The sequence below is a fragment of the Diceros bicornis genome, chromosome 32, assembly GCF_020826845.1.
Source record: "Diceros bicornis minor isolate mBicDic1 chromosome 32, mDicBic1.mat.cur, whole genome shotgun sequence".
Lineage (NCBI taxonomy): Eukaryota > Metazoa > Chordata > Mammalia > Perissodactyla > Rhinocerotidae > Diceros > Diceros bicornis.
Window position 1 is genome coordinate 7,894,201 of NC_080771.1, and position 72,089 is coordinate 7,966,289.

General features: G+C 46.2%; 1 protein-coding gene and 1 long non-coding RNA gene across 2 annotated transcripts; one reads left to right on the top strand and one right to left on the bottom strand.

Annotated features, from left to right (window-relative positions):
* Positions 1–22,119: 22,119 nt before the first annotated feature.
* On the bottom strand, positions 22,120–32,407 carry LOC131395997 (uncharacterized). Its single transcript, XR_009216416.1, has 4 exons — positions 32,125–32,407; positions 28,499–28,621; positions 27,034–27,099; positions 22,120–22,397 (listed from the first exon to the last, which is right to left on the bottom strand). It is a non-coding gene; the product is annotated as an uncharacterized LOC131395997 (long non-coding RNA).
* Positions 32,408–34,157: 1,750 nt separating this feature from the next.
* Positions 34,158–37,620, top strand: IRX5 (iroquois homeobox 5). Its single transcript, XM_058528608.1, has 3 exons — positions 34,158–34,820; positions 35,865–36,270; positions 36,444–37,620. Exons 1-3 carry the CDS (start codon positions 34,572–34,574, stop codon positions 37,238–37,240), a joined length of 1,452 nt encoding a protein of 483 aa, XP_058384591.1. The 5' UTR covers positions 34,158–34,571; the 3' UTR covers positions 37,241–37,620.
* The last annotated feature ends 34,469 nt before the right edge of the window (positions 37,621–72,089 follow it).

The window sequence follows — 72,089 nt, forward strand, 5'->3', positions numbered from 1 at the left end:
CTTCTGAGGAAGCAATCTCCAGTCCATCAGCAAATACACCTCCACACATACAAACGAAAAGAAAAATATAAACTTGTTTAAGGTTAATTGAAACATTATTCTATATGTATTGTAAAATCTTATTAGACCTTAATAGACCCTCAAGAACATTGGCTTAATATAGCCTATCATTAACAATTCTTAAAGCAAAAAGCCATAGAATTTGTAAACGACATATTAAATCCAGTTATGCAAATTATTTTTGCCAAAGATTATTTTTCCAGCCCAAAGAACAGCTATATTTAAAAATCTAAAAGTAAAAATAAAGATACAAGTGGTACAGATATTGTTTGCATTAAGAAATGGATCAGAATTTATTCCAAAACACTTAAGTACTTAGTTTTGAAAAATAATAATTTCATTAACTAACTACTAATATGTGACCAAAACACAATTAAAACAATACTTAGTTCTCTAAAAACATTGGGAAATTATTTACACAATAACTAAAGCCCTGGGACTATATTTAGTCCCAGGGTCCCCAGATTACTGCAGCCAACTGACCAGTTGGGTCCTCAGATCCCAAATGAGCAGTCTCCAGCCCCATCCAGAAGCAGCAGCAGGATCACGGCTCATTGAAGATGACAGACATCTTCCCCTCAGGATCAAAACAGATCAGGTTCCCCTTGCCTCACTCTGGATGGTCTGGTACTTCACATCTTCAAAGGGGTTGGCAGCCTCAATCTGCACATTGAGAACTGAGTCTCCCCGATTACTCACTAACACGGCCACTGACGAGCCAGTGGGGAAAACCCACTGGTCTGGGAAGCAGAGGGTCTGGGCTCAATCCTGAGAACACCAACAGAGGTATGACCTTAGGCAAGTCACTGGACGCTTCTGCACCTCTGGTCTCCCGGTTCTGATATTGGGGACAACACCATCCCTGAGTTGTTCTGAAGATTCGATGAGAAAACACAGGAGAAGCTAGAAAGCACCTTGGGCATGTAAGATAACCCAAACTTCTAGTCTAATGTTCACCTGCCAGGACCATTAACAAAGCATTTTTCATTCTCTTATGGTGCACAGAACCTAATGTAAAACATGTATGTAACATCTATAATAACATGTGTAAAAAAGAAAAAATCAGAATCATAAGAACTCCACAGTTTTGCCTAGAGATTGTTTTTCTAGAATTAAGCCTTTAGTTTTAGTCCCAATAAATTACAAATCAAAAGAACGTATGTTGAGCATTTTATAAAAATAGGAAAAAGAAGCAATGGGATAAAGAAGAGAAGGAGAATTAGCAGGGTATTATCACAATCTAGGCATTGTTGAATAAACTATGAGCTGAAAGTGAGGCCTGTTCTAAACCTGATTTTCTTTTCTCAGGAGTGTTCAACTAGCTGCCTGGTTCCCAGAGACAGAGCCCAGAGCTCCCCTGTCCTGGCTAGAATCGGATTCTGCAGAGTCCTTCGAAGAAGAGAAGCATGTTGACGAAAGGAGTTACAGCAGATCTCCCCCATCTTAACACCCAATTGGCTCAAACACACAGAGAGAACTGACACATTAGTGAAGAAGGATTTTCAGGGAGACAAGAGTTCCTTGTAAGTTAATGCACAACTGCGGTATCCGAGCGGTTAGTGGCCCCCAGAGGGCCTTTCTCATGCCTTTCTATATTCTCACCAGCTCCATTACTTGGTCTCCAAGTCCACAGAAGCACAAAAAGCAACAATTTGAAAGGCAGACGAAGGACTAGAGGTAGGGCCAGTGAGAAATACAGCTAACAGCAATTGAAGAAACAGCACTCTTTTAAGAAATGCCAATGAAAGCTGAAAAAACAAGAAAACTAAAACAAAACCCTAGGTCCTTTCATGAGAGCTGAGTTATACAGTGTAATTCTTGCTGATGACCATGAGTTATTCTCAAAGTTCAGTGAGACTTGATACATTGTTTTCAAGATGAGGGAAAGGTATGATCCATTTTAAAAAGATTTCTGTCGCAAACAGTTAATGTTAATTCTTAAAACTTGGCTATCTTGAATAACCCACTCCTTGAGGGTTCCAGATTACCGTGGTTTTACTGTAGTTATTTTATGGTTAATGTACTGTGGTATAAATAAATATAGCTTAGCCTAAACGTCTCCACTAAAAATATGTATGCCATAAAATGACAAATAAAATAGGTCAATAACCAAACCCATAGTAAATAACTCAAGCATAAAAGTATATAACATTAGAATAAACTAAGATAAACTGGTCCTCTTCAAAATTGACAATAAATTTACTTAAAAATGGACTTTCAAGATGAAAACTAAATGTGCAAAGATAAATCGTGAGAAAAGAGGTAAAAAATTGCTAACTTCTACCATTCTGATAGAAATCTAAATAATTATATACTACACTCACGAGACGAGGCTGTAGGAAAGTAAACCTAGCTTACACATCTGTGTGATGATCGAGTAATAGTCTACACCATTCTTGCTCCATTTCACATCATGAAGATATAGTAGGTGCCCAATAAATGGTTGTTGAACTAAAATATCATTTACAAGTGGTTTGGATGTCATATAAATAAAAAGTGGTAGATAGTAGGAATACCATTATCTTTTCTTGGGGGTGTTTAGAGATCTAAGACATAAGGAAAGAGAAAGAGAAGGGTCTGAGGTTTTAAAGACCATTCCACTGACACTATAAAGCACACACTGACTTTGACTGCAGCAGGGGGCAAAAGGTGCTGGGTGAACAGTGTTCTGTTCTGGTTAGCTTTCAGAGGAGGAGCATGTGGCTAATCTGAAGACACTGAGAACAGCACCAGGACGTGACGAGGACAAAGTCAGAATCCCAGCCTCACAGCTCCCCTGGCACCAGCAATGCGACTAGGAGTCTCATTCAGTCAGGCCCACAAAAGATGTCCTGATTTGTGGCTTTGGGGAAATAGGGTAGCAGAGTGACCTCCATGGAGCCCCTTGGGGGCAGAGGGAGGTGACAAAGGCTATATGTATTGTTAGCAAGCCATTTTCACCTCCTTCGCCGGCACTGGTTATGCCAGAGTTTTCGTAAGTCCGATGTTTTAGATTTTAATTTACATGGCTATTCGGTTTGGGCATTTTATAAAGTATATGCCTTTAATGTCTACTGGTTTAATTTATGCATCGCTATACTGTCTACCACTCTATTAACTCAAAGATATTAGTAACCTTTGCAATCTTTCCCTTGGGCTGTGAATTCTAGACAGCACGCTAGACCAGGGACGTGGGTATCCTGTAAGTCCATAGCCTTACCCTGGTTTAGGAAAAGCTCGACTCTACTCTCCAGGTCCAAAATCCACACAGCCCACCAAAACACAGGCAGGACACTGCTGACATCACAAAATCACCTTATGGCAAGGTTTTAACCCCCAATTTGTTTCATAGTAAATATCTCATGTGTCTATCTCATACAGACCTGGGTTAAGGATGAACTTTACAAACACACTCCACCTGGAAAGGACATTTCAGGCCTCTGCAACTGACGGGCTAGTAGGGGTGGATTACTCATTGTTTGTGCTATTTTGGAGGAAAAAAAAAATCCAGGGATTTGGAAACTCTAAAGGTTTCTGGAAGGCTATTTAGAGACAGGGCGAAGGAGGGGACATGTTCTCTCCTCTGAGTAGGGGTTGGCAAACCACAGCCCTCGAGCTAAGTCCAGCCTGCAGGCTCCTTTTGTAAATGTTATCGGAATGCTTTTGTAGAAGTGTCATCGGAACACAGCCACACCCACTTGTCTATGGCTGCTTTTGCATTGCAGTGACAAAATAGTTACAATAACATTGTCTGGCCCACAAAGCCTAAAATATTCACTATCTGGCTCTTTATAGAGTTTGCCAAGCCCTGCTTTAGAAGGTCTTTCTCTGAGAAGGATGGGAATCCCAGGAAAGCTGCCTCCATCCTGGAAAGCTACTCCCCCACCCCCAACCTCAAATAGCCTCTTCCCTGGTCTCCCCCAGCCCTGAGAAATCCAGATGCAGTGTCTTTGTTATTTGGTAATTAATCCTACCTAAGGGCCTAAAGTGCATCCACCTTTCCAGTCGTGAGATGCCCAATGAAGACACAGGGCATGAAATTATCAGAGGTGTGGCTGAATTTGTGAATTCCCTTTCCAGCTTCACACTCACTCAACACTGAATGAGCACCTGGGCGTGCCCCTCCTGTGCATTTGACATCAAGTACAGGAAGGCCTCAGAGAGGGAGATGGTAAAGGATGTATGGGATTTCACCAGCAAAGAGTGAGAGGATGGAGGGCCTTCCAAACAGAAAATGAGCAGAAGCATTGGCATGGGGAGGGGGGCAGTGCATGCTGTGGTCTACTCTAGGGAAACCAGCCACTGTGCAAGAAGTGGAAGATGGAAGCTTCCAGAAGCTGGAGAGGCAGAAATGAAGCTGAAGGAGTCTGCTGGTCAGGTGGTGAGCAGTCTTGTGAATGGCGCTGGGAAGTGAGGAGTGTTAGGTAGGAGGATGTTTCTAAAGGATTTAAGCAAGGGCGTGACATGATCAGATCTCCATTTTAGGAAGATCACTCCAACAACAGGGGTGACATAGAAGGCAGGTGGGGGATGTCTATGCTCTCCCATATCTTGCTGTACCCCCCCAACCATGTCCACTCTGAAAACCCCTAATCATCCTTCCCTGTGCACTCCAGGCATTGGACCTTCTTCCCTGGGGAACTCAGGGAACCTTCCGGACAACTGCAAAAATGGTATCGTTTCCACCTCAAGTCATGTTTCTCGACTGCCTCCTTGTCCCACGCTACTCCATCTATCTGTAGTGAAGGACCAATTATTTGTTGTTGTTTTGTTTTGTTTTGTTTCTAATTTCCAACCTTCTGCAGACAAATGTTTTCGTAAAATACAAAATCTTGCACTTGGATATCGTGGCAATGTCAAATTGCTATACAAGTTTCTAAACACTTTCTCTTATTTGTGGTATATATCTTGTCACAGGCTCACAAAAAATGTTTGGGTGAATGAATTCAGTAAAGTTGCAGGATACAAAATTATACAAAAATCAGTAGCATTTCTATACACTAATAATGAATTTTCTGAAAAGAGAATAAAGAAATCAATCCCATTTACAATAGCATCGAAAACAGTAAAATACTTAAGAATAAATTTAACCAAGGAAGTGAAAGCTCTCTACTCTGAAAACTATAAGACACTGATGAAAAAAATCGAAGAAGACACTAATAAATGGAAAAGTGTCCCGTGTTCACGGATTGGAAGAATTAATATTGTTAAAATGTCCATACTACCAAAAGCCATCTGTAGATTCGATGTAATCCCTATCAAGATTTCAATGGCATTTTTTACAGAAATAGAAAAAAATACTCCTAAAATTTATATGGAACCACAAACGACCCCAAATAGCCAAACAAATCCTGAGGAGGAAAACAAAGGAAACATTACTGATTTCAAGTTATACTATAAAGCTGTAGTAATTAAAACAGTACGGTATTACCATAAAAACAGACAAATAGACCAATGGAAGAGAATTGAGAGCCCAGAAATAAACCCAAGCATACATAGTCAACTAATATTTGACAAGGGAGCCAAGAATACTCAATGGAGAAAAGACAATCTCTTCAATAAATGGCGCTGGGAAAATTAGATATTCCAGTGTAAAAGAATGAAACTGGACTCTTATCTTATACCACTCGCAAAAATTAACTCAAAATGAATTACAGACTTGAATGTAATACCTGAAACCATGAAAGTCCTAGAAGAAAACATAAGAAAAAAACCTCCCTGACATGGGTCTTGGGAATGAATTTTTGAAAACCATACCTAAAACACAAACAATAAAATCAAAAATAAACAAGTGGGACTCAAACTAAAAAGCTTCTGCACACCAAAAGAAACCATCAACAAAGTGAAAAGACAACCTATAGAATAGGAAAAAATATTTCAAATCGTACATCTTATAAGAGGTTAATATCCAAAATATATAAGGAACTCATACAACTCAAGAGCAAAAAAACAAATAATCCAGTTAAAAATGAGCAAAGGACCTGAATAGACATTTTTCCAAAGAAGATATACAAATGGCCAACAGGTACATGAAAAGATGCTCAACATCACTAGTTATTAGGGAAATGCAAATTAACACCACAATGAGATATCACCTCATGCTTGTTAGAATGGCCATCATCAAAAAACAAGAGATAACAAATGCTGGTGTGGATTTGGAGAAAAGGGAATCCTTGTGCACTGTTAGTGGGATTATAAATTAGTACAGCCACTATGGAAAACAATATGGAGGTTCCTTAAAAAATTGAAAATAGAACTACCATATGATCCAGCAATTCCGCTGGTGGGAATACATCCAAAGGAAATGAAAACACCAACTTGAAAAGATATCTGCACCTCCATGTTCAAAGCAGCATTATTACAATAGCAAAGACAGGAAACAACCCAAGTGTCCATTGACAGATAAATGGATAAAGAATAGTATTCAGCCATAAAAAATGTGGAAATTCTACCATTTGAGACAATATAGATGGACCTTGGGGGCATTATGCTAACTGAAATAAATCAGACAGAAAAAGACAAATACTACACGATCTCACTCATATGTGGAATCTAAAAAAAACTCATAGGAAAAAAGATCAGATTTGTGGTTACCAGAGATAGGGAGGAGGGGGGATTGGAGGAAGATGGTCAGAAGTATAAACTTCCAGGTATAAGATAAACCAGTACTAGGGATGTGATGGACAACATGATGCTATAGTTAACACTGTTATGTGATATATAGGAAAGTTGTTAAGAGAGTAGATCCCAAGAGTTTCCACCACAAGGAGACATTTTTGTTTTCTTTTCTTTTTATTGCATCTATATGAGATGATGGATGCTAACTAAACCTATAGTGGTAATCATTTCACAATATACATAAATCAAACCATTAGGCTGTACACCTTAAACTTATACAGTAACATATAAGTCAATTATTTCTCAATAAAACTGGAACCTCCCCCCCTGCAAAAAAAAGTGTTTGTGGACCTCTGGTTTCTGGTCCAACATGTGAGGAGCTTAGAAATCGCCACTCCACCCCAACAAATAAAAAGCTGAGCAAACTGAAAAATCAACCAATCTTCTTAGATACATAGAGAAGTGAGGTTATAGGGAAGACTGCTGCCCCTAAAATTGGAGAGACAGATAGGGGAATACAGAAAATCATAGCTTACTGGAGCAGAAACCCAGAAGCAGAAGCCTCCATGGGAACCAGTGCCGGGGTAAGAAAACCTAAACTGTAATTGACGAACGGCTGGAGGCTCAGGATGGACAACTCTGAGAGTCAGGAACTCTGCGGGACCCGGTCATAGGGAGTTCCCCCCACTTTTGTGAGTTTTACGTCCAGGAGGTCGACTAGGTCCTCACAGTGAATATTAGGGAAAAATCCCCTCATGTTTCCAGCAGGGGAATGGGGAAAAGAAATTATTTTGAAATGTGCCAGAGCATTCTGTTCTTCTTACCAAGATCTGCCTTCAGGAGAAACTATTTTAACTGAGCCTAAACTTTTAGGGTTTTATCAGAGCCTAACTGACCTAGGGGAAAGGAAAGGCTCTAGCCCTCCACAGTGAGGAAGGGAAATACACACTCCAACCCACTCTAGCCGTCCTGTCCCACCTGAGGGGGGCATTGCGGGGAGGGGAGACAGAGAGGGACCAAGAAGCTCTTATGAAGCTCAGGCAAGGGGCACACGCTCCCTAAAAGGCTGAGACCTAACCATAGGTCTAGGAGTGCTTCCCCTCCCGATACCCTATCATGACATTACTACAGGCCTATTTACAACAGTCCCTTTACCCAGTACATCATGTCTGGTTATCAAGAAAAAATTACAAGGCATACTAAAAAGCAAAAAACACAATTTGGAGAGACAGAGTAAGCATCAGAACCAGACATGGCAGAGATGCTGAAACTATAGAATGGGAATTTAAAACAAACATGATCAATATGCTAAGAATGCTAATGGATAAAGTCTTACATGAGTCATGTAAGCACAGACATGGAAATTCTAAGAAAGAATAGAAAAGAAATGCTAGAATCAAAAACACTGTACCAGAAATGAAGAACGCCTTTGATGGGCTCATTAGTAGACTGGGGGCAGCTGAGGAAAGAATCTCTGAGCTTGAGGATATATCAATAGAAACCTCCAAAACTGAAAAGAGAAAAAAGACTGAAAAAACTGGAACAGAATATCCAAGAACTGTGGGACAACTACAAATGGTGTATATATGCTAATGGGAACACTAGAAGGAGGAAAAAAGAACAGAAGAAACACAAGCAATAATGGCTGAGAATTTCTTCAAATTAATGTCAGATACCAAAGCGCATATCCAGAAAACTTAGAGAACAATAAGCAGGATAAATGCCAAAAAAAAAAAAAAAACCCAAAAACAACAACAAAAAAAGCACTAAACCTAGGCATATCATATTAGAAAATTAGAAATTTGAAAATTGTAGAAATTTGAAATTGTAGAAAATCAAAGATAAAGAAAAAGAATCTTGAAAAAAGCCAGAGTAAAAACACACTTTTCCTATAGAGGAGCAAAGATAAGAATTACATCTGACTTCTTCTCAGAAACCATGCAAGCAAGAGAATGGAGTGAAACATTTGAAGAGTTGAGGGAAAAAAAAGCCACCAATCTAGAATTCTATACCATAAGAAGTTATCCTTCAAAAGTAAAGAAGAAATAAAGACTTTCTTAGACAGAAAAAAATTGAGATAATTTATTGCCAGTAAATCTGCTTTGCAAGAAATGTTAAAAAAAAAAGTTCTTTAGAGAGATGGAAAATAATATAGGTCAGAAACTCAGCCCCACATAAAGAAAGGAAGCACATTGGAAAAGGAATAAGTGAAGGTAAAATAAAAACTTTTGTTTTTCTATTCTTAATTGATCTAACAGATAACAGTTTCTTCAAAATAATAATAGGAACAATGTATTTGATGATGTATGCATATATATGCTTAGGTATGCATACATATAAGTGAAATGAATGACAGCAAAGATGCACGAGACAGGAGGGAAGAATTAGGATTACTTTCTTGTTTTCTTTTCCCCCAAAGCCCCAGTAGATAGTTGTATGTCATAGTTGCACATCCTTCTAGCTGCTGTATGTGGGACGCAACCTCAGCATGGCCGGACAAGCAGTGCGTCAGTGCGCGCCTGGGATCCGAACCCGGGGACACCAGTAGCGGAGCGTGCACACTTAACCGCTAAGCCACGGGGCTGGCCCCGGATTACTTTCTTATTATAAGGTACTTGCACTACCTGTGAAGCAGTATAGTGTTATTTGAAAATGGACTTGTATTAGTTGTAAATGTATATTGAAAACACTAGGGCAACAACTAAAAAAAGTAAAAAAAAAGAAGTGTAACTGATACACTAAGAAAGGAGAGAAAATGAAATAATATAAAATGGTCAATTAAAACCATGACAGGCAGGAAAAGAGTGGAAGAAAAAAATAGGAACAAAGAACAAGGGCAACAAATAGAAAACAGTGGCAAATATGGTAGATATTAATTCAGCTATATCAATAATCACTCTAAACATCAATGGTCTAAGTACACCAATTAAAAGTCAGATTGTAGGAGTAGATTAAAAACAAAACAAACCTAAGCATATCTTGTCCACAAGAAACCCACTTTAAATATAAAGACACATATAGATTAAAAGCAAATGGATGGAGGGTGGCACAAGCGGTTAAGTGCATGCGCTCCACTGCGGCCGCCCAGGGTTTGCCAGTTCAGATCCTGGGCGCGCACTGACGCACCACTTGTCAAGCCATGCTGTGGCGGCATCCCATATAAAGTGGAGGAAGATGGGCACGGATGTTAGCCCAGGGCCAGTCTTTCTCGGCAAAAAAAGAGGAGGATTGGCAGATGTTAGCACAGGGCTGATCTTCCTCACACACATACACAAAAAAGAAAATGTATGGAGAAAGATATACCATGCTAACACTAATCAAAGGAGAGCAGGAGTAGCTATATTAAATTCAGACAGAGCAGACTTCAAAGCAAGAAAAGTTATCAGGGATAAAGAGGGGCATTACATAATGACAAAGGGGTCAATTCTCCAAGAATACGTAACAATCCTTAATGTGTATGCATCTAACAACAGAGTGTCAAAATATGAGGGGCAAAAACTGATAGCACTGAAAGGAGAAATACATGAATCCACTGTTGTAGTTAAAGACTTCAACACCCCTTTATCATAAATGAATAAAGCCAGCAGGTAGAAAACCAGTAAGGGCATAGTTGAACTCAACAACACCATCAATAAACTAGACATAATGGACATTGATTGATTACTTCATCTAACAGCAGCAGAATACACATTCTCTTCAAGCTCACATGGAACATTTACCAAGATAGACCACATTCTGGGCCATAAAGCACACCTTAAAGTTAAAAGAATAGGAATCACACAATATCTGCTCTCAAATCACAGTGGAATTAAACTAGAAACCAATAACAAAAAAATAGTTAAAAACCCCAAAATACTTGACTATTAAAAGCACACTTCTAAGTAACATATAGGTCAAAGAAGAAATCTCAAGAGAAATTTAAAAGTATTTTGAACTAAATGAAAATGAAAACACAACTTACCAAGTGTGAGGGATGAAGGGAAAGCAATGCTTAGAGGGAAATTTATAGCCTTGAATGCATACATTAGAACAAAATGAAATATCTATAATCACTAATCTAAGTTTCCACCTTAGGAAACTAGAAAATAAGGGTAAATTAAATACAAAGTAAGCAGAAGAAAAGAAATAATAAAAAATAGAGCAGAAATCAATGAAATTGAAACCAGGAAATCAATGAAACCAAAATCTGCTTCTTTGAAAAGATCAATAAAAGTGATGTCTTTAGACAAGCTAATTAAGAAAAAAGAAGAGAGGACATAAATTACTAATTAGAAATGAAAGAGCAGACATCACTACAGAGCCAATGGACACTAAAAGGATAATAAAGGAATACTAGGAATGCCATGCTCACAAACTAGATAACCTAGATGAAATAGACCAGTTCCTTGAAAGATGCACTCTGCCAAAACTCACACAAGAAGAAATAGGCAATCTGAATAGGCCTATATCTATGAAAGAAATGGAATCAATAAACAATAACCTTCTAAAGCAGAAAGCACTAGGCCCAGATGGTCTCACTGGGAAATTCTACCAAATATTTAGGGAATAAATTATACCAATTCTCTACAGTCTCTTTTGGAAGATAGAAACAGAGGGAATACTTCCTAATTCATTCTATGAGGCCAACATTACTCTAATACCAAAACCAAAGACATCACAAAAAAAGAAAACTACAGACCAATATCTCTCATGAATATAGCTGTAAAAATCCTCAACAAAATATTAGCAGATCAAATCCAACCACGTACGAAAAGAATTCTACACCACAGGTGTCGAGTTATACACCACGGGTGTATAAGTGGGATTTATGCCAGGTACGCAAGACTGGTTCAACATTAGAAAATCAGTTAATGTAATCCATCACACCAACAGGCTAAAGAAAAAAATCACATCAATAGATGCAGAAAAAGCATTTGACAAAATCTAACATTTATGATAAAAACTCTCGGTAAACTAAGAACAGAGTGGAACTTCCTCAACTTGATAGACAATATCTACAAAAAAAAATAAATAAATAACCCTGCAGCTAACATCATACTTAATGGTGAGAAACTAGCTGTCCCACTAATATTAGGAAGAAGGATGTCCCCTTTCACCACTTCTTTTCAACATTTTACTGGAAGTCCTAACTAATGAAATAAGACAGGAAAAGGAAATAAAAGGTATACTGATTGGGAAGGAAGAAATAAAACTATATATGCAGATGACATGATTGTCTTTGTAGAAAATCTGAATGAAACAACAAAATACTCCTGGAACTAATAAGCAATTATAGCAAGATAGCAGGATACAAGTTTAATATATAAAAGTCAATTGCTTTCTTATATAGCAGCAAAGAGTAAGTGGAATTTGAAAATAGAAATACAATATAATTTACATTAGTACCCCCCAAAATGAAATTCTTAGGTATAAATCTAACAAAGTCTGCTCAAGATCTATGAGGAAAACTACAAAACTCTGATGAAAGAAGTTGAAAAACTAAATCAATGGAGAGATATTCCATGTTCATGAATAGAAAGACTCAATATTATCAAGACGTCAGTTCTTCTCAACCTGATCGATAGAGTCAATGCAATCCCAATCAGAATACCAGCAAGTTATTTTGTGGATATTGACAAACTGATTCTAAAGTTTACATGGGAGGGAAAAGACCCTATTTTCGGTCAACACAAGATTGAAAGAGAGGAACAAAGTTGGAGGACAGACACTACCCAACTTCAAGACTTACTATAAAGCTACAGTAATCAAGACAGTGTGGCATTGGTGAAAGAACAGATGAATAGATCAATGGAACAGAATAGAGAGCCCAGAAATAGACCCAGATAAATCTAGTCAACTAATCTTTGACAAAGGAGCAAAGGCAATACTGAGCAAAGAGAGTCTTTTCAACGAATAGTGCTGGAACAAGTGGACATCCACATGTGAAAAAAGGAATCTAGATACAGACTTGATGCCTATCATGAAAGTTAGCACAAAATGGGTCACAGACCTAAATGTAAAACATACAACTATAAAACTCCTAGAGGATAACATAGGAGAAAATCTGGATGACCTTGGATTTGATGATGACTTTTTATATACCATCAAAGGCATGATCCATGAGAGAAAGAATTGATAAGCTGGACTTCATTAAAATTAAAAATTTCTGCTCTGTGAAAGACACTGTCAAGAGAATAAAAAGACAATCCACAGACTGGGAGAAAACATTTGCAAAAGACGCATTTGATAAAGGACTGTTAGCCAAAATATACAAAGAACTCTTAAAACTCAACAATAAGAAAATGATCGGGGCCAGCCCAGTGGCATAGCAGTTAAGTTCGTGCGTTCCACTTCGGCAGCCCCGGGTTCACCTGTTCGGATGCTGGGCGCAGACCTACGTTCCACTCATCAAGCCATGCTGAGGCGTCGTCCCACATACAGCAACTACTAGGATGTACAACCATGACATACAACCATCTACTGGGGCTTTGGGGAGAAAAAAGGAAAAAAGGAGGAAGATTGGCAACAGATGTTAGCTCAGGGCGAATCTTCCTCAAAAAAAAAAAAAAAAGAAAAGAAAAAGAAAATGATCAACCCAATCAAAAAATAGGTCAAAGACTTTAACAGACATCTCCACAAAGGAGATGTGCACATGGCAAATAAGCATATGAAAAGATGCTCCACATCATATGTCATCAGGGAAATGCAAATTAAAAGAAATGATGGGGGCTGGCCTGGTGGCGCAATGGTTAAGTTCTGCTCATCAAGCCATGCTGTGGTGGCATTCCACATACAAAACAGAGGAAGATGGGCACAGGTCTTAGCTCAGGGCCACTCTTCCTCAAGCAAAAAGAGGAAGATTGGCAATACGTATTAGCTCAGGGCCAGTCTTCCACACCAAAAAAAAAAAATGATGACATACCAATACACAGCTATTGGAATGGCCAAAATCCAAAACACTGACAACACCAAATGCTGGTGAGGATGTGGAGCAACCGAAACTCTCATTCATTGCTGATGGGAATGCAGAATGATACAGCCACTTTTGCAAGACAGTTTGGCAGCTTCTTATAAAACTAAATATCCTTATCATACAATCCAGCAATCACAATCCCTGGTATTTACCCAAAAGAGTTGAAAATTTATGTCCACACAAAAACCTGCACACAGATGTTCATAGCAGCTTTATTCATAGTTTCGAAAACTTGGAAGCAACCAAGATGTCCTTCATTAGGTGAGTGGATAAACTGTGGTACATCCAGACAACAGAAAATTATTCAGCCCTAAAAAGAAATGAGCTACCAAGCCATGAAAAGACACGGAATAAACTTAAATGCACATTACTAAGTGACAGAAGCCAATCTGAAAATGCTACATACCGTTTGATTCCAATTATATGACATCTGGAAAAGACAAAACTATGGAGACAGAAAAAAGACCAGTAGTTTCCAGGATTAGTGGGAAGGAAGGGATGAATACGAGGAGCACAGAGGATTTTTAGGGCAGTGAAACTACTCTGCACAATACTATAATGGTGGATCTATGTAACTATACATTCATCCAAATCCATAGAATGTACAACACCAAGAGTGGGCCCTAATATAAACCATGGACTTCGGCTGATTAGGATGTGTCAGTGTAGGTTCATCACTGGTAACAAATATACCACTCTGGAGGGGCATATCCTTATTGGGAGGCTGTGCATGTGTGCGGCAGGTGGTATACGGAAAGTCTCCATACCTTCCACTCACTTTTACTGTGAACCAAAACTGCTCTAAACATAAAGTCTATTAAAATAAAGAGCTGTGTTCTGTCACAGTCCGTGGACCACACTTAGAGTTGCACTGTAGACTGTGGCCTTTCTAGGTACAGAGACCTCAACCCTGTGTCCCCAAGTATCTCTGACAGTGGGAACAGACTAAGGTGTGGGATTTTGAGAGGTTTTAGAAGGTGGAGTTGACCTAACCTGATAGAAACTGTGAGAGTAACACTGACCTGATTTGGTAACTGGGGCCAGAGCGATGCCAGGAACCAAGACGAAATGTTCAGGAGGGCATAGAAGGAAGTAGGCTCAGGGCAGAAAAGACAGAGGAGGGGCGATCAGGAGCATCCCACTAGACAGCTGAAAATCTGAGACCAGGGCTTGGGCAAGGGAGCAGCCCTGAAGCAGAGGGCAGTGCTCCAGAGAGCAGCAACCTTTGAGGGGTACACCAAGGGAAGCGGCCTGCAAAAGCGACAGAGTCAGGGGACAAAGAACCCAGGACAGCAGCATCTCAGAAGCCAAGGACACTGTTATGTGCACAGAGAGGTTAAGCCAGGTAAGAATTGAAAACCATTGGATCTAGGCCTTTGGATAACTAGAAAATCAGATCGCATGGGGATGAATGGAAAGTGAGCGTGGAGGAAGCTAAGAGACACATTTCTACAAACACATCCTTCTACAAGCTCAGCAGTTAAGAAAGAGAAGATTCTGAGTGGTGCTCAGAGGGAGAGACAGGGTCTAGAGGGGATATTTTAGAATGGGAGCAAGCGAGGAAAAGAAATTAAGAGGGAGAATTTTAAGATCCAGAAGAGAGCTAAGAAATCAAGAGAAAACGGAAAAGAGAAAACAAGTGGTTAGCTAGACAGGAGAAGGGATACCCGTTCCCCTGAAAAATGGGGGACAGTGGTAAGCAAGGTCAGGCACAGAAAAGGTATAGAAATGTGTGGTGGTTTGCTCAAAAATGATCTAATTTCGTTTTACAATCAAAAGTCCGCATTAGTTCAGCTTCTCAGGGAATGCCAAGGTTTTCAGAGTCAAAATTTGAAGGAAGTAGCAAGTCCCAACTTCCTCCTAACTCTAAAAGCTGCGTATTCTATCTCAACTCTTTCTATCCTTACCCTTGTGAACAACCACATCAACTCCTTATTTCTCGGCCACTCAGCCATAGCCAGGAGCGCCTGCCCATATCTGCTCCAGTCCCTGCTTTGAGGAACAACTCCACCAGCCCCACCTCATCGGGCAGAAAGTCAGGGCAGCCCTGAATCCTTCCTTTCTCTTCCTCCTGGGAACATGGCAGTGCCCTCTGGAGGTATAAATGTTCATTATCATGGGACTTGAGAGTCGTAAGTTGTCCTCACGATGTATGTCAATTATATTAAGCAGACGCAGACAGGAATATCATAAAAAGCTACCTTCAGGGTTTCTAATCCGCCGGCTAGACTCTAAACTCTGTGAGGGAAGCAACACGCCCACCGTGGTCTCCCCTCTGTGGCCCACGCTGTCCAGTACCCAGGACCTAGTAGGTGCCAAGTGAGTACTTACGGAATGAATGTTTGAGGTAATAAGATCCAGGTAACATTCCATACTAATCACTTAAGCATATGTTGTAATTCAAACTCACCAAGTTTCTAAAAACAAAAATATTCTCCAGTACTTTTTCCTTGGAAGTGTTTTGCCCCCCTCTATCTTTAAATCTCTGTACAATTGAAATTTAGTGCACTTAATTCACTGACATGTTTGGAGACAACTACAGCTAGGGACACTCACTTTCCTTCCTTTACACAATTCTGAACCCATCTTTTTCAAAACAAACATTGCCCAGTAATATTGAACAGTTCATCTCAGACTTGCTTTTCACAGGACCATTATGACTGCATCATAAAATAAAAAAATTAATAATGAAAGAAAATACATTTTTTGAGAAATTTGCCCTTTAAGAGAAAAAAAAAGTTGCACCACTATGAAAGAATGTTCCCTGCCTGCTGCTAGATTGTGAGTTCCAAAGCCCTTGGATATTCTACCGGCACCTCAGAACCCACTGCTCGGCCCACACTGTGTCCCTTCTCCCTGTTAAACCTGCTTCTCCCGGGCTCCCAGACCACCGCCACCATGACCTCATTGTTGAAGGTCTCTGGACAGCCTCGTTGACACGCTATTCCGTTACCTTGGTATATAACCAGTCACCAACGCCTTTTATTCCTAGCATCTCCCATCCATCCTTCAACATCTCCTTCCCCTGCCCACTCTCTTAGCTCGGGCAATTGTTCTCCCTCACCTGGACCATTACTCACAAAAATCACCTAACGAGTCTCTCATCATCCAATCTTCTTGGCCCCCAGTGCACTCCCCACACCACCACCAGAAGTGGTATCTCTAGGAGCCAGACCTTGTCGGGTGCATGTAAGATGAATTCTAAGCTCCCCCATCAGGCATACACAACGCCCTTGGCAGCCTGGCCCTTGCTACTCTGGTCTCTCTTCCCCATCTCTGCATGCATCCCTCCTGCTGCTCTCAAAGTCCTCGCAGACCCCCAAATGCACTGTGCTCTCCCTTGTCCTTGGGCTTCGCTCCCCCTGCCTGGAACCCTCTTCCTTCAGGGCTCAACTCCAATGCCCCTCTTCTCCCGGAAGCCTTCCTTGACCTTGCCCACCCTCTGTCAGGCTTGCTTAGGGAAGGTGCCCCCGTGGTCCCAGAGCACCTGGCCTTTCCCTTACCATGCTGTGCTGAAATGGTCTGTTTACGCCTCTGTCTCCACAGTGGAGGCGAAGCTCCAAGCTCCACAACGGCAAACACTGCATGCTGTTCACCATTTTCTCTAGGCCTGAGCCCAAAGCACACTTCATTGAGTCCAGGAAATATGTTGTATTCATATTTAATTCCCTGCATTTATCACAATGCTAAAACACAGCAGGTATGCATAAATAGTACTGAATAAAGGAAACATTCTATTGGTTAAAATTTAGTTCTGAGATTAATACACTTTAACTTGCTACTTGTATCCATATTAACCTGTTACTTGTACCCATATCGGTGCCAAAATGTTTGCATGACATATGCAGATGGCAAGTAGACATTTATTTCTGACATACACAGAATAAAAGATTACTAAGAATAGATTGTGATAGGAGCATCTGTAAACTGAATTTCGAGAATTGGGGACAAGCATCTTCAAGTTGGCAGCATTTGCTTTGGAGTCAAAAGATCCTCATTATCACTTACTAGCGAGTCATTTCATCTTCCTGAGACTCAGTTTCTTCACAGGAAAAGCAAGTCTTCTCCAACTTCAAAAGCCTGCGAGTGGAAGTAGCCTGCTATTTTTATGCCTTGAGTTTGAAAGGTATTTTGAATAACAAGGCTCCTGGAAAAAAATTAAATAGTCTACTAATGCGTCTCTCACTGACACGAGTATATTCATACATAAAGTATAAGATGGAAAGTGGGTTAAGGTAATTTAGCAATAAGTTGTCCTAAAAACATTTTGTGGAGAAAATATATATAAACAATTATAGACAAAATTATAAAGTGCCCAGTATTTTAAAAGAATATACAGAGAATACAGCAATCACGGCCGAGTCAGGAAGTCTAGTGGTACCCAACCTATGATTTGCAGTATTTGTGAAACTTTTTTTAAAAACTGTCTAAAATGGCACCATTTTCTTTTCCTTTTATTTTTTTTAACTGCTAAACAGTATTATAAGATGATTCCACAATGCTTGGTCATTATATAGACTCAGAACTTTCAAGTCATCCACCTAATGTCGCCCTTTCACAAAACACAATTCATTTTGGCCTCCTCATCGGCAATGCCATATAGTTGAGGATATTGGAATCAATATTGATACATATAAAATCCCGAGCATTTTAATTTTGATGTCTTTTATAACATTTTGATCAAATCTATGATTCGTATCAATTCAAAGAAACCCTAATTGACCCTTTCATCTCTTCCTTTTTCCAAGGTCTCAAGTTAAAAGGCCCCCAGTCATGTTATAGCTTCCTATTTTAGCCCCTAAAATTGGATGCATATTTAGAAAGGGCTCTTAGCTCTCTTACTACCTTGAACACTTAAAAAAAAATAATGCACAGAAATACCTGTATTTTCTTAGGTTGCTCAAAACAGTTTCTTGGTGAAGCCATCAGCTCTATGTATAATCTTATAAATGCACTATTCTTTAGGTAACTTTTTATCTATATGAGACCATGCAGTTTTAACTTTGGAGCTCTTCCAAAAGAACTTTAAGTTCTTTTGTTGTTTTAAGCCTAAAATAAACTAAATTTTTCAGAAGTATTATGGTCTTATAGATTAGGCATTTAAGATCCTAGGAAAGTATAAAATGTCTTATTCCTTATCAAACATAAAAGGAGGAACATACTATTTTGTCCTACACATACACACATACAAATTGAGCCTCATAACCTAAAAGACATTTCCAAGCCCTAGTCTTAGGAGGAAGAGTATCCATTTGTTTTTTCACTCAAACCCACATATTTAAATTCAAATATTACTCTTTAAAGAAGCATGCCTCATTTCTGGTAAGCTCCTAAAACATAGGAAGCTGTTAAATATACTTTTGGGCAGTGACATATGCCTTGGATGCCCCAGGAAATTCTAGCCAGACCAGATTCCACTCCTCTTCCCACAAACCACACTCCAGCTTGTTCCCCTCTTCCTATCTGCTGCCCTCCTTCCTCATGTCATATACGTGCTCCTTCAGAATTCACACCTGCTCCAGCGGTTCCAGCTCTCCTAGTCTCTCTCCTGAACTGTGAAGGTTCTGGATTTTTGGTAATGCGTCATCACGTTGGTCTCTGATTCTTTTTACTTTTCCCCTGTCCTCACCCCCCAGTTGAAGAGCCACGAGAACCATGCTAAGAGAACCCAGGCTGTGTTGCTCTTCTTCAGTGTTAGGTTCCCAATGCCCAGAAGTGCAAGAACATGGTTGCTTCCATTGCTGCTTAATGATGAGTGACTACTGATACTTAAAGATTCCATGTGTACATGTATTCTTTATTCAGGTCATTTTTTTTTTTTTTTGTGAGGAAGATCAGCCCTGAGCTAACATCCATGCTAATCCTCCTCTTTTTGCTGAGGAAGACTGGCCCTGAGCTAACGTCTATTGCCAATCCTCCTCTTTTTTCCCCTTTTCTCCCCAAAGCCCGAGTAGATAGTTGTATGTCATAGCTGCACATTCTTCTAGTTGCTGTATGTGGGACGTGGGCTCAGCATGGCCAGAGAAGCGGTGCATTAGTGCGCGCCCGGGATCCGAACCCGGACCGCCAGTAGCGGAGTGAGCGCACTTAACCGCTAAGCCACGGGGCTGGTCCCTATTCAGGTCATTTTTAAGGGCAAGGACTATATTTTATTACCTTATGTCATTTATATCACTATGTTCATGACCATAACGGGCTAAAGATGAAACTGTATTTAGAAACATTGAAAGATTGGGGTCCCCTGAGTCTAGTGTCTCACTCAGAAAATTTAAAGATTTAAAATATTGACTTTTGTTAGAAGGATCACTGGAACCAGTTAACCACATCTAATGTTTCTAAGACAGAAATGGAGCTACATCTTCGGTGAGAGTTCTAAAGTCAACACATATGGTGGAAAATAAGAGTAAAAATTATGCTTGAAAATCCTTTCAGTGGGTCTCCCCCAAAATACAGCATACATGGTTTTGTACATGCCTCACTAAGTCTCAGCAAGTATAACATAACAGTATAATTTCCACCAGGGTTTGGGACTAACCTGTTTCCTCCATTAAGCATTGTGTAAAGTAGTTGCATTTTCAGGAGCCATCTACTAGGAAAAGATACTTTTGGTTTCTTATTTCCTTCTTTTTCCTATTAAGCGCATAGAGTTGAATTAAATGAGCATTCAATGCAATACCACGGAACACAAATTGTAAAGATAATGAATTAATTCTACAAATAAAAACTGCAGGGAAGATGATAGGCATAAAAGCTGAGTCTCCCAATTCAGAAACTATCACAACATATCCTTGAACGTCAAGTCTCTAGTCACACTTGGAAAATTCCCCCCAAATTTCTCCAAGTAACCTGGTAGCTTTGCAACGTCTTTTCTGTAGTGTATGTCTATTTTATTCCATTATGTAAGAATTTTTTACCCCCCAAAAAGAAGCAATTTTTTTCCAACAGTATTACTCTAAAAATAAGAATAAAATCTAGGTTGTGGAAAATGTTTTTTGATATCTGGCTACAAGTTATTTAAGAGAGTCTGTATGTTTTAAAATCATAAACAAATGCAGTTAAAGCAAAAATACCACAAAAATGTAGATGCCCTCTTTGTCTCCCCTTCCACACACACGAAATCCAGTCTAGTCTTAGAAAGAAATACTCTATGTAATTATCATATGAGCCACAATTGCACTCCTGGGCATTTATCCCAGGAAAATGAAAACCTATGTTCACACAAAAACCTGCACACGAATGTTTATAGCAGTTTTATTCATAATAGTCAAAAACCAGAAACAATCCTGAAGCCCCAACCAGCCCCAAATGGTGAATGGTTAAACAAACTGTGGGACAACCATACCATGGAATAGTACCCAATGGTAAAAAAGAACAAACTGTTGATACATGCAAGTTGAATCTCCAGAAAATTACGCTGAGAAAAGCCAAAATTCCAAAAGGTTACACACTGTATGATTCCATTTATATAACATTCTTAAAAAGACAAAATTATAGAAATGAAGAACAGACTAGTAGCTGCCAGGGTTAAGGAGGGGGCACAGGAGAGAAGTGAGTATGAATATAAGACGGCAATATGAGGAATCCTTGTGGTGATGGAAATGTTCTCTATCTGGACGGTTATCACTGTCAATGTCCAGGTTGTAATATTGTACTAGATGCTGCAAGGTGTTACTATTGGGGGAAACTGGGTAAAGAGTACAAGGCACCTCTCCATTATTTAGCACACCTGCATGTGAAATTTATAATTATCTCAAAATATAAAGTTTAATCAAAAATAAAAATAAAAAAATACTCTAGCCTAATAAATGTATTTTGCCATATTGAGATCTGAGCTTAAGAATGCATCCTAGCACTTTCTTTGTAAAAACTCTAGAAGTAGATGAAGTACAATCTGGGTCACTCACAAAACAGTAACTCACAGCAGTTTCTACAAGTGTCATTGGCATCAGTGAATGTCCCCAGTTCCCTCAATGAGGGCTCTCTCTGGTCAGACACAGCCCTTCTCAGCCTTCACACCACAGAGGCCGGGGCCCTGCCTGCCACAGAGGAATCCTTCCGTGTTCCTACAGCCGCCACAAAGGCCACAACAAGGAATTTCCCCATGGCAAGACAACCCATCATTATTCAGTCTACCCAAATGTAAGAACTCGGTGAAAGAACTGGATGTCACCCTTCTTGACTTAAATCAAATGTTCAAACACATAACAAATGCTCTGCCAGTTAGGGCGATTTTTTCTTGTATCGGAGTTGAGCTAATAGATTTGTCTGACGAGAAAACGTTCTAATCCAGAGAGACTAATATAGAGAATTAAAATTTATATACGGATACCTTTCAAGTTTTTTTCTCCAAAAAATATAACAGAGTCACGTTAGAAAGCGATTTTAAACTTACTCTAATAATATCAGATTGCCAGAAGAATTGCTATGATGGAGAAAGCGATGTTTTTTTGAACCCTTATTTTCAGGTATAAACATTCATTCAATCCAATAAAGACATTTTAGAAAAAAAGTCAACATATAAAATTGATTTTATTTTTTCTATACTTTAATTAAAACAAAAGATGTTTAGTGATACTCTACAGTACTAAGCATTTCAAATAAAATTGGTGATCAAGAAAAACATAACCTTTTTTTGCACGACAACTGAGGATTTTAATTGGAAAAATACTGCAGTCTATAAATAGGAACATCCAAAACATATTTAAACCACTTGAGCACTTGACTTTTCCATGTCCTTTGCATCTAGATTGCACAGACCACAGGAAATTTCAAAGACCGATAGCTGAATCTAAAAGAAAAAAAAAATTCCATTTAGTTGTCATGATCACTGTCACTATCAATCCCTAATATCTTATACTTCACCGACCACAGTTAACTTTGCCATGCTGCTTTATGCTTGGGAGAAGACAAATCACTAATCAATTATGTACACTCATTAAAAATGCTACCTTTAGGAGGCATTTTAATAACTTAGTAATAGGGGTGAATATTTCCTCTAACTGTTTATTTTAAAACATTTTCGATAACACATTAGCCAGGACACACTGAACATTTGTAAACACTTAAAGCTACAGTCTCCATAAACTATCGAATTGCCCCCCAAAAATGGTGGTCCAATTCTGCAACTGGTTGAGGTCATATGGAAAATAGAATTATATGCTAATTTGTTCCTATATTAAGTTATCATTGAAGGTCAGACCAAACACAGTAAAATGAATTCTGGAAAAAAAATTAACTAAGTAGATCGGTATGTACCGTATCAAAGTAAACTGTTTATCTTAATAGATACAAATACAAGAAAGATTTGTAAAATGAGGGCATTTTTTCCTTTTCAAAAAATAAATGTTTTAACCAACCCCAGGCAATAACTTGCATGATTTAAAAACACTTTATATAAATAGTTTTTCCCTAAAAGAGAACAAGGGCAGGGGATTTTTTCAAGGGGAGAAAAGAAATGGAGAAAGGACTAGTATTCAAAAGAGAATAATTTCCCCAGAAAAAGCTTTACTTTTTCTACATATTTATTAAATTTAAGTCACACAAATAGGTGTACACATGTACTGTAAACTGAACACATAGGATTAAATCAAATGATGGGGTTAAGAGGTGCTGACTATAACACATTTATTATTTTACTCCAAAATAAACTAAACAATACAGATGTTTTCCTTGGCATAGATTTGTCTGAAGAAAATAAGTTTTATTTTAAAAAACTACTGAGGGAAAAAAACTATATCCATTTTTCTTTCTGGAAGGCATAGCTAGAGATAAGCCTTATCCTTAGATAAGTTCTATGGACACGACATCAACTTAAAAAACTATAAGCTAAATTAATGGTTGAAGAACTTGGGCTACCAGCTTCATATATGATGATGGTGCACCCTCATATTTTTATTTTCAAAGGTCCTTTTACAGAAAAAGGGAAAGAATTTGGGGGAGGGGGTGATAGAGAAATGAAATCTTCCAGTCTTTGAAACCAGGGGACCAGTATTTTATAAAGCATCCAGTTTACTGCAGGACAGAACTAAGATGAGTGACAAAGATCATCTGTGTCACACCCTTAGGCAAATTGTGGGAAAAAAATAAAACAATATTTTTTTGTTCTAGAGTCCATCCTTTTTTCCATTAAAAGATATGTTTATATTTTTCATTTTATTGCAACATTTCCAACGCCATGCTACAAGAGATCTAGCACACACAAAGAGTCATCTGAATTTTCTTTAAATCGTAAGTCATTTTTAATTTCTAAAGGGACTTTACCTATTGCTTTTAATAAGATTTTATTACTTTTAGTTATCATAAAATATGTTAGTTTCCATGAAATATCTGTTTGACAGCTTGTTCAAATACATACTTTTCTGCTATATATTACTGGTATTGTTTACCCTATTTTCTCCTTACCAAGTTAGATATGGAGATACTTATTCAGGCATAAAATCTTCATGCTCCTCGAGGGACTATAAAATAAAGCGATATACTTCTCTACTATCATTCTTGTTTGAAGGACCTTATATATTGTGATCTTAATCCATAAAGAATGGAGAATTACACTAAAAAAGGGGGAAAAGTCTGACAAAAACGAAAACATGCACTGATGCCTAAAATACCAGGACTTAAGTACATTAATCTTCATTCCCATTGAAAGCAATCTCATGTCCAGGGACCGGGAATTATTCTACCATAAAACACGGCACATTAAATACTACAATAACCCATTTGAAATGTCTTAAGATAATTATTATGTCATCTACAAATGATTGTACATATAGTCATATTTTATTATTCATTACCAGAGGTGCTAATGTAAAATATGTTGAAATGGTAAAAATATTAAACTGGTTAAAGATAAGATCAAGCAAATCAGTAGCTATTTAAGACTCCAAATAAGATGTGAAAAAGAATCGATAAAAGCAAGGGCAAAATATTTGGACCCTGGTTATCACAAACAACACTACCATTCCTGATGGCTTGCATATAAAACTCCTTATCTTCACAAGCTAGTTGAAAAGAATGAAAAGCTTCTTACAACCAGCTAAAAAGAAAGTCTTCACCACACTCCTTGAAAAAGCTCATTTTCACATTACTCAGGCTTCATTATGCTAAATCAATATTCGTTTAGTCACTGGGGTTATTGACATATTTTAAAATAAAAGTATACCCTTCAGCTACTGCACTCATTACAGGTAATTTGTCTTGTCAGGGAGCAGGGAATATTATCCTAGTCTTTCAGGGGCTGACAGCCCATGGAAATACCTCCCCATGGTTACAACTGTAAATAATTTTAAGGTAAAATATTGAAAAATCAATGACTGTTTCCTGCAATCTGTCACAAACAAATCAATCATAATCTGTACTGCCAGAGAGTATGATTTGAAGGAGATGGGAGCAGATGTAATTCTTGGCTGGAATCTCTCATTTCAAAATCAGTTCACATAATGGTGTCATCATTTAAACACTTAACAGTCAGTGCAACTGTCACTGCAACATCTAGTTGGACAAAACCACAAGGAGGGGGAGGAGGAAATGCCATCACTATTATGTTAACAAACATTTAATTTCAATGGTTGCTGCATTAGTAAATTTCAGCTGAAAACAGTTTTACCTGCCCTCTTTCACGGTCCTAAATTAATCACAGCGGCTTTTCTATGTACTAACGCTTAATAAATTAGCCCATGACTCAAAATTTTACTCTCTAAAGCACATACATCTTTTATTTTAAAAGTCCATTATAGAGAATAAAATTTGGAACTAATAAGACATTTGGATTGTAGAATATCTGTAATTCTATCTATAGAATGAAGACAAAAAACAGTATCACAGATGTGAAGACTATACTTTTAAAGTAGGTTTAAAGGTCTCAGTTATCCAGATATTAAATTTTATACTTTCTTTCTATTAACACATATTATATTTCAACTTTGTAAGATTGTAGCATGTTTTAAGATGACCAGCAAGACCTATTCAATTCAAAAATACCCTTGTATTCCATAAACAAGCTATACCATAGACTGATATTTCAAAAGCTGGAGTAATAACCCGAGTATATGAAGTGTAAAAGTTGGTGAAGGTCAGAATATTGAATTGTTCTGCAAATGTAAATGGCTTTCCGAGTAATCACTTTGATATCATCCTTTTTTCTAGGCTACACTTTAATGGCTTCCTCAGATGCTTATAACCTCTACCTAGGCATTAATAAAAGAATTTGAGATTGGTATATTTCCCCTTCTTGTTGTGTTAACCAAAAACATTATCTAATTTAAAGATTAAAGAGACTTTTTCCTGAAGGTTTTTGTTTTTAAATGTATACTAGCCCTTTTAATGGAAGAAACTGATTTTACCTACCACGTTGCTTACCATTTCCTAATTGTATAATTAGACACCATGAAGCCCTTTATTGTTCTATTAGTATCACTCCATAGACATGGTTCAGGGAGGAGATATTTTTGTTGACTAGAAAAGTATATCACTTTTCTTAAAAAGGAAAAAAAAATAGATGTAAATACCGGTGCACAATTTAAGCCTGTATAAACATCCTTAGACATAGTAATTGGTCTTTTATAAAAGGGTTTTACTCTGTTTTTAATTTAACCTGCATATGCAATGTGGCAACATAGCATGAGAAGACAAAAGCTTTTCTTCTTGATACAAATTGAACGTAATTTTTGTTCTTTAAGAATCTTAGATTCTTTAACACCGACATGAGGTTTTTGAAAATGAAAAAGCACGTGGGTAAATCATCAAAGATATCATCCAGAAGAAAACAGTCTTCCATGCCATGTGAATCCCTGCAACAGCTGCAAAGTAAGCAGCAAGCCAACCTAGCGAGAGGAAAGGAAAGTATTACCCGCAGCCCAGGATTACACAAAAAATGGAGAGGGACCTAAAGCTGTGAACTAGGAAAAGAACCCATGAGTGTGCGCTCCTGGCCTCCAGCTCACGAGAGCAGCCCAGGCTGGGCCCAGTTAACTCCTTGGCAGAGCTCTGGAACCAGTTGTCAACCACCAAGTCTCCCACTCAGAGTCTGGCTGCGGCTGCCAGTAAATCGCCCTGCAGAGAGCGCAATCCCCCAGAGAAGGCACAAAGCCTGGGAGGTAAATGAGGACGGCTAAGCAACGTGCCGAATGCACGCACACCCACCACAGGCTAATACGAAATCTCCTAGACCTGTGCAGGCCACCATCACAGATCTAATTCTCAGAAAGAAGCTATTTTAAGGGTGCTGAGTATGCCTAGATGAGATTTCTCAGCTCTCCCAACACAGCCCACAGCCCTAGGAGAAGCAGCTCAAAACCTCAGCACAGGAAAACCAGATCGTTTTCATACTTCAAATTTAAAGAAATTGCTGTCTACCAGATAAAGCTCTTATGTGTAATAAAGGCTCAGGACTACAGAGGAAAGTATTCTTTTAAAAGAGATAATATTACCTCCCTATCTTCAGAATCTCCTCCTTCCAACAGCCAGTACAGTAGCTCCATTATGAACTGTAGATTCTTAAAAAGAAAAACAGCAATAGTTAGCTTCATCTTTCCTACCACTTCCTTCTTTCATGGAATTACAATTTAATTACCAATACTTCAATTGATTTTATTCCTGAATGATACATTTCTCATAAAGCAGACTCGAGCTATTTCCACTAGAAAACATTTAGTAAAACCTTCTCAATTAATCAACCATAATCCATTACTGTTGAAAGGACATGGTTCCTTCATATTCTCAAAAGAGTAAGGAACCCCCAGACACACCTATTTTATTTAAAAGGAGAATTAGTTTTAATATATTTGAATACCATTAATATACAGGAAATATGAATCAATAATAAATTTTGGCAGACAACAGATACAAAATTCTACCAATCTGTATACATGTTTAGATTTTTTCCTATATTTATCCTCAGAAGGAAAGGAAAAAATACCAATCCTCTTGTCTTTTAAATTCAACAACTTTACATGTGGTTAAAGAAAAAAAAACTAACCTTAAAGGCAAACAAAGAGAAATCAGATTGCTCACTGCTTAATATTTTCTTTATATTTATGCTGTATATTTTCTAACTTGCTGTAATCCCTCAGCTCTTGGTCATACATGAAACCTCTTCTCCACAAGACCAACCAGTGATAAGAGAACATAACTGTGTTATTTAAAAACAATTGTACATTACTCCATATTACGTTAGAAATCACTTGAATGCCTTTGAAAGTATTCACAGAGAAGCTGTTGTTCTACTGCAGGCTGTACTAACTAGAGGTGCCTTCTGTAAAATTACTTTTACTTTTTTTTTGGTCATACAATCATCTTTTTTACTTAACAAAGTGTTCTCTATCACTGCACCCAGTTCCTTGTGCTCTTCACTAGACAAGGCAAATATTCTGAAAAGTGATGTTTTCTCATAGCTTTTCTCATCTCACCCTATTTTGATGAGAAGTGACAAGTTTTAGACACACCTGTACACTCTTCGTCATTAAGTTTGGTACCTATGACTGAAGCTGATATTCCCCCTAAATGTATTCTTAAAAGAACTGGGTAATGAAAATAATCAAAAACTGTAATTTGGTATAAACAGATTATTTCCTTTAAATAACAATTCTATTTCTATAAAATATCATATAACCTGAGTCTTGATTTTTATGAAAAGCACTGAGTTTATAAATTTCACTTCCCAATGATATCATTAAAAATAAATTATCCAGTGTTATTTCCATGAATCAAAAATTTTTCTATTTACTGAACCTTCGTTTAACGCATTAGTAAAATTTTAATAATCCAAGGCCTCAAGTGACATTCTCTACATTCTGTACTTAGTCCCTATTACCAATATAAATACTTTGGTAAAACCAACACTGATGCTATTTTGGGTTTACTCCACACATAAGCACACCGTGTGCAGACACTCACTTGTAGATGAGCCTGGAGATATGCAAGGACAAATTTCAGCCAACACTTAGAGGAACCCCACACTTCAGAAGCGAACTTAGCCGAAAACCTCCAAATGTATTATGGAAGCATCATACTTATCACCTGCACAGAAAATGGAAATGATTCTGTTTAAGAAAACACAGAAGACTAGTTAAATACTTTGGGGATATTAGATATGAATATCTAATCTAATTTTCTCCAAGGTATCACTCCATATTACGGCAAATAAACAAATAAAGGCTGTATCAAGGTGTGGAATATCATTAGCCTGAGAAAAGGCTAGAAAAGTGGATTATATAAATGACAACTGCAGGAGAAAATTATATTCCCTTCTCCCGAACAAATGTTAAGTGCATCCTTACTAATAAAGACTTAAACTCAAACTACATTAGAATATACTGGTTTTCAATTTTGAAGCATCTAAGTTAATTTGCCAAGCTAAACTGGTGCTTAGGTGTACTCTAGCTGTAAAAATACTGCAGATTTATGCAGAAATAAGTCACAAGTATCACACTGCAGAGTAACGCTGTGAAAGGAAACCAGAGTCATTACTGAAGGAGAAAAAATAATTCCAATGTTTTATATCTTCTTGAAGCCACATCAGCTGCTATTCTATGAAGAACAATTATTCTCTATAAAACAGCTAACTGATACCAAAAAGATGTTAAAAATACAGGAGCCAACAACGGAGAAGCTGAAGGAAATATAGAAAGATATTGAGATATTAGTATACAAAACAGGCTGTGCTATTTCAGAGTTACAACAGTATTCCAAAATATGATACTGTTTTCATACTCCATTTTAAAGAACATGTTTAATTCACTCAGGATTATACGATTTCATTTACTTGCACATTATCAACAGAAGAACACTTAATTTTTTCCTAAGGTTTGTATAATGCAAAAATATATTAATAATTATTCGGTGTTATTCATTAAAACAAGATGATAGGTAATTAGTTCATCTTCGTATTTCATTTCTTCTAACGCCGCATATCAATTTGAAAATACTACATGGATAATAGCATAGGGATGCTGATCTTCAATGCCAGAAAAAAATGTTGATGGGGGAGTTGGGGGATAAGTAAAGCAATTATCTCAAAATTAATGCTCGTGTTTTAGTTCCAGCAAACAAATTTAAATAAGTCGTTCTTTGATTTTAGTTTGCCCTGTAATTCTAGCCAGCTAATTATCCTTGGAGTCACGACTGAAGTGTGCCTCTACACCTGGCTTCTCCGATCATATGCCTATGGCCTCCTCCACTTTCCATTTCCTCCTTCCACAATGAGTTTTAATATTAAAGAAAAACATTCACACATCTTACATACACACTGATGGACAGCCAGCTTCCAGGAAACCACGAGCTACAAAGAGAGGGGGGAAATCTTAATGCAATACTTATGTTAAAGGGTATTAGGTCCTGGGTAAGCCAAGGGTAATATAACCAACCGCATCCGTCTTGCTATTGTTTTTGCATTCAGAGATTTGAAGTAATGGACAGTAATATTATTTTAGTGGTCACCCAGGTTATGATTCACATCCTCATACTAAAAAAGGGGCTAAATGCACTATCTTCACTGGCTCGTCAATTCAAATTTATGGAACAATATTTTGGAAGAAATAAAAGAGTTTTCTTCCATTGCTGGAAATAAAAACAAGGCATTCCATAAACAAGGTAGCTAAGTACTTGACGGTATGAAAAAAGAAATTGTTTTAGATCATTAAAACATTCCAGGAGACTGTTTTCCAAAAAAAACGAAGTGCCATAAATTTCTCATATATTTACCTTTTTATTATATCCCTGTTTCTGCACATTAAGCATGCCTTCCTCTTAGATTTATTTTGAACACTAACAAACGTTTGCTTAATAATATACTGCTCTATTTCTGCTTTTCTTTCTAAATTAGTAACCATTATTCCACAAAGATAGAGCACAAAGAAAGCCGACAAAGGCATTGCCAAAAAGCCACAAGTAGTATTAGTACATGCCAGAACACTTAACATTAAACTATCATTTCTCTCTAAAACTCCCGTTGCCAAAGTGCTTACAAAATCTGGAAGCTCAAAGACAGGTTTCAAGTGTAATTAAATTCTCCAAAAGCAAAACTGTACAAAAATATGCCGCCCTTCTTATGTCACCACTTTATAGACAACATTTTCTCAGGATCTTAATTAAGATAACGATGCACACCTGTGTCAACATTCTCTGGCAAGACAGCCTTATCAATCATAATCCTTTAAGTACACTCCAAAACAGCAAAGCGATATGACAGAAGCAATCTGTTGCCTTTCCTAGTGTGGTGTTGTGTCTCTCCCACAAGAATGATGAGATCTTTAAAATACAGCAGACCTACTTTTATGAGTCTTTAAAGTTTTAACTGTAAACAGTTATTACACTAAATAAACAGGAATAACCTCTTTTGCACTCGATTTAAACAATGACAACCGTACAGCCAAAACTCGAAGAGCAAGCTCTACTGCCATGTCTTGGCAATACAACTGTGGATCTTATTTGAAAAGCTTTAAATTTTAAGAGTTGTGCATAACTGGATCCGTGCAGACATGACAAATCAATAAACCCTTAGCAAGTTTTAAAACGGGGATTGTTTAGAGTCCTACGTTAAAAACAACCAGGGCATACGTATTGCTAGTCTAAGTCAAAATGTTCACAAAGATACAAATGGAATAGTAAGCCAAAAAAAAAAAAAACCAAAAAAACAAAAAAAAACAACAACAAAAAAACGAGTCATCTTGGTAACCTGGAAGAAGAGAGAAGAGAGCTCCCACCTCTGCTGGGGGAGAAAGCAGCTTCGGTGCAAAGAGCCCTGTGAAACTACTGCTCACAAGTAAGCAGGTTCCCACACGGGAAAGCTGATGAATAAAGGGGGTAAAAAGGGGGGAAGAGGGCAACATATCGTCACCACGACCAAGACAAAAAAGTTAAAACCTCGTGTTTACCAGCAGAAACGTGAAAGCTTTCACGTGAAAAGGGAGACAGCCCTCCAGATGCTATCTGAATGCCGGCTGCCTGCTAATGATCAGCCCTTCCCTTGCACGTATTCACACAAGTCTATCTCAGACGCCCGGCGGCCGTGGCCAGCCGAGCAGCAGAGCCATCAATGTGCAAATAAAGCAGAAAATAGAGACATCCTTAAGAAATGAGTCTTAAGTTTGACGCAGAGCGGAGGTGACAACCACAGCAACACAGCCGTAAATGCTACATGCTTCGATATCTCGCAGGGGTCTCTCCAGTCCCCGACACCCAAAGGAAGACAGTCCAAGCAAAGGGGTGGGGGAGAGGGGAGGGGGCAGAGCCCAGCGGCCCGGAGCGGCAGGATGATGTAACGAGGACGTCGGCGCGACAGACTCCGAGTCTCGGTGGCACAAACCTCCATGGCTCCGTTTCAGCCACCAACATCCTGGAGCAGAGCCGAGAGGGTGAAGCCGCCGCGCGTGGCCGGAGGGGACACGCCCACGCGCGCCCGCCCGGGGACCGCGACGCCAGGAGAGGCCCACGCGGCGCCCGGCGGCGTCCGTGCGGTCCCCGAGGGGACGCGCACGCGGCTCGAGGGGCGGGGACCCGGCGGGACGGGGCCGCGGGCTCACCTTCCGCGGCGCGGGCGCGCGGGCCGCGGACGCTCCCTCGTGGCTGGCGCGGGGCCCCGGCGGGCGGCGCGCGCGGGCCGCTCCCGACCGTTACCGCGAGGGGCTGCGGCGGCGGGCGGAGCCGGGGGCGGCGCTGCGGCACGGACGGGCCGCGAGAGGCGGGAGGAAGGAGCCGGGCGGGGACGCTTCGCGGCGCTCCCCGCCACCGCCGGGCCCAGGCCGAGCCGGCAGGGCGGCCGCCACCGGCCGGCTCCGCGCCCCCTCCGGCCCGGGCCGTCCGGGCCGCGCCGCCTCGCCTCTCTCTCGGCCGGCTCGCACCCACCTCCACCCGGCCCTGCCCGCCGCGCCTGCCGCGGGCTTCCCGTCTCCATGACAATAGCGCGCCGACGCCCCGCCCCCGCCCCGCCCCCGCCCCGCCCCCTCGGCGCGTCGACTCGGGGGGAAGGGCCTGACGTCACTGGGGGCGGGGCCAACCGAGGCCAGCGTCCAATTAGAGGTGAAGGCAGAGAGGGATAGGGCGGGGCGGACCAAGAGGTTCCCGGCGAATGCCCGCTTGAGGGGCGGAGCCCGGGGGAGCTGACGGCGGGGAGGCGTCAGCGCGCGTGCGTGAAGTCGCGCTGCCCAGTGAGTGCAAGGGTGCTGGCTGGGTTAGCGTGCGGGCGCTGGGGCTCGGGAGGTAGAGTGTATCCCGCCGGTCAAAGTCATTGCGAGAAACTTTGGGTAGAGTCATGCTTCGGCGTGCGTGCGACCCCGTCACGAAAGGCCATAAAGTCCCTGATACACTGAGCTGCAGCGGAGTGCCCAACACTGTGCCAACCTCTGTCCTGGTTCACCAGCGCCCCTGTCTGTCCCAGAATTCGAGTGCGTCCGCGGCTGGTGGCGGGGCGGGGTGGAGAGGCGCGCGGAGGGTCTGTTTTGCATTCTAACTGCGTGGCCGTCGTGGGCAAGGGCTCTGCCTGTGGCTCCGTTGTGTGTGTTTGCCTTCCCAGCGCCTCGCTGAGCAAACAGTGGTTGGGTTGGGCACTGCTCGGCGAAGTGTTTGCAGTGGAGCGTGGGCGGGTGCGAGAGTGAGTGCGAAGGGGAAGGGGACCCGCACCCTCCACCACCACCACCACCGGCCTGGCCGGGTGAGCTACGGATGGAAAGCCCCGAGAAAGAGGCAGCGAGGCATGGTGGGGGCGGGAGAAGGGTAGTGGGGTCCAGAGACCTACCCCGGCGTGGCTGCTGCTTCATCTGGCAGCTCTTGCCCACTACCTCTACTCTAAAGAAAGGCTAGCCCCGTAGCCCCGGGCCCCCAGTGTCTTCTCCCTCGCCGTCTGGCGTGTGGTTGGTGGAAGAGAGGCCAGGCCGGCGACGTGCAAATGTCCAAGGCTTTTCACTCGCCCACCTGCTGCTGCTGGCCGAGAGGGACAGTCATCCTGGACTCCCTGCGCTCTGGACGCGGGCATCCATCCGGCTCTCCCAGGGACTTTCATTCCGGGTCTCTAACTCGCTCTGGGGCTCTCTGGCTTGTGGGGAGAAGCCAGGGGCGGGTGGACGGCGATGCGCCTCGGAGCCCAGCCTCCTGGCGAACAAGAAATCCGCTAACTCCGTGATTGACTGTGGCGAGGAGAGAGCAGCGCGTCCGCTGGCGCGCAGTCCGCGGCCTCGATCCCTTTGTGCTTCAGAGCGGCCGGACCGGCGACCAGGGCCCGCCGTGCGTCGGAACTGCGGCTCCACCCCGACTTAGCACGGGAGGAAAGTTGGAAGAGATCGGGGCGCCTGGGATATGATTGTCATCCTGGAGCCGGCGCTCGAGAGTCTGAAAGGGGGGGGGGAGAGAGGGAGAGGGAGAAGGAGAGGGGGTGAGAGAGAGAGAGAGAGAGAGACCCGGGAGAGGAGGGGGGAGAAAAAGAGGAGGGGGGACAGGAGGGCTGCGGAGGAGAGGCGGGCGCGAGGGAGGGGCGAGGGGGAGCGCCAGCGAGCGGGAGAGGGAGCCGGGGAGGAAGAGGGAGAGGGCGAGGCGCGCCTGCCGGCCGGGTTGGCTGCGGCCGCCCAGAGGCTCCTGCCAGTCCTCCCACCGACTACACCCCGGGAAGGAGGAGCTTCAGGCGCGCACAAGGCGTCAGAATCCTCAATTTCCAACTTAGCATCTTGGCAGGACCTTTGCGAAGCCAAAAGCAGAGCCCCCCAGTGCAAAGAGCGAGGGGGAAAAAGAGAAAGCAGCAAGGGAGGGGGGAAACCCGGCCGGGGCGAGCGAGGCGCGCAGAGCAGCGGGCTCGGCGGTAGCAGCCGGAGGCGCGCGGGAAGCTAGCGAGGAGGCGCCGTGGGCCGGAGCCCGGAGCCGGGGCCCGAGGAGCGGCGGCCCGGGGCAGCCGGAGGCCAGGTGCCCGCCCGCTCGCCCTCGCAGGGCGCCGCCCGGCTCGTTGGCGGCCGCGGCGCGGCGCGCCCCATGCCCGTGTGTGGCCATGTCCTACCCGCAGGGCTACTTGTACCAGCCGTCCGCCTCGCTGGCGCTCTACTCCTGCCCGGCGTACAGCACCAGCGTCATCTCGGGGCCCCGCACGGATGAGCTCGGCCGCTCGTCGTCGGGCTCCGCGTTCTCTCCCTATGCCGGCTCCACCGCCTTCACGGCGCCCTCGCCGGGCTACAACTCGCACCTCCAGTACGGCGCCGACCCCGCGGCGGCCGCCGCCGCCGCCTTCTCTTCCTACGTGGTGAGTGAGCGGGAGCCGCGGCGGGCGAGGGCAGCGGGGGCCGCGCGGGGCGGGCGAGGGCTGTGGGCACACGGGCCTCGGCGCCACCGCGGACCGCCCCCGCCAAGCTTCGCGGCCCCTGCAAACTTGGGCGATCGTCTCGCTCGCCTTCGCCCGGGCCCGGGATCGGGAGTTGCTCGGAGAGGAGAGCCGCGTCTTGCTCGGATCGCTGAGCGGGCGGAAAGGGTTTTTTGGGGAGAGGTCGCTGCAATTAAAGAGCAGCATTTGGTTCAAACGTGGGCTCCAGGCCGCCCTGCAAATCTTATTTCACTTTATTTTTTTGGTTTTGCCATTTCGGAAAAGTAGTTCAAAAGAAATAGACCCGAAATTTGAGCAGAAGCGTGCTAAGTCTATGTAAATGTGTTTGGCCTCGCCTTTAATTAGTCCTCCAAAATGTTGCAAATCCGTAATCCTATCTTCGCAATCCGATTTGGAGGTATTAAATTTCTGAAAAGTCGGCCGAGCTGCGGTGCATCCGGGATTTTTCGGCCGGGTGCACTTTCTGGGAAAGCGCCGTGGCTTCGGTTTGGGGTAACACTTATGGAGGGGTGGGAGTGCCGGGACAAGGCTTAGCTTTCCGTTTGCCTTTCTCTGTGGGGGAAAAAATGCCTTGACTTCCCTTGCTCTCCCCCCTTGCGCCTAACGTGCAGCCACTCGCGCGCGGACGCAGAGTCGCCGCCGCTGCCCAGGCCTTTCTCTGGCCGGATCCGCGCACCGGGGGCGGACGTGCCGGTGCAGACGGGGCCCTACAGGGTACCACCGAGGCCAGGACGGCTTCAAGCGCCCCCGAAGGACCAGATTTCAGGAGTTGGCGCCCCCGCTGCCTTCTGAGGAGAAGGAGGGTTTGCCTTTGGGTCTGAGTCTGCCAGCCCTACCTCGGGGAAAGCCAGAGTTCGGGCCTCGCAGCCCGCAGATCCCCGGGCGCAGGGAAAGTGTGCTTCAGTCGTCCAGGTGGCACTGGGGACCACGGCCCACTCTCACCTACTCTTTGCCTGTTGCCTGCAGGGCTCGCCCTACGACCATACACCGGGCATGGCAGGCTCCTTGGGGTACCACCCATACGCGGCCCCCCTGGGCTCATACCCGTACGGGGACCCCGCGTACCGGAAGAATGCCACTCGAGACGCCACCGCTACGCTCAAGGCCTGGCTCAACGAGCACCGCAAGAACCCCTACCCCACCAAGGGCGAGAAGATCATGCTGGCCATCATCACCAAGATGACCCTCACCCAGGTGTCCACCTGGTTCGCCAACGCACGCCGGCGCCTCAAGAAGGAGAACAAGATGACGTGGACGCCGCGGAACCGCAGCGAGGACGAGGAAGAGGAGGAGAACATTGATCTGGAGAAGAACGACGAGGATGAGCCCCAGAAGCCCGAGGACAAGGGCGACCCCGAGGGTCCCGACGCAGGTTGGTGGACGCAGGAAAGGGTGTGTTGAGCGGGAGTAAGAAGGAAAGGGGGGCCTGGAGAGGGGGCGCACAGGGCCTGGAGGTTGGGGGCTGGGGTCTTTGCCTTTGCGCGCGGGGACCCGGGCCCCGCCGCGCTGCCGCCGCGCCTCTGACGGCCTGGGTTTCGCCCGTAGGAGGAGCGGAGCAGAAGGCGGCTTCGGGCTGCGAACGGCTGCAGGGGCCGCCCACCCCCGCCGGCAAGGAGACCGAGGGCAGCCTCAGCGACTCGGAGTTTAAGGAGCCGCCATCCGAGGGCCGCCTCGACGCGCTGCCTGGGCCCCCCCGCGCCGGCGGGCCCTCTCCGGCCGGGCCAGCGGCTGCGCGGCTGGCCGAGGACCCGGCCCCTCACTACCCCCCGGGCGCTCCGGCTCCGGGCCCGCACCCAGCCGCGGGCGAGCTGCCCCCCGGTCCCGGCGGGCCCTCGGTCATACACTCGCCGCCGCCGCCGCCGCCGCAGGCGGTGCTTGCCAAGCCCAAACTGTGGTCTCTGGCAGAGATCGCCACATCCTCGGACAAGGTCAAGGACGGGGGCGGCGGGACCGAGGGCTCGCCGTGCCCGCCGTGCCCGGGGTCCGTAGCCGGGCAAGCCCTAGGAGGCAGCCGCTCGTCGCCCGCCCCGGCGCCACCGCGCTCGCCCTCGGCGCAGTGTCCCTTTCCAGGCGGGACCGTGCTGTCCCGGCCTCTCTACTACACGGCCCCCTTCTATCCCGGCTACACGAACTATGGCTCCTTCGGACACCTTCACGGCCACCCGGGGCCCGGGCCAGGCCCCACAGCCGGTCCGGGCTCTCATTTCAATGGATTAAACCAGACCGTGTTGAACCGAGCGGACGCTTTGGCTAAAGACCCGAAAATGTTGCGGAGCCAGTCCCAGCTAGACCTGTGCAAAGACTCTCCCTATGAATTGAAGAAAGGTATGTCCGACATTTAACGCGGGCTGCGTCGGTCCAGGACTTTCCTAATTTATTAAAAAACATGGCCTTGGCAGTTATTTTTCCATCACCAAGAGAGAAAAACTAAACTACCCCTCCTATTAAAAAGTTTATAGTTCATGGAGATGAATGACATAAAAATGTAAACATCTCCACACACACAAAAATGTCTTAACCGACCGAAAAGAAAAATTAAAAAAAGGATTTGTATTAAATCTTATTCTGTATATTTAATGTAGCATTTTTGTATTTAAATTGATAATTCAATATCTTTGAAGTAAATTATGAAATTAAGACACCTGTACAGGCATTTAATTTTTTTTTGTAATATAAATATATACATTTGTGTTTCCCCCAAAACTGTTTCATAGTTTAAAAATACAAGTTTAATTTAATTTTTTACACCTCTTGATTTTTCTGGGTATGAACTAAAGTATTATTACAGAAAGGAAACAGGTTATACTCTTAGATTTAAAAAATGAAAGAAACTGCAGCCGCCTTTGTAAAATGCAAAATATTTAATTAAAAGAGATTTTAACATAATCAGAGCCACTTATTACTTTTTAGAAGCCTCAATAAACTGTCCATCGCCTTGGACAAAAGGTGCGAACTGCAACTTCTTTTCGAAGTGGGGAATGAAAGGTTCCATAGAACCTCAATGTGCCAGGGGGAGGCCATAATTAGGCTGCAAGCCCCGGGGAACTTGGCCCTGCCCGGAATGCAGATTTGGATCACTGATGCGGGCTGCTTGGGGGAGATTGGACCCTGGAGGAGGAGAGAGACCCAAGTGTGTGCCCAGAAGGGAGAAAAGATGGCAAAGCCAGCTAGAGACACGCACCACCCGAGCTCCATCGCTTAACCTAATTACTTCCAATCAGTGTCGTGTTTTATGCAAAGCAATCAGCTGGTGAACTTTGCTAATGAGTTCGATTTTATGCCGGATTTAGCCCTTATTACTATTTCAAAGGTGCTGTGGGCTAATGCGAGCGGGATGCGTTAGGGGGTGCCAAGGAGAAGGCTCTCCCAAGTCACTGTCTTCTCTACCCCTTCAAAATTGGACGTTGATCTCGTGGGATTTGATTAAATTAGGAAATGCTCCATCCGCGACGGTGCGGGTGGTAGGCGGCCCCGTAGAGCCCGGCACAGCCGCGGGGCTGGGGCTGCGGGACCGGCAAGGGGACGGTTCCCCCCTTTCACAGGTAGGTGTCACACTTGTCCTGAATTACAAGCCTGCACTTTGCAGAGTCTGAGATTGGAGAGAGCGAGGGCGGAAGTGGGGGTGGGAGCGCCCTAGGCGCTTGCGGGGAGCAAAGGGAGCCCCGAACCGACCTGGAGAACCCCCCACACCCCTCCCCCACGGGCCCCCTTTTGGACAAGTAGCCGTCAGAAGTTCGAGGACGTTTGCTTAGATAATGAAGCCGTTGTGAACTCTATCAGGCTTGTCGTCGCTTTAGCACTTTTCCCGTCTCGGATTCAAGAGTCCGAGTAGCTACAAAAGTATTTTTGAGGTTTTATGTTCTCGTTTTAATCCTGCATATTTCATCTCAAAATGAAAAGTCGAGATGCGTCTCAATCCCACGTGAGGAAGAGACATCTCCCTGCGCCGGAGGCCCGCCAGCACTGTTGGCGCTCGCGTCTCCATTTTGCGCCCGAGACGTGGAACCGCGGACGCGTTTTACTTCGTGGGAAATTTTCGGTGGTCGGGGGAGGGGAGGGTTTCCAGCAAAAACATATTCCAGCGAGGGGAATTAATTTGCTCTATTAAACCCGGGCGTGAGTGTGGAGAGAGTGTGTTTGCACATAACACCGGTTTAATTAGGCTAAATCAAAATGCACATATTTGCATTTCTTCTCAAGATTACTTTAACCCTACTTGGTTTTTTAAACACATCCAAACTTGCACATGCAAACTTGCGCTTTTGCTATTTGTTTTTTTCAGCCCTGCAACGGGGCTCCTTTAGCTTATTCGAATTTAGACAAGTTTGAAAGCTGCATTGTCCAGATGTTTTTGCGAACAGCAGTCGACTTTAGAGTTTAAATTAGTGAGAAAATTCACGCAGGGAAAATGATTTCAAAGCTGAAAGTGTGAATGATTAAATATTCATGAGACGATCGTATTTTATTTTGTCCCTTTAATTATAAATGATTTTTTTAAACAATTGAATTCCAGAGATGACTCGCCCAACCCCTCGCGCCCCAGCCCCCTCCATCCACCCCCTGACAGCCGGATTCACAATCAGCTTTCTCCCCCCTGTTGAATATGCAGCCCCGGGAGTCACCTTCTCTTCTAAAAAAGTCAGAAGAATAGGCCAGTCTGCTTCTCTTAAGAGAGAGTTTAAGGACGACATCAACTCTGTGGGGTTTTGGAAGCACTGGCTCTAAACCCTGCCCAACGATTTTAAAAAGAAAATTACAGGCCTCCTTGTGTTCCCCGGAATATGCAAATAGCGCGGCGCGGGCCTCCCAAGTCTGATCGCCCAGGCTCGGGGCTGGGAGCCGAATGCCCGCGGGGCTGCCTGGGAACGGGAACGCGCCCCGGGGAGCCCGCGGCCTTTCTCCCCAACGAGGGGCAGCGCAAGGAGCCTCCCGGCAAGGGATCGAACCCGCCAGGGGCTGGAAGGCTGGTGCCAGAGTCGCTGCCCCCTGCTCGCGTCCCTCCTACCCTTGGCCCCTGCAGGGTCTATGGTTTTCTTTGCGTACTTCATCTTGAGTACAAGCCCCCAATTAAGTTTGAGGCTTTCTCCTTTGTAGAGCTGGGTTTCAGTGGCCAGTGGCTTTTCTGGTGTCTAGAGGCTTTCCACTTTGGGGGAGGCCTGCCGGGCAGATCGGGGTTCGGGCATTTAGGAAATGTCTCCCGCCTTTAATCTTAGAAGTAGTTGCGTGTCTTTACAGCCCCAAGTCCCGCCTCGACCCTCCGCTTGGCCGCGTCTTAGGCCATCTCGAAGACGATGGGTCCTGGAGGCGTTGTGGTAGGGGTTTTTCGCAGGCTTGGACTGGGGCGCGGAAGTGCCGCGGGCGGCAGCGCCTAAGACACCTCGGTTTGGGGGCTGTGCGGGCGTTTGCCACCTGCACTTGGCTGCACTGGTTCCGGCCCTCAAGGAGCGCCTAGCTTGGCACTTAGGGACTAGGAGGCGCTGAATCCCTGGCAACGGGGACGGCAGAATCACTGAGTGGGGTCTATGGGGTCAGCCCCCTGAGGCAGCGCTAAACCGGGAACCGGCTGGATCCCTTTCCTTACCCCTCTGCGAGGGGCCGAATCAGTTCATGAAATTTGGGGGTGAGGAGCCCGGGGGCGTCCCGAGGGCGCATACGCGGACATTGAGGAGAGGCTGCGGAAGGGGGCCTTTCCGCTTCCCACTCTTCGGCTCGAGGTACCAGGGCCCGAAATATTGTTCCCTCGCCTGGCTGCGGGGCCTGCATCGAGGCCTCCTGGTTTGCACGCCCCTCGGGGCCTCTCATTCCGCGTGATGTGCGCAGCTCTCGGAGCCTGGAAGGTTCGGGGGGAGAGTCGTGTGTGCAGTTTCAGAACGGGCCGTGCCTCCCCGCCCACCTGTCCCCCACAACTAGCCGCCAACTCGGGCGGAGGCACGGAATAGCGCTTTGCAAAGCGCCCAAAGAGAAAGGAATGTGATTGCGCTCCCGAGAGGGAGCCGGACGCGAGTCAGTTTAGGAAGGGCGCCGCCTACTGGTCCCCGGGCGCCACGCGGTTCACACAGAGCAGGAGTTGGGCGAGACCGGCTATGCCCCCCACCCACAGCCAGGCCTTAGCTCTGAACCCCAAGCAGGTCGAACTTAAACTGCGCCGTCATCGCTGCGGCCTGGGACCAGGACCCAGTTAGTGCTGGGAATCTGGAGAGCAGGGCCTGCGACTAGAACAGTTTTAACCCTACGGATTCCCGCCACGGCTTGGGCACAGCCTAGAAAACCAGGCGCAGGCAATTGAGAACTATGCCAACGACAGAAACAGCCTGCCGTTGGGGGCCGCAGCCGTGCGCAGCCCGCGCAGCGCGCCGGTGCCCCCGCTCCGCTTCAGGTGCACGCACCTCCGATTCCGCTCGCCTTGCCACGCCAGGGCTCTGGACTCTGCGCAGTTTGAATTTGCGGTGTGGCATATCCGGGCTCGACCGCGCCGCCGCGCCCCCAGAGACCGTTTCTTTCTTTTGGCCTGTGCGTTGGACATCTATAGGAAAAGGAAAAATAAACAAAACTACCCTCCAATTCTTCTAACACTCCTATTTCGAAAGCACCTTTAGTGAGGTCGGCGTGGCCAAGCAGCAGGTCCTCACCTGGGCGTCCCCCTTCACCCCCCCAGAAGCGCTAACGGGTGGTATCAACTGGTCTCCCCCTGGTGCAGGGATATTGGGGGAAAGAGGGAGCGCGCCCTTGGCCTGGCTTTTCGCATTTCTGGCCACTCGGCCACTGAATAGGAGGAAATTCGGCCTGACTGGGACCTTGCCGCCTGCCCTCCCCTCAAACTGGCCAAAGCTGCGGGGCTGTCCCTAGGCCCACTCCGCGGGTCTCCCTTTGTGACCAGGCCAGAACTGGTCTTTTTTTCGTTTTCGCGCTAACTGCGACTTGGATCCTGAGCACAAGGCGGGGCCCAGGTGTGGCCTAACAGATGATCGCCTCAGGGGCGGGGATGCTGCTCTGGCTGCACCCCCTGAGCTGGCCGGCCCCTCTTAGCCATTGGAAGGTCTCTGGCCTTCTGTCCGCCACAGGCCCCAGCCCTGGGTCCCCAAGGCCGCCCGTCCCGCCGCGCTCGTTTCCGGTGCCCGGACGAGCCCGGCGCGCCCAGACGCCCCTTTTCCCAGTGAAATCTGCTTTTATTTGCTCCGAGCAAACCCCGGGCTCTCAGCGCTCCCGCCTGATGGATGCAAATGTAAATGTGCACTTATTTAATTGGATCAGGCCCCAAGATAAAAGAGATAAACGGCTCCCCGTTTGCTAACTTATTTTCCGAGGCATGCAGCGCCGCGTGGAGGGCAAGCTAATGAAGGAGCTGCGCGTCGCCCGGCTCGAGCTCACCGCGGCCATAGCGCGCTGGCCCGTCGGCTCGGTTTGGGCTGCGGCTCCTCGTCGACCTCCTTTGCAGGGGCCCTGCCGGCCGGGTAGGGTCCCCGTAGAGCCTTCCTGTGCACCAGGACCGGAAAGTGAGAAGACGCGGCGTCGGCTTAGCGCTTGCAAATACCCCACCCCTCGCCACAATTTTCTCCGGCTTGTTCCCCTCTCCTTTCTTATTCAACTCTATGCTGGAGTCATACCGGCCGGCCCCTTTCGAGAGAAAAGCCTTTCTTGCTCCCCTCCCCAGGCGTCGTCTTTTACTCCAGGTGGCGGTTTCAGAAAGACGCGAGGGCCACGAAAAAGACTAGGCGCATCCACCTGGGCCGCCAGGGCCCGGTGAAGCCGCCTTTTTGACGGAAGGGCCCTCTTCTCTGCTCCCAGATGGCCGTCTTTTGGAGCCTGGGGTTTCTTTCAGAATCCACAAGAAGCCATGGATTATCCCCTCCCTCCAGTAATGTACGCACGCAATACACAGCCCTTCAATAATTTCAAGGGGTCGCGAGACCCCGATGTCCAGACAGCAGGAGGAATAAAATGCTGCCGGGCGCTTCCCTCCCCGGGGCTGGAGTTCTGAACTTCAGCGCCAGCGCATCCTTCTCCGCCGTCCTCAAGATCGTTCCCCAATTTTGAGCCTCAGTTTTTCCCGCAAAGTTTCCCTTCTGTTCGGAAGGGCTGGGGAGGAAGTCGGGGTGGGCGAGGACAAGAGGCCACCGGAGACAGAATGCGGAGGATGGGTACAAAGAAGCTAGGGAATGGGGGCGCCCCAGGTGGAGACCCTCGCCAGGTAGTCCCCGGAGACTAGGCTGGGCAGGGCTGGGAGGGCTGGAGCGGGTGAGGCTGGGCCGGGTGAGGCCCTGCTGGGCAGGGCGGCCCGGCCGCGCCCCATCCCCAACGCGCTGATGGATTGGCTTGTCAGGAGAGCTCTGTGCGCGGAGCCCATCAGAAAGCACTTACCTCGCTAAACTGAAATTACTGTCTTTTCAGGGGCTAATTTGTGTAACTCCCATGGAGGGGCTTGGAGGGGGTTTGATGAGGCATAAAATGATGATTAATGAATTTATTGGCCGCTGCTCATCAAACACGGGCTGAAGAGCTCCGGGCTGCCCCGTGGCCTGGCGGTGGCGCTCAACACAGCTGGGGTTCAGCCTCCGAGGAGGGGGGTTCAGCGCCTGCAAGGGTTTCCCCAGCGCGGGCCTGTCCCTGGGCGCTTTCCTTGACCTGAGCTGCTTTCTGCTGACCGCCCGGACTCGGGGCGCAGGCTCCAGCCACGCCGCCATCGCCCCCTGCGGGCCAGCTGCTCAGGCCTGGGGGGAGGGCCGGGATCCTCCGGCTGTGAGCCCTGAGGGGGGCGGCAGCCTCTCCGGACTCGAGTGTGACCAGAGCACCCCAGGCAGCGTGGAGTTGGAGACCTGGGACGTTGTGGCTTACTGGTGGGTGCCTGGGCCTTGGTGGCTCGGTCCTACCTCTGCGACTTACTAAGCTGTGTGTCTTGGACAGATCAAATAACCTCCGCGAACCTCAGGGGCCTCATCTCCAACACGGGGCCTGTACCACCCCTAGCGGGTGGCACACAGTTGCCCTTCAGTATAGTTATTAGGGTCCTGCTCTCTTAAGGCTTCACTTCACTGGAGACACTAGCAGAGGCCTGGGGGGAAGGGGGAAGGGCCGGAGACAGAGGCTTCCGGTTCTGACGTGGGGGGATCCCACCAGAATGGCTGATGTTCCTTAGTACTGTCACCCCACCACACACACCAGCAGTGCATCACTCCCCGGGCTTGATGGGAGGGCACTGGGGAGCCTGGAAAGGCAGTTAGGAAAGTCACCTGATCAGAGCTGGGCTTTAGGGAGCTGACTGCACCTGCCTTGGGGTAGAATCGAAATTCAGGTTAGCCGGCAGGACAGTTCAGCATTCCTCCTACTCATAACCCCCCTATGTCTGCCGGCTCTGTCTTTTGGAATCTGTCCACAAGGGACTTTCGGCTACTTCCCCTGGTCTCAATCAAGAACTTGCAGCCCATGAACTTATACATTCAGCTGGGACTCTTTACCGCCCACTGCCGTGCCCAGATCTCCCAACAGTCTGCTCTACGTTTGCCCCCCCCCCCCCAAGGAGACAGATGCTCCCTCCTGAAACCGGAGATCTGAAGGAACCTTGGCATCGGCCTCTCCAGTGCAATGCTGAGGCTGGCCTCTGTGTTAGTGCAGGTCCGCTTAAGCTGTTCCCTTCCCTTCCTCCAACACATTCTGATCCAGCACCTCTGATATCCCAGATGCATTCTTCTCTGTGCTGATGATGCAACAACAAACAGCACAAAGTCCCTGCCCTCCCGGAGCTTACACTTTAGCGGCGGAGACAGGAAGGAAACAAACCAACGTCATAATGGCTCATCCCCATATCCAGGTCATGAGTGTTAGGGAAAATGTTAAGCAGGGTAAGGACGTGGACGGGAGTGTGCTTTTCCACGGGAAGCGTGCTCCCTTCCAGTAGGGAGGTGGCATTTGAGCAGAGACCTGAAAGAAGGTAGGGCATAGGCCTTGCAGATATCTGGGGAGAGCAAGTTCTGGACAGAAGGAATAGGAAGTGCAAAGGTCCTGAGGTGGGAGCAGGTTTGAGCAACAGCAGGGAGACCTTTATGGGAGAGGATGAGGCCAAGGCAAAGCCAGGTTATATGGAGCCTTATAGGTCCTGGTGAGATCTTTGAGTTTTATAATGAGAGAGTGAGGGAGGGATTTGCGGGGAGTGACAGGATCTAATTTATGTTTTAAAGGCATCCCCAGGTGTAAGGAGCTAAGACTCTGGGAGGGCATGGGTAGAAACAGTGACCAGTAAGGAGGCTGATGGAGAATCCAGGGGAGGTCATGCTGCCTTGGACCCAGCTGGTAGCCAGAGAGATGGGGAGAAGTGGTCAGGTCTGGGCTACATTTTGAAGGTAGAGTCAAGAGGCTTTGCTAATGGATTGGATGTGGGAGATGAGAGGAGGGGAGTTCTGGATGCTACAATGATTCAGGCCTGAGCACCCAGGGGCCTGGGAGGGGGTGTGCCATTCACTGAGGGGTCAAACAGCAAGGGAGGATCAGGGTTTTTTTTTTTTTTTTTTTCAGAGAGGGGGAAAGTTAGATACTCTTTGACCTGACGCCCAAGCCCTTTGGCCCAAAGGAGTCGCTCTAGTGGACATGCTGGGCTTCTAGTTGCCAAGGACACAGTGTCCAGCACAAACCCTAAGGAGATAGATGCTCCCTCCTGAAACCGGAGATCTCAGAGTTCTCTGACCGCCATATCTCTCCTTTTATTTCTGTTTTCATTTGTTTTTTTTAACCAGTGGAAAAACTGAGGTTCCGAAAGTGAAAATGACTTACCCAGGTTCATATAGTGAGTTTCTAGGCAGAACCGAATCGGAAACCCAGGTCTCCTAATTCCTGGGCTGTATTCTTCTCTGCCTCAGCCAAGCTAAATTCTCTGGGATATCTGTATTTTAACAGAGAACTCCTGGAAACAAAATGCCTTAACAGAGAGGAATGAATTTATAATGGTGGAATCTCAGACTCTGTGACAGGCTGTCAAGGGAGATATTTTTAGGCTGGGCCGGGAAACATCTTAGCCCTCCTTGGATGTTGCTGGAAGACGGCTGCCTCCTCAGGACTCCGTGCATGAAGTACAGATGAGGGGAAAGCTCGGGATGTGCCTTCCCTCCCAGGCACTCAGCAGCAAGGAGGAACCGGGACGGCTGCCCCTGCCAGGGAGTGGTTTTTTTCCCCCTAAATAATTGCTATCTGAAAAGATTTCTCTTTTCTCCCTGGAAGTGACTGTCTGCCCACCCACAATTATCTCACATAATACATGCAAAAGTTAATATTCCTCTGCCCATCATTTCACAGAGCAACTCCTATCAAACAAAGATTTGGGTTGGGGGCAGGGCCCCGAATCGTGGGGCTTTCATGCGTTTATTGTGAATTTCTTTTTTTTGATGTCTCAGCCTGACTGCTTTCTTCTCAACCCTTTTCTTGACTCTCTGCGTTGTATACGTGGTCGTCAACTTGGGGATTTTTTTTCTGTAAAACTATCAGTGGCTTTGTCCCCAAGGGAACCCACGGGCCCTTAGGAACAGCATCTCGACATCTTTCAAGCAGAGCGAGACATCTGTTAGCCCCGGATACCGAATCCCCTCACAGTTCCAGAACAGCCCAGACACCTTCCCAGCTAACAAGGTTTGACATCAGACTTACCACACAGTTGTCATTTCTGAGACGTTTTTTTTTAGATCCAAACCGCAAGGTTTTTTTTGTTTGTTTGTTTGTTAGTTTTGTGTGCCTTCTATTTGTATCCAGCATCTAAATCCAAACCCTGTGGTCATAGGTGGCTCTTTTTCCAAATAGTCATACGTGCAAAGATATTCATTGGTAGCTGAGGACCGATTTTCTTGGATCACATAAAAGAGTGGATTAGTGGCAACTTGGAGAAAAGGGCTCATCTGGAACAACAACCACATCTTCGCTTTTATGAAGAGTGTGGTAGAAAAATCGTTGGCCGGGTTTATTTTGGTTGGTGGAGTTGTTTTTCTCTCCAGATTTCTTTTTTTCTTTCTTTTTTTTTTTTGTTTCTTTTTAATTTTCCCTTTTCATCTGGTAACCGCCTGACAGGTCCTAGAACATGCAGGAGGAATGTCAGAGAAGGATCCACAGGACTCGAGACTGCAAGGAATGAGCCGTTCCTTTGCTGACTGTTCCTCAAAACGTACTCATTCGGGCCCCACCCTCCAGATCCTTGTCATAGCCTCCGACTCTTGAAATTACTGTTTACAGAATCATTTCTTTTGAATTTTGTCACCACTTACTTATTTTGAAAGGAATACTTACACTGCTATTGTAACTGAAAAACTCGTATCACTTGCCATCAACAGAAAACAATTATGAAAAACAAATTAATTACAGAAAGTTCCTTGCCCCTGGGCTTTGAAGGCGACTGGCATCTCTCAGGGTCTCTGTGCCCCTAAGGGTTTCCCCAAACGGAATCCTTCTGCTTTGCAGGCTGCCTTCAAAGTTATGTGGGCCACATGAGAATCTCTTTACCTCCACCTAAAATCGTCTTATGTTCCTCCGGAGATGTGCTTACCACACTTTGGAAAATAGCAACTGCTCATTTTACAGGTAGGGAAACTGAAACCTCGAGAGGTAAAGCAACTTGCTCAAGACCACGCGGCTAGCTGGTGACAGAGCCAGAGGGGGCTGTCTCCCTGTCCCACCCTGCCCCTGCACACCCCTTTCTTAATAAAGCCCTTGCACCCTAAGCCTCATCTCAGGGCATGCTTCAGGAGAGGGAGAGGCAGGAGCCACATGGGAGGATCTTCACAAACCTGCTGAGCTGTTCTTTCCATCCCACTGGTTCTATAGGGCTGGACCCTTTCATCCTGACTGTGGGGTACTCTTTGGGGTAAGAGGCCAAGGCCCGCACCCAATATGCTCTTTGACACCATGAAGTACTCGCCCTTCTCCTTTCCTTCTGCAGGAGAAGAGGAGGGGCTGGAGCCTCCAGCTCTGAGCAGAGTGTGGGGAGGGGGTTGGTGGGCTTGAGAGGGTGGATGCCATCTCCCTTTGAGAGATTCCAGTCGTCTTTCCACCTCTCCAGGTGCTTACAAGTGGGAGGTTCCCGTCCCACTGCCTCCTTCCTGAAGCCAACCACAGTGACACGCGGTGACTCTGTTTAGTGCCGACAAGTTGGGGGCTGTTGGGTTCCTGCCTGTAAAGTCACTCAAAGTCAACCCCCCCAACCTTGTCCCTTTCCACTCTCTTTTCTCCCCTGGCGGGAACCTTCAGCATAGCTTGCTTATCAGGTAGGCCATCCCCCCACCCTGGCCCTGCAAGGCCTGCCGTGACCCTCAGTGGTGCTGCAGCACCCCTGGCTTAGCCTCCAGCCCCAGCTCTCACCTCTGCTCTAGGCCACACCTCCGACTACCTGAATGCGTATCTCCAGCCAGAATAACCACAAATTCAAAATGTTCAAACTGAAGTCACCCCCCCAATCCACCTCTACAATTCCTACCCTTACCCCAACCCCAGATCCGCTTCTCTTGACTTCCTTCATCCAGTCACCCAGTGGAAGGACTTTAGAAACATGCCAACATCTCTCTTTTCTGCATGCCTCACACGTGTTCGCTCCCCAAGTCCCATAGATCCTTCTGGGGAATCTCGTCCCATCTCGTCCAAAGCGCCTCCCCTCCACTGCGCTCGTCCAACTTTTGTCACCTGTTGCATGGACGATCACATCCCCTCCTGGCGGTCTCCCTGCCCCAGTCATCTTCGTAGCACCCACATAGAGCCCAAAGCCTGGCGTGTCCTGGGTATTCCATACATGTTGGTGGAAATGAAAACAAACGGATGGATCTCAAGCCAATGTACTTGTTTGCATTTTCCCATAGAAATATGAATTTTGAAACAACTCTGGGGTCAGACAGATGTGAGTTCAAATCCTGACTACACTGTGTTATCTTGGGTGTATCAGTGAGCCAGATTAAGTGATTGAGAAATCTAAACCTCTGTGGTTTAGGACCTGTGGTGATTGAGAAGGTGGGCTCTAATGCCAGACTGCCTGGATTCCATTCCCATCTGTGCCATTTGCCAGCTGTGCAACCCTGGGAAAGTTCCTTAACCTTTCTGAAACTCAGTGTCCTCATCTATAAAACAGGGATAATAACAGTATCTACCTCAGAGGCAAAGATTAAATGAGATAACGTAAGCAAAGCACACCAAAGCACACGGTCGACTCTCCATAAATGTAAGTTCTTACCATTATTACTCAATAAATATGATGTCATATTATTGAAAATGACTTCATCTGAGAATTTCTAAAATTGTGTAGTGTGTTTTCCCCAGCTCTTAACTACCTTACATCTTTTTGCTGATCAGCGATAGTTAAGATGTCTAGAGTTAAAAAAAAAAAAGCTTATTTTAAGAATCACTCCTTGGAACATTATTTCATTACTTAAACTTTCTGCTGACTCATCTGTTCCTTGGTAACTGAGTCTTTCTTTACCAATAACTTTAATTACATCAATCACTCATTCCAAAAACCGCTGAGTAATGAAAACTCCTAGAGGTGACACCACGGACTTCTGTCACACAAGCAGGGGCTTGTGGAGGGAGCACAATTCTTTCTTTCCTGTTCTTTCTTTTTTTATAACAGTTAGTACTTCAAACAGAGAAAATACGTTTAGCTTTCCTGATTTGCTATCTGTCCATCTACCTCTCTATCAAATTTACAATTTGCAATCTTCATAGCTGGAGGCTTGACAATTTGTAACTTCTTGAATAGAATGGAATTTGTTTCATCTTAGGACATTTCTTAGTCATAAGGCCCATGTCTCCATCTTGAGGATAAAATAAATGACGTTTGAGAATTCCAACACCAGTTCCTTTGCTGAAAGCTGCTAATTGCGTAATTCAAGGGTTAACATATCACCTAAACAACTATTTTGTTATCAATAATAACAGCTACCTTATCAAGCTCTTAGAATCTGCCAGTTACTGTGCTAAAAGTTTTCCACACGGGATCTCAGTGGAGCCTCATCAGACCTATGGAGTAGGTACTGTTCTTATCCCCATTTTACAGGTGAAGAAACTAAGGCACTGAAAGGTTTATTTGCCTAAGTAGTTGTCACAGTGAGATATGGACCTGGGAATGTCTGACTGTCATTTCTGTGTCTAGACGGAGCCAGGAGGGAGCTGCTGGTTGTTCTTTGCTGCTTTAGGCATTAGCTGTTTGTCCAGCTACTCATGGCTCAATTCTGCTGTGAGTAGAATAAGGTACCTGCTATTTGCTAAGCTTGAAATGCTATTTGATGCTTCAGGGAAGCTGTGACCCTCAATTTGGTGAGAGGAGTGGGACGCGGGGGGCGGGGGGGGCATGCATCTCACAAAGCCCTGCCCCAAATTGCATGTTCTTCCTTCCTCCCCTCCCCTCCCCTCCACACTCTGGTCCTCTCCCTCCTGGACTGTGACATCAGCCTCCTAATAGGTCTGTCTGTCTCCCAGCACTCCCCCTATCTTTCCATCTGCATACTCTCATCTTATTGGCCTGGAGACAATAGCCAGGGGAGCTATGGAAGGTTGAAGAGCAGGAGATTGACAAAATCAAGGGGCGGTTTCTAAAAGGTTAAAGTCCCAATTCCTCTCCATGTCCTTCAAAGCTCTTCATCAGTCTGACCCCACTCTCCTATGCGGCCTAGTCTCCCAAGACCCTTCATGAGTATCTTGTGCTGTAGTCACACCAGCTAAACAGTCACTCCCCACGCTCTTTTCCCAGGCTGCTTCCTCTGCCTCAGAGAAGTCCATCCCAGTCACCTGTCTACATCCACTCGCCCTTCAGAGATTGCGCTCAAGCACTTCTAGAGGCTTCTAGGGCTTTCTAGATGGCTCCAGCCCACACTGCTTCCTTTCCATGTGGGGTTGCTGCTGACGAAGAGGCAGCAGAGTGCACGGGCTCTGGGGTCAGAGAAAGCTGGGTTTGCATCCCGTCTCTGCCCCGTACCAGCTGTGTGACCTTGGGCAAGTGGCCTGACCTCTCAGCCTCAGTTCCACCACAGGAAGGATGAAACATCTGTGTCCTGGGAACCTGGTTCAGACAAGTGTGAGCACGTCTGTGGAGTGCTTTAGAAAGTCATTCATTCCAGCATTGCCTACAAAGCCAGTATGTTCATTGGTCACAGACTGAGGGCCCGTGTGTGGGACTGGAAACAAGATAATTCCAAAAAGCACGCATTTTTCTGAGCTCTGAACTGGCCTTCCATCCTTGCACATATGGTCTGGTTCTGAGCGCTCATGGTCTGTTTGTCTTGAGCCAGTACCATACTGTTTGTCTTACTACGGCTTTGCAGAGTGTCTTAAAATCTGGTAGGGCAGTCCTTACTTTTGAGTTTTTTAAATAAAACTATTTGACTTAGCTATTCAGGGGTGTTTATTCTTGCACACAAATTTGAAGATGAGTTGTTCAAGTGTTTAAATAATTTATCTTTATACCCTTTCCCTCAATACTGTGCCAGGCAGAGTCTCAGCTTCAGCCTAACAGGGGTGAGAGCACCAGGTAATTCTCTGAGGACACAGGTTGAGGAAGTCATACAGTGCATGCCCGAGTCCTATCAGGATCTGTCTTGGGTACCCCGCTAGTCAGTCCTGAGCTGAACCTGAGGGCCCAGGTGTCTCCCCTTGGATGGAGGGGCGGAGCAAAGGCCCCTGTAGCTCCAGGGCAGCTGAGGGAGGAGTCTGCTCCCCGCTGCTGGCCGGCAGTGCTCACCTGCGCCCGGTGCTCCCTGCAGAGTGTGGAGCTGGCTGTGTGGGGACGTGGGACTTCCAGTGCACCCACACCCAGTGAGGGAGCTTCCTCAGCTTCATCAGGGCTTCCTTAACACCCCTGGCCCAGTCCTGAGTCCTGACCGTCCCTATTGCATGACAAGTACAGGGGATTCAGGGTGCATTGTGACGAAGAGTGCTGGCTCGGGAGCCAGGCTGCCTGGGTTCCAGCCCTCCATGCTCCCCTCCCATGAGCCTCCCCTTAGCAAGTGGCACCACCATCTAGGGAGCTGGGACTCATTCTCAGCTTTTCCCATCTGATCCAGATTGTCACCCCAGGTCACCAAATCTGGGTGCAGATTTGGTGGATTCAATGTCCTTGATTTTTTCCTTGAATCTCTACTTTCTTTCCTCCCTACCACCATCACTGTAATCCAGGCCACTGTCATCTCTCAGCTCCTCAAGGCCTGCCAGCTCTAGTCCTGCTCCCTGCAGTTAGCTGATTTTCCCTACTGAAGATAGACTTCATATGAAGATAGACTGCGTTCCCTCCCTAAAATATTTCATGGCTCTCTATTGCCTTCATACATGGTCCAAACTCCTGTGATGCTCCTTCCAACTTTATGCTCTAAACCTGTAAAGCTCTTTACCATTTCTATGCACTATTTTGCCTCTGGGCCTTTGTACATGCTGTTGTAGCTTGCCCGTGTTCTCACTCTCTACCCTCATGTTTCTACAGTCAATCCCTACATAGTACAAAGTCAGTGCTTACAGCTCCCTTCTCCCTCAGTGCTCTGTCCCTTTCTGTGCTACAGGTATAAAGGAAGAGATAAGCAAACTTTACCAGCTGTGTGACCTTGGGTACTTAATTCACCTCTGAGGTTCAGTCTATCCATCTGTAAAATGGGACATGATATAGCAATAAGAGTCCATTCCAGGTGGACACTTTAAAAGTCAGTGTATGATTCACTGCCTCCTAGGATTGTGGAGAGGATTAAAGGAGACCATTGCTGGCAAATTTCACAGACCAGTGGAGGAATAAAGAGTGGCATAAGGCCCAGTCCTAGCCTTAAGGAAATTTCATTGAGATCAGACTCATACTACCATGGCTGACAGCTCCTTGTGAGCCTTTCCTTCTTTCTTTTTACCTGAAGGAACTCCAACTTTGTTTGGGGTGTCAACGTGCCCAGCCCTAAGGGGTGAACCATTTATGCCCAGGCCAGTTTCGATAATTCCATTCTCCTTTGCCAGATATTCACTTTCCCAGCCTCCCTTGCAGCTAGGTGGTCATGTGACCAATTCTAGCCAATGAGACATGAGGAGACATCTAATCTTTCTGAACTTCCATCTCTTCTTCTGTAAAATGAGGAGGTGGGATCAAAGAAGAGTGATGTTTAATCCCTCTGCTTTTTTTTTTCTTTAAAAAAGCAAAGAATCTCCCTTTTTTAGTCCCAAAGAAATCTTACATGGAATCCTAATATATCTAACAAACAAAGAAAAATTGCTTTAATTGAAAGGGAGATTAGAGAGTGCAGGAATCCCATCCTAGTCTTTGCAGGCAGCCCCTGAAGCACATCTACAAAACTCCACTGGGATGGAACATCTCTACATCCAGTAGTGGACATGTGTTATTTTATTTGTGTATATTTTTAGATACTTATTCTGCTCCAGCATCCTGAATTTCCCTTGGGAACCACCTCTCCTCTCCCCTGGGTCCATATGCTTTTGATGAAGTTAATTCAATTCTGATTCTAGACATATGATTTACAGCTGCCCAACAGTCCATCCCCCGATACAGTGACTGGTTCAGGAATGTGCACATGACTCAGTTTGGTCCAGTGAGATGGAGGCTACAATTTTTATTAAATGTGAAGAGAGGGAGAGGCTTCCTTTCCCATTGAACTTGAACCCTGGACTATGAACCCTGAGAACGAAGTCCACATGGAAGGGAACAGAGCTGAGTGAAGGAAAGAGACCAGATCTTAGAGACTCTGAGCCCTTGGATTAAGAATTGCCTGAAGACAGACAGACTTACCTACAGATTTTTGGGTTTGTAGTCAATCAATTCCCTTTTATTTAAGTAGTTTGAGTTTCACTTTCTATTTTTGCAACCCAGAGAGTCCCAGCTAGTACAACTCCTTTCCAGATCCAGAATCCTGGGATCCTCTGAGAGGTAGGTGTGAAGGCTGTTCACAAACGTTCGTTTTTCTCCTCCTGGGCCTGTAGTAGGATTGTACCTCACCACTCATTCTGTGTGAGGTGTGGCATATGATTCTGTCGGCAAAGGAAGTAATATGTGTCACTTCCGGGTGGGCTCTTTAAAGGTCCGTGCATGATTCACTTTCCCTCTCTTTCCTTCCCATAATGATGTTGCAGATGGTGGAGGCGCCATCAGCCTGGGTCCCAGACTGAGGACAACATGGAGCAGAGACCCCTGCTGACCCTCGATGGATATGTACTGTGAGCAAGAAATAAACCTTTGTTGTTTTAAGCCACTGAGATTTGGGTCATTTGTTATAACAGCATAACTTAGCCTCTCCTGAATAATATACTCAGAATTAATCTCCTCTTCCTCCTCCTTTTCCTCCTCCTTCTGCCCCTTCCTTCTCTCTCCTTCTCTCTCTCTCTCTCATTGCTGCTCTGCCCAGCAGTCTTATATAACTCTATTTCTTAACTTATCTTCTGTCAACAGACTGTTAAAAGGCTTCCATGATTGTTCATTTACAGCCTTCCCAGTGATATCCAAGTGGACATGGGCAGGAGATAACCAGCCTGCCCTGACAAAGCCGTGCCCCTGGCATCACCACCAGTGCCAATCAATCACAGCTGTCAGTCACTCATCCTCCCCAGCACTGCCCTCAGCAGGCCAACTTCCTAATCATATTACTGGACTCACAGGGCTCTGAGTTCTGCAATAAAACCTTCACTGGGAATTCCCATTCATTATCTTATGAAAATTAACAAGACCCTGAAGTCTGTGCTGTGGTATTCATAACATAATGCTCTGCCAAGATAAAAAAAAAAGTCAACAATTAAAAACACTGTATACATTGGCCTTCATGGTTAATAAGCAATTTCTAGAGCTGATCAGTTAGTTAAGCCAACGCAGAAGATTCTGCAGCTGGGGTGGAGGTTTGGCAAGGACTAAATTCTTTGGAAAGCAGAAAAGTAGAAGTAAAACATTCCTGAAGCTTGAGCATGATCATCATCATTAACATATATGACGCTTGTATAGCTCAGGAGTCTCAAACTTACCTGCTGACAGGGACCAGACAGCCCATGTAAATGGGCAAAACAGGCATATGGGAGTGGTGAGGCCTGCAGAAAACTTCACAGGGATACCTTTTCTACATTCAGCTCTAACTCATTGTCACCATACAGGAATACAGGCCTAGTGTTGTCAGTTCTCTCAATTTTTTTTCAGGGAAAGTTGAAATCCATATAAGTCATCAACTACATCACATTCTTCCTAAAATAGAGTAACGTCCGAACTTAGCTGGCAACCACAGATAGAACGTTTGATAGTATATAACACATGGTCAACCTTATTCTCTCTTCCCATTCTGCATTATCTCCATTTTACAGATTGGGAAACTGAGGCTCAGAAAGATGAAGTGACTCACCCAAAAGGACATAGCCAGACTCTGAAATTCAATTCCATACCTTCTGACTCCAATGCAACTACTTTCTCTTCCTCCTATATCACCACTGTCTGCTCACAGCTCATGTAAGTGGCAGAGAGGCTAACTGTCCATGGGAGATTCATGCTCCCACCTCTGTAGCACAAGTTGACAGTGGGAAGCAGCTACAAGCCAGGACTACATTTCCCAGCGTCTCTTCCAGGTGAAGTCATGTGACTAGTTCTTGCCAATGGAATACGATCAGAAGTGATATGTGTTATTTCCAGGCACTAGCAGTTAAGAAGTGGGTGTGCCTGCCCTACCCTCTCTTTCTCCTTCTACAGCTTGCTTCAGATGAACACAGCAATCTTGGAAACCATCATTGAAGAGGAAAGGACCACAGTTGGAATCAGTCTGGGTTCCTGAATCATCCTTTGGAGGAAAGCCAGCTCCAATCAGGAGCATGCATTTTGGACTTGACATCAGGGATAAACAAACTTCCATTGTATTTGAGCCATTATATGTTTTGGGTTTTATTTGTTACAGCAACTAGCATTATCGTAACCATACAAATATGAATGGATTTTTAAAAATCTTTCCATTTTTCCCCTTTCTATATCAGCAGGAGGAGTTTGCAACGGTCAGGGTCATGCGCTTGAATCCAATAGGTCTCAGGTGAGAAAATGACTTAAGTCAAGTTTGGTTTCTGGGAATGGGGGTGTGGGGGGCCTGAGTGTCACTGCATCTTGCCCCCCCACCCCCTAACTTGGCTTTGAAGAGGGACTTGTTTGTGTTTCAGCTGGAGGTGAACGCATTATCATTGAACTCTCCTGGAGGAAGACGAAAGACAAAACAAGCATTTGGCCTGTCTGGGCCACACACCCTCAACCAAGATAGGAGTCAACATGTTTGGGAACATCAAAGACAGTGTGATATCTTAAGCATAAGGAGATTAACATTTACAAAGGTTTGCCCCTCGGCCTGTTTCCAGGAATCCAGCCGACAGAGCCAGAAGGGACAATTAACATCACCATCACATTGGGGTCTTCTGGCATCTCATATTAGAAGATTTTCTTTTGAGCTTTCTGTGAGATTCAGGATGGAGGAGGCAAAGTCTGGTCTCATATTTGAGCAAGAACCCTCCATACACAAAGGATGTTAAAACGCCCTGGGAAATGATAGCATAGATATGAAGTCCTGGGGAGAATTATGCCCCCACAAGTACAAAGCCACTGGCACGCAGAGAGAGAGCCTTTACCCATCTTCTTATGCTCAGAAATAGTGAGTGCCCTCCTATGCAGGGCTGAGACAGCCTGCGTGAAGGGAGGGAGGAGGGGTGAGGCCCTGGTTTGTCTCTTTGAAGCAAGAGGCCAAGAATATCTCAACACACTCCAAGCACCAGCAACAGTAGGCAATGGATGGGGACCAAAATCCCTTACAGCTGTTGGAAACCCTACCCTATTCAGAGATAATTGGCAATTAGTTAAACAACTCCTGTTTAAAACACTCCTCCTCCCCACCCTCAAAGACAGCTGTGTTTAAAAAGAGGAGGGGAGAGACTTCTCAAGAAATGTGGAAACCTAATCTTCAAGTCAATAAAACAAAACAGGGCTCTGGGAGGAAACAAGTTAGAGAATTTAAAATTATGCATGGGCAATGGAACATCTTTTGAAGATCCACTGCTCTGTTTTCCTCTTGTAGTAGCACCTGGTGGTCCAGAACACAAACTTGGGGGTCAGAAAGGCCTAGGTCTGAGTACCCACTCTGCCATTTACCAGCTGTGTGAATTGGCAAGTTTCTTCAACTTGCTAAGCCTCAGTTTTCTCATCTGAGAAATGGGGATGATAGTAATTGTATCGTGAAGATTACATGAGATGGTGCATGGAGCCTGGCACCTAAGCACTCAGAAGCATTAGCTCTTGGGCATGCTGCTTATTCAAACCCAAATTCCTTAGCCTAGCATTCAAGGTCCTCTACAATTTGTCTCCAATCTACTCTTCCGAACTCTACCCTCCTCCATGTCCCCTGTTAATTAGCAATCAGAAGGAACTGGTCCCCAGGCCTTAGCTTCCTAATCTGTGAAATGAGATAGATGAACTGGATTCTCTCTAAAGACCCTATCAATCCTTTCTTCCCATCTCCGCATGTCAATCTTACCAAGTCTTCAAGGTCAGTCTCAAGTGCCACCATGAAGCCTTCCCTGGGAAGGAATTGATTTCTTCCTGTAAAGCTCATACCAGAGTTGCAAACTGGTGGCCCTTTTGATTGACCTGCACTATATTTTTTAATATCAGAGAATATCACAAACAAATTTGGATTTCTAGATTCTCTCAAAAAAGACAGAAGACCTAGCAATCCCGGCCCCACATTACCGGACAAAAACAGTTGTCTGGAGATGGGTCACTGCTGCCCCCTGCAGGTGGGGCAGGTTGTCTGGATTTCTCCACCTCTGGTACTTCCCTGATTGACTGTGCCTGCCCGGGGCCCTGGGGACAGCTGAGATCTGCCCCCTTTAGCCTCCTCTTTCTACTTTTTTCTTGTAGGGGCTAATTTTTGCTTTCTACCTTATGTTGGAATTATTGATGTTTATAGGCATCTTCTTCTCCTCTGCTACAGACTGTGAGATCCTTGCGGGGGCAGGGGTAAGGGGGACTGCCTTTATTCCTCTGTGAAGCTGACAGGCTCTGGCCCAGTGTCTGGCTTCAGAGAGGGAATGAACAGGGCCCCCGCATACATAGGAATGGCACCCCCTGGAGTTGTGCAAACCAGCCCTGTGAGGGAGTGAGCTAGTGGGTAAGTGAAAGGATGAATGAATGATGAAGACGTGCACTTATATAGCACCTACTATGTGCCTACCAGGCACTGTGCCAAGTACTTTACACATACTAACCTATTCACACAATGAATGAATATCAAATGGATGGGTCCCTGTGCCTGGTTCTCCACTCAGGGCTGGAGACCCCTCCACTCTGGGAGAGATGAACATTCCCAGCTCTGGGCCTGGTCAGTTTGGGGGCTCTGTCCAAGTGCTAGGTCTTGGTCTTAACAAGATCCACTCGCATCAGTGGAATGGGGTTAGGGGAGACCGTGATTGTTCCCAACCTGCAAACATTGTTCATTGTCCAAAGAGCTGCCCTAGGCCTCAGTGGAACACTGAGACCAGCAGACAGAGGTCACTATAGCTGCTATCTTCTTAGTCTCCCCTCCAGTGTCACCCAGAGCATTTGCTACAGTCTTCTCCCTTGGGATAAGAGTAAAGCACTTTGTGTTTGCACAAATATTTGCACCAATCTATTTCACGAGTATAATGTTTTAGAGTTTCAAAATATTTTCTCATTCATTATCTATTATGACCTTAAAGAATTACCCCATTTCTCTCTCTCCTCCCCACCTCCCTTATGAGGTATGTAAAACATGCATTACCTTATACCCATTTTACAGATGAGGAAACTGAGGTCAACATGGAGGAGAGGACTTGCTCTAGGTCATACCACAAGGCAGAGATTATAACTTGGACTTCTGGCTCATATCTTTTTCTACGTTTCATTGCAAAAATTTACCAGGTGGAGAAAACACATCAATCCATTGCCTCCATTGTCATCAACAGAGAGGAGGGCGTGGGGATTGTGCAGATGGGGAGTGAGGGAGAGAAGGTGCAGGGCAGAGAGGCCTGGCTGGAGTGTAGCTGGGGAAGACCCTGAGGGCAGGGCAGGGGAGGGGAGAGTGAGAGCAGGGGACACAAGAGTGCAAGGGCCAGGGGAACAGAGTCTAAGAGAATCAAAGAGGAAGAGAGCAGGAGGGGGCCTTGAGACCCTCAGGAGGAGCAGGGCAGAGCGACCAGGAGCACAGCCTCTGGAGCTGGATGGGCCTGAGTTCAAATCTCCCTCCCTTCTAGCTGTGTGATCTTGGGCGACTGACTTAACTTCTCTGGCCTCAGTTTGCACCTGTAAATAGGGCCTGTGATTGTCCCCAGGCTGTTGTGAAGATGAAATGAGACAGTACAGGGTAAGTGTTCAGTAACTGGTAGCTGTTGTAAGTATCAGCTACTTTGCTCTCCCGGCTGTCCCTCTGAGGGAAGGGGCCAGGCTTGTCTCTAGCCTCATGGTAAATGAGAGGCAGAGACGGGGCCTCCAGCCTTCCAGCACACTGCTCTTCTAACGCATCACTTGGCAGCCTGAGGGGGCGGGGGGGGTGGTCTGGAGGCTCCTGAGGGAGAAAAGCCTACTCCCCAGCAAACAGATGCTGTGCCCACTGTCTTCACTACCCTCGGCTTGCCCCAGTCTTGGAAAAATTCCCTGTTGTCCTAAACGCCAGGGTAATAGACCCAGCAGGAGATGACATTTTATGTGGCCTTCAGTCTCTCCCTTCTCCCCCAGAAATATATTCCTTCGTCCTAGGCTGAGAGGGTAGGATCTGACGCACCCTCGCTCCACTGAGAAGGTCCCAAGACCCCAGGAAGCAGCTTGGCCCTCCCTGCCCCCAAACCCCACCCACACCCTGTCCTCCATTCATAGCCAGCAGCCACTGCCTCCCTCTGTCCCCATCACAGCCCAGCTTCCTAAGCCTGCAGCCCGACCCACGTCCTCACTAAAGTTCAACTGCATCCCTGCCTCTGAGGCTGAGAAGAGTCAACCATCGCAGAGCCATCGACAAATGCAATAGAAATTAGACAGAGCCAGAGGGAGAGCAAGGCGGATACATAATTTATGGTATGGCGGAGTGTGAGTGACAGGCAGCAGCAGGAGGCCTCAGCACCTTATCGATCCTTTCAAAAAACCCGAGAAAGGGCCCTGTGCTGAGGACCGGGGGAGGCATCGAAGGTGCAGGAGCAGGCAAGGCCATTAAGGACGCACTGCAACCCGGCCGGCCACCGGGGTGGGCGGGGGGCTCTGGCAGGTGGGGCGCACACGCGTCTTCCAATCGATGACACCATGTCAAAACATAAAATGCGTGCTTTGGCTCTTAAGCCAAATGTGCGTGAGATTTTTTAAAAGCATTGATTCAGGATGGATCAATGGAAAGTGAGGCAGACTTGTTTCCCTGTGCAAAAAGGGGGTAATACTTTGCGGAGAGGCACCCGGCAGGGGTGACAAGAGTAGATGTTCCGTGAGGAGTGCCCTCTCCTCCGCTGGCCGCCAGAGAGCTTTGGGAGGAAGGTCAAAGTGGAAGGTCAAGGTGTTTGCCTCAGCTTGCCCTCCCGCCGTGGAGACGCCCTAGTAGACGGGGGTGAGGGCTTGCTGGTCTGCACCCCTAGGTGGGGAGCTGCATTCCGTTCACCCAGCACTCACTCTGTCATCATCCAAGGATGATTCTACTCCTTCTCCAATTCCTAAGCAAGTCCGGCACATCCAGGATCCCTCCAGTCTCACCATCTCCACTGCTCCCACCTGGCACATCTCTCACCTGCACCATTGCCTCTATGCCTACTTACCACACAGCAGCCGGACAGCTCCCATCCCACCTAGAGTAAAATGGGGTCCTGCACGGTCTGACCGCCTGTCCTCTCGTCCTGACCTCACCTCCTCCCACTCTTTCCTTTGCTCGCAGACCCGCCTCAGAGATGCCTTCCCTGACTGTGCAACCTTGTCATGCCTCCTGCCCACTCCCCCACCCTGCCCCACCCCACCACCCTCGTACCTTTTTTTTTTCATAGCACTTAACACTATTGATGGTATTGTTGTTTGTGGGTTGGTTGGTTCGTTCATTGTCTGTAATTTCTTATAGAATGTAAATTACATGAGGGCAGGGACCTCATTTGTCTTGTTCATGGCTGTATTCCCAGAGTTTAGAACGGGGTTTGGCACAGAGTAGGTGCTTAGTAAATATTTGTTGAAATAAGAGAGAGAGGGAAGGAGGGAAGGCGGGAGGGAGGAAAAAAGGGAGGGAGGAAAAGAGAGAGGGAGGATGGATGGAGCCACACTCAAGCAGGAAACGGCAAGGCACTGTTGCTACAAAATACAAAAACAAACAATAAAACCCACCAGTTACGATCTGCAAAGACTTTCAGAGGGGCTGGTCGTCTATAACCAGGCGTTCCAACCAGAAGCTCTGAATTTAGGTTTTAGAGTCATTGAGGAAAGCCTGTTATCAGAAGTTGTTCTTTTGGGGGGACAAGCTTACCTTTCTGCCTGAGTCAAATGAAACTCAAGCAGCATCGTAAGCCTTGTTCCCCTGGCCCAGGTCTGTTGGGGTGGGGGCATAATAAGCGGTGAACTTGTCTTTCCCTGGGGTCCAGGAGGGCAGCAGAGGCTCCTGTCCTAAAGCTGTGAGGCAAAGGGCTGCAGATTTTGCCGGAGTCTTCGGGGAGTCCTGGGCTCGCTGTCATCCTGGATGCTGGCATCTGGCTTCCCACTTGGGGGTGGAGGCTGGAGGCCGCTTTTGTTTCCTCTGGTGCCCTTCCCAGAGCCACATGTCATTTTTCACTGTCGTGAGCCCTCACCCAGCCAGGATGGTCAGACATGAGGATGAAACGAATCTTCACCAGCTGTCAGAGAGAGAGAGAGAGAGAGAGACTGAGAGGTAATTCCACCAGCAGGCCTGGGACCTGGTCCCCCTCCACCCGGGCCCCATCTTGGAATGAAAAGGGGTCAGAGTCATTTTATTTGGCTAGTGCTCACGAACACAATTATTTAATTATCTCCCTGAATCATTTTCCAAGATGCCAGTCTCAGTCTATTTGTTATTTATAGGATAACTTAATTACCAACTTCGATGGGGGAGGGAAACAGGGAAGGACAAGGGGTATAGGGGGAGGGGAGATTAAAAAGTGCTGGCTCTAAATTATTCTCTCTCCTTTTCCTTTTTTCCAATTGCTTCAACATGTCTCCCCGAGTTTCCCCTTCCAGGTGAACCCCTCTCTCTCTCCCTCCCTCTCCCCTCCACTCAGTCTGCTGCCCTTTCTGTTTTAATAGCCTCCCTCTCATCTTCCCCCTCCCCCTGCCTTGGCCCCCAGCCTGGCTCCCAGACAAACTGGACCCCTAATAATTTCTGACAGTGAGATCACCCCTGTGCGGAGGAAGAGCTCAACTTCCCCATCAGCAACATCTTTTACCGGGCACGTCCTGTGGGTTTCCGTTAGTGAGACCCCAGCCCCTGGGGAGCCTCCAACATGAGCGTCTCATTCTCAGGTCCTCGGTGTCCCAGCTGAGGGTGTACCCTGAGCCCTGAGCTGGGCTACACCAGGGAGCACTCAGCTAGTTATCTGGTACTGTTCAGAGTCGGGGAGGCCAGTGTTTCCCAGATACCTTCCCCCGCCATACCTAGATGCTGTTTTTGCCCAGTGTTCAGGGCCTCTCAGGCCTAAGGAGGGCCCTTGTCCAGGAGACAAGGCAGAAAAGCAGAAGGGCTCTGCAGCTGGGCTGTACCGCTTAGCAGCTGTGCGATCTTGGGCAAACCACCTACCCTGTCTGGGCCTCAGTCTCCTTATCTGTATAACGGGGTAAGTCGTACCTCCTGCATAGCGTGCATGGAAGGATGTGTTAATACTTGCAAAACACCTAGAACAGTGGCTAACACATTACGAGTACACATTCAATGTTAATTATCATCAGCATCTGCCATCTCATGTCTCCATCCTGGGGATATGGATGTGAGGTATGGGAGGTGCTGTCTGGCCTGGACTCAAATAGAACAAGCCTGTTAGCTTGCCGCTAACAAGGCTTAAACTTTGGGCAAATCACTTTTCCCCCTTGAATCTCAGTTTTACTATCTCTACAATGCGGGTCTTGATAGCATTCCTGTTACAGCAGTGTTGGGAGGCAGAAATGAGCTGATATACATTAAGAGCAAGGATTCTAAAGCCAGGCCTCGCGAGTTCAAATCCTGGCTCTACCACTTATTAGCTGTGTGACCTTGGACAAGTTACTTAACCTCTCTGTGCCTCAGATACTTCTGCCTATAATCCATTTCCCCCACCACCTCCTGGGGTTATTGGGAGGATGAAATGAGTTAATTCATGTGAAACGCTTAGCACGGTGTCTGGCACAGGGTAACACTTGGCAAGTGTTTGTTATTACTGATTCGTCCTCGGAGAATGTTTCTCCCTGCCTTCTCTCTCTGAAGGATTTCTTCCCCTCTCTTCACTCTCTTCCTGTGAGGTGGCTTGGGGCAGAAGTGCCTAGTTTTTAACCAAAATCCAAATCGTTCTGACAGACTCAGACTAGCAAGTCTTCCCCCTGGAGGCAGAAGCGGGAGCTGAGCTGTCAGGAGGGGAATTCATGTCCATGAGAAACTGGAGAAGATGACAAGGAACCGAACTGCTACAGCCAGGCCTCGGGCCTGGTCCTGGCTGGGCCAGCCACTCCTCGTGTGACCTTGGACAAACTCCTTAACTCGTTTTGGCCTCAGTTTTCTCATCTGTCAAATGGAGTGACTGCTTGCCCACTTCCCACGTTATCACAAAACTCAATTGAGAGAAGCAGGAAGAAGATATTCTGAGACTGGGAACAGCGCTGCAGAGCCCCAGGCTGCGGCTCCATTGGGTTCTATTGGTGTCGAGAAACAGAGCCTCACTCAAGGGGTCTCGTGTTATGGAGGGCGCACGGGCAGGAGCTGGGGAAAGAAGGACTTCCAGCCTCTAGAAGGATGGGAATCGAAGGGTGGCTCTGGCCCTAAGTCAGGGGTGCGTGGAGGCCCTGGGGTCTCTCACCCTTGAAGTCTTGGGGGGCTCTGTATCTTCAGCCCTCCAGGAAGAACCTTGTTCCTCTGCTCTCACATCTGCTGTCTCAGAGTTTTTGCTCCCTTCAAACATCAACTTGCACGTGGCCTTGCTGGGCCTCTTGGTCCTCTCTCAGCACCGTGGTCACGAATGCACTTGGCCCCGAGTCCAGGCAACTAACATGATGGGGCCAGTGGACCAGGTGGCAAAGTAGACAGTATCTGTGCCATCTGAAAGGTGGCTGGTCATTCGCCTGCTTGCCCTCAGACCCATCGCTCTCCCTTTTCCTGCTGTGTGCTGCATTGCAGGGGTGAACCCGTTAAACTACATTTCCCACGCTCCCTTAGCAACTGGCTTCCAGCTAGGTTCAGCCAATAGGAGGTGGTGGTTGGAGACTGGGGGGCGGGAAGAAGGAATAAGCCCGGGTATTTCTCCCCTGGCAATGTTGTGGGTGGTGTCTCCAGCAGCAGCTGTATCTCCTCTGTGACTCCTCCTTCCACTGGCTGACCCCTCTCTCCACCATCCCAGCTGTTGCAGGGCAGGCCCTCCATGATCCCAGCCTCTGCCAGTGGTCTTCCTTCCTGAGCTCTGCTAACATCACCTCCTCCCTTTGTCTCTCCAGTCCCAGTAGCTCCAGTCTCAGCATTGCCTCACCATCTCCTAGTTTCTTTTAGCTCTTCTAACACCTGTGTAGCTAACCACCTGCATTAAATTCCCTCTGTTGAATTCCTGAAGTGGCTTTTGTTTCCCTGGATGCACTCTGAGGGACAGTCACGTGTCACCCAACAGGCATGTGGGCTCAGCACTGACTAGTCCTCTGATCTCTCAAGCAAAGCCAGAAATCTGGATTTTTATGTAATGTCTGATTTTTACATGTTAGTGACTAATTCAAGGTTTAAGCTTTTATTCTGAAGACTGGATAAAACAAGCCCGCAGGTCCCGGTCTGCAGCTCTGCTCTTTGTCATGACTCAGTGTTTCTGCCACTGCTTCCTTCTCTTGGTATTTCCTGGTCAGATCCTAAGGAAGGGAACAGGATGGGCCAGCTCACGTCTTCAGGCCGGGTCACTGATCACTCAATGAATTCACTGCTTTTGGGTCAGGGGCGCTCCTTGGTCAAGTAGCTGAGGTTGGCGGTTGGTCATGTGGGAAAAACCAAGTGCATTAAGGAATATGAGGTTGGATATCTGAATGGGTACAAGAGTCAGTTTGGCAAAGTGGCTTGACTCCCATTCCAGTGCTCTTTCCACTTTATCACTTGGGCTTCCTCTAGCTATTCAACACTTTCATGTTTCTGTTTTTGTTCAGCATCAAAGGCAGTACTATAACTTAGGTCTCCAGAGTTGGATGAGTCTATTCGGGTCTCAGGGCTTCAGCTTATATTTCTGAAAGATGAGAGGCTTAGACCTTCTTTCTGAGGATCATTCTAGGCCTGATGGTCTATGATTCTACAGTTGCTCTTTCTGTGACATCCATTCATCTATTCACCCATCTGTCCATCTATTCACCCATCTGTCCATCCATCCATCACCCATCCATCCATCCACCCATCCATCTACTCAACAAATATTCATCGATCATCTACTATGCACCAGGCACTATAGTTGGTGCTGGATAAAGTAGTAAATAAGACAGACCAGGACTGCCCTAATAGAACTACATTCTAGTAAGGGAAGAGAGACAATAAATAAGCAAATAAATGCATATATCAGATAATTTTAGATAGTGATAAGTGCTATAAGAAAAATATAACAGAAAAGATGGATAGGGCCAAGGGTGGAGGGATGCTTTAGATTGGCTGGTCAGGGAAACCTGTGTGCAAGGTGACATTTGAGCTCAGACCTGAAAGAGGATCTGGGGGGAGAATGTTCTAGATAGAGAATGTTCTAGATAGAGGGTTCAGCAAGTCTGAAGGTACTGAGAGTGGAGGGAGGAGCAAAAAGAAGGTGAGAGTGGCTAGAGAACACAAGGGGGAGAATGTTAGGAGATGGGGTTGGAGACAGAACATGGTCTAGATTTTCCAAAGCCTTGGGGGCCATGGAAAGAACCTGAGGGTTGAATCTGAGTGCAATGGGAAGCCATTTCTGACCAGTGAGGAGCCCCCTTGCCTGTCATCTAGCTGTGGCCACTGCTGGGGCTGTATATCAGGAAGTGGCTGTGTCAGGAAGGAGGGAGGCCCGGGGCATCCTGCCCTTGAATGCTGGCTGGAGCCGGACTGGCTCAGGCCAGTCTAGGGCTGAGGAGTGGTGTGTGGGGTCCATAGAGCTCTAGACATCCAACTCAGCCTGCAGGAGGCTCTGAAACCTCCCCTTCCAGCAGCCCAGCACTTCAGGGTTGGGAGTGGGGAGAAGGCTCATGAGCTCAGGCAATTCACTCCGGTGGTTAAGGGTCAGCTAGGCTGGGTCTAAATCCTGCTCTGCTACTTGCTAGCTGATGACCTTGTGCAAGGTTCTTCCCTCCTTGAGCCCCAGTTTTCCCATCTGTGAAAAGGACACAATCACAGAGCCCTCCTATGGCCATTGAAAGGATTAACTGAGATGACGCACGGAAGAGCTGAGCGCATAGAGCTCCATACATTTAGCTATTTTTCTTATCATTATAGTGTTGTCACGAGCAGGACTCCTGGAGTGTGGGTGCTGATGGAAAGAGGTGGGAGGGGGGCTCCTGTGCCCTTTGGTCTCAGCCCAGTGCTCTATTAGAGGCAGAACTGCTGTCTGAAACAGCTGTCTCTGCCCCCAACTTCACATGTGGTCTCAGTCTCCCTGTCTGTGACATGAGGGGAGTGGACTCGATGCCCCTCTTGGCCCTTCCCCTCTGACATTCTGAGGCTCAACTGTGACCACATCCAGAGGTGGGACTGAGTTTTCCCTGAATCATGGCAAAGTTGATCAGCTCTTGAGGCCCACGATTGGGCAGAGAGTCATCCGTTGGCCTGGGGTGACACACCGCAAGCTGCCTAAACTCCCGGTCAGCTAAGCCTAAACGTCTTTGATTCCCAACTGTGAAGAAACTAGCCAAGAGAAAATCATGGATTCCATTGCTTACGAAGCAGTTGTCACCAACTAATCCAGTGTCCATCCACCCACCAAATAACCAGACTTCTGGTACATGCTGTGTTCCCAGCATGGCGCCAAATCACTTCCTGACAACTCTGAAACAGACATATTCATTCTATAGATGAGGAAACCGTAGATCTGAGAGGTTAGATGGATTGCCCAAGGTCACACAGCTAGTGCGTGTCTGGATCTCAGCTCTGTCCTCTTCTCAATACCTTCACTGCCTCCCCCAGTCAAACCACCGTGACCTCTCACCTGGAAGACATGGACAGGCTCCCCACTGGCCTCCTGGCTTCCCCTCCTGCCTCCCTCCAATCCATTTTCCATGGAGAAGGCAGAGTGGTCTTTAAAAAATAGAAATTTCACACCTAGCATGTATCAGGCACTGTTCTAGGTGCTGGGGATACAGCAGTGCAAGCTATACACATGTCACTCCGGCTTCCTTTTGCTCATAGGATAAAAATGAAAATACTAAGTGTAGTGGTGGGGATGGGACAACGGGAGTGGTCTGCCCTAGGGGCAGGCAATAAGGCGTCCATCGTCTGTAGAGAGTGTAAAAACAATAACGAAACCAACTAATACTCTGTCTTTTTTTTTTTTTTATTGTCGCCATGCACCTGCAATTCTATCCAATGTTTATATAAATAATAAAACACTCCTCCCCACCTTGACCTGTACATGGGTGGCCTTATAATTTCTCGCCCACGCTGGGGCATCGGGACACAGATGTAACCCGAGACCTGTAAGATCCTATGCGATCTGGCCCCCACCTGCCTCTCTAACCTAATTTCTTGACACTTTCTACCTCATTTAGACTAAATGGCCCATTCTTGGCTCCATGAATGTTCCAAGCTTCTTTCTACCTTGGGGCTCTGCCCAGAATCTGATGGATGGGACTTGGGCACGGGGTCGGGCACTGCAGCCAGAGGGAAGGTCCTGTGTGAGGGCTTTATGGTTCTTCCCTTGGTTCTTAGCCAGGATCCTCAGGCCACGGAAACGCCTTAGAGTCTTGGCTTTAATCCTCAGAGGCCCTCCTTACAATTAAGCCTAGAGCAGGAAGAGGTCTCTCACATGGTTCTTTCCCTTCGCGTCTCTTCGTACAATGGTGATTGTTCTGTTATTTGTGTGGTTACTACGTTATCCCCTCTCCCCAACATCCTCTAAGTTCCGTGGTGCCAGAGGCCGTGTCTGCTTTGCTCATGTTTGTACCCTCCTCACCTGAAACAGTGCCCGGCGCCCACTGAGTATTGGTTGAGTGGAAGGATGGATGCACAATGGAGCTAAGATCCAAACTAGCCCACCTCCTTCCACCATCCTCATCCCAAGACTGCCAGCCTTGTTGGAAAAGCTGATCATATCTGGACCAGAGATGCTCCTCAGCAAAGTCAAGGCCAAGACCAGTGGGAATGGATCAAGTCAAGGCAAAGGATCCAGATGCGCAAATTCCCTTCCAGGAGGAAGATGTGACCCAGCGATTCCATGCCAGGCGTAACCGTCGCATCTGACTCCTCATTTCCGTTAAAGGCATTGTAGCAGGTGCAAAATCCGGAGATTATCCCAAGAATTAAGATATGAAAAGCATGTTAGATCACTAAACTCCAATTAGGGAAATGAAATTGTGCACACTCTCCTCCTGACGCAATATGGGGAACCTGCATTAGCTCTGGGCTCCGGTTCTAATAAAATTAGAGAATAACACTTTAATTGAATTGTGCTTAAAAGGATCACGCTGACAAACGTGATTGTATCTGGCTGGGATGCACACCTTCTCTGGCAATCATTAAATCCAATGAAATGCCAGTCTCAGGATCTCGATGGTTTTCTGAAACAATCCGTGAACCGTGCTGTATCTTGGAGTATCTAATCAATTTAGAGCTGCCTCATTAGGACTTGGCTGCTAACGGATACTTAAAAATCAAAGCAAATTACTGCACTCCGTGGATAACTAGCTAATCATATCGATACAACATGGCTGGATTGTGTTGCAACAATTCATTTCCTCTTTAAGAAGCCACTGTCACCCATAATTTAGGGATTGAGATTCGTAAGCCTGACACAGACAGCTCCCATGTCAAGGATTTTCCTGAGCTCAGCAGCAAGGGGTGCCTGCCGCCCCAGCTAGTGAGGGTGAACCAAAGCCAGCCACTTGACTCCTTTTATCTACACCCTACCTACTCCCCAGGCTCACTCCTGAATAATGAGCCCAAGACCACTATTGTACAAAGGAGGAATGAGAAGCTCAGAGACAGACAGCATCTTTCCTAAGATCACTCAGCATTAGCGGCAGAGCCAGGATTTGGCCCTTCTTGACATCACATCACATTTTCTAATATTTTAATAACAATTTCAAACAGTAATTATTCCTTCATTGATAGTTTACTTGGGTCCTATTTTAATATTCTTACTGATAATGAACATCACCATCATCATCATCTTCATTATAATAAGGACAGCTTATACTTACATAGAACTTAATTCAAATTTAATTAGTTTGATTGTGTCAACAACCCTAGAAGTACGTTCTATGATTATTGTGGTAGGCATTAATGCTGGTCGCCAACAATTTCCGGCTCGCCCTCTCCAGGACGCCTGGTAGAACTACACTTCCTGGTCCCCTGAGGCTGGATGGATCAGGAGACTCGTTCTGGCCAATGAGTGTGAACAGAAGGGACATGTGTTATTTATAGGTCCAAGCATGATTGCTGGTTCAAGATCTCCATCATTCTCCCTTCCAGCTCATCAACCAGCAACACGTGCGTTGGTTGCTTTTCTGAATACAATGAACAGAAACTCCGAGCCCCCCCACAACGGACTTGTCTCGTGGGTGAGAAATAACCTGTGTTGCTGGAAACCCCTGAGCTTCAGGGGTTGTCTGTTCCTGCAGGATAACCCAGCTTGTCCTGACAGGGAGAATTATCACCCTCATCTTACAGATGAGGAGACTAAAGCACATCGAGATGAAGTGGCTGATGCTAGGTCCTGTTCAGGCACCACCAGTAGATTTCTCTACTGTCCAGAAGTCTCCTTGGCTCCTGCTTTGTCTACTTCCCAGCCTCTCTCGTCACTCTGTGGCAACTCCCTGATACCAGATTCTGGGCCTGCAGGCTCACGGTGAGTGCTGGGTGCCCAGAACTGCTTTTCAGGGACCCGTGTCAGGCCTGTCCAGACCACTCACCCTGTCACTCAGCTCATGCCTGGCCAGATATACTTTTCTATTTTTTCGCCGAGGAAGATGAGCCCTGAGCTAACATCTGTACCTGTCTTCCTCTACTTTACTTGTGGGTCGCTGCCACAGCATGGCTGACGAACGGTGTAGGTCTGTGACCAGGATCCGAACTCACGAACCCAGGCCGCCAAAGTGGAACATGCCGAACTTAACCACTACTCCACAGGGCTGGCCCCAGATATACTTTATAATATGCTCCTTTTTAGGCGTCTGAACCACTGACATTCTCTGGGGAAGTCCCTTTGGTTGAGACAAAGGTTGGTAAGCAGGTGCTTCATGAGAGCCATGCTTTACCAAAAGGACCAGCTCTTTGAGGGAGAAATTCCAAGCACCGTGAAGGTCTGGGTAGGGACCACTGGACAGAGACCTCTCTGCACTGTCCCCTCTCCTCCCCTACCCCTGGCTGACTAAGCCGGCGGCTGTGGATGTGAGCTGTGGGTGAGGGAGACTCTGCAGTCATGTTCTCCTGAGCCTGCCTCACTGCTGGCCTTGTGGGAGAAGGTAGAGGGTTGGGGCTGGAGGGGCAGAGCCTGAGCCCCCAGCCCTAGAAGAGGGCGAGGAGAAGAAAGTTTGCAGAAATTGTACACAGCTTCAGGAAATGTCTACCCTGTGCGAGCCATATCTGAGCCGGTTAAGACGGTAATTGCAGCCCTTCCCCGACGTGGAGAGAGGGCAGGACGGCAGGGCCTGCTATTATCATGTTCTCTGAGGCACAGCAGCTTGTTTACAGGAGGGCTGGGGACTGCAGGGCGATTGTCTGGTGGCTCTGGGGGCAAAGGCTGCTCCCCCCATTCCCTACTCGCCCTCGGGGCCATGGCCCCGATCCTGGTGACCAGCCCTGGGGTGCCCCTTGCCAGGATGCTCAGAGCGGCAGCTACTGGGGTGCAAATATTTAACTATGTTCCATTATCAGCTCCCATTCATGCCTCACATCCTCCCCACCTGCCACAGGCCCAGAGAAGGCCAGCACTGCCCCAGCTGGGCTGCTTCCTTGGAAGGCACTTGAGGTCTGAAGGCAAGAAATCTGGGTCCTGGTCTGGACGCCATTCCTCACCCACTGTGGGACCGTGACACGTTCCCTCCCCTATCACATCCTCAGCCTTTCCATTTTAAAATAAGAGTCCCACTAGATCAGTGCTTATCAAATTTAGATTATGTACCCAATCCTCTTTTGGGGGGCAATTCTTGCGGATGCTGAGGTTTGACACAGATTGTTTTTATTTTAATATCACTTCAATATTTACACGTATATTGCAAACAACAGAAAACAATGGTGGCTAACATGAACAGAAAACATATTAATGGAAGGATGTAGAATGGCTAACAGACTCTCCCTGAAGACCAGGGAACAAGGATGGAGGCCCCATAACATCAAATCAAATGGCAGAACTCGTCCTACAGAGCCTGGCGTGGGGCCACCGCTGGCGTAGATGCCAGACCTGTCTCTGCAAACACCACCCATGCTTCACCCCAGGTGTAGCAGCTCCCACAGCCGCCAGCCCGCCCTGAACGGGTTCCACGTAGAGTCTCTGCTTGTTTCCATGACAAGTTTCTGATCAATGTCTGGTGAGAGGGCATCTGATTGGTGGACTCAGGTCATGTGGCTGTTCTCCAGCTGCCAGGGAGGCTGGGAGAGCAAATGGCTGGCATTTTCAGCTTCTCCATTTGGAAGTGGACCCTGATTCATAAGATGGGATTCTACTGTCATAGGAAAAGGGTTAAAATGCTGGGTGACAAAAAGATCAGCAAGTGTCCTCTGCAAATTATAAATATAAAACTAGCTTATAGCCCTTATGCAGCTATATAATGCAAACATATTGACAAATTCAATACAAACCTTGTTAAGGGAGTAGTAACATTCAAATTTTAAAATATTAATATTCAAATTTTAAAATTAAAATGTTTAAGATGAAGAATAATACTATTTTACTGAAACCAAATCATTGGTTGAA

What these genes read in the sequence shown, in the direction of transcription:
- IRX5 (XM_058528608.1), top strand. Translation starts at nt 34,572, where the DNA reads ATGTCCTACCCGCAGGGCTACTTGTACCAGCCGTCCGCCTCGCTGGCG. An exon ending in CCGCCTTCTCTTCCTACGTG is followed by an intron (nt 34,821 to 35,864) that starts GTGAGTGAGCGG and finishes TGTTGCCTGCAG; the next exon opens with GGCTCGCCCTACGACCATAC. An exon ending in CCCCGAGGGTCCCGACGCAG is followed by an intron (nt 36,271 to 36,443) that starts GTTGGTGGACGC and finishes TTTCGCCCGTAG; the next exon opens with GAGGAGCGGAGCAGAAGGCG.